A 71,130-nucleotide genomic window follows, 5' to 3' on the forward strand; every position below is an offset into this window, starting at 1 on the left:
CTTGTGTCAGTCTCTTTTATCCATTCTGCCAACACTGACGAACTTAAGGATGGATAGATTTGTTTTAAAACATTTTTCAGGCTGTGTAGCAGAGATTGTTGATTTGCATAATCTTACAGAGATGTGTTTCAGAATATTTGGGGCATGCCAAAACCAACAAATCACGGCATCTGCCCCAGCTCCTGTTACATATGAGATGTCCCCTGATTTAAATGGACTGTAATCCAATATAGGAAGGCAGCATTCAAGACTGGTTTACACCAGAAAAGACCCACATCTAGAAACTTCATTAACTTAGAGAAATATTTCTGGCCATCCCAGAATGCCTGCTCTGATCTGCTCTAAGCCTAAAAGTGTGTGTGTGTGTGTGTTAAGTGCCATCAAGTTGCTTCCGACTCATGGCAACCCTATGAATCAAAGTCCTCCAAAATGTCCTATCTTTACAGCCTTGCTCAGATCTTGCAAACTGAGTGCTGTGGCTTCCTTTATTGAATCAATCCATCTCTTGTTGGGTCTTCCTCTTCTCCTGATGCTCTCAACTTTTCCTAGCATGACTGTCTTTTCCAGTGTCTCGTCTTCTCATAATGTGACCAAAATACAATAGCCTCAGTTTAGTCATTTTAGCTTCTAGGGTCAGTTCAGGCTTGATTTGATCTATAACCCACTGATTTGTGTTTTTGGCAGTCCACGGTATCCGTAACACTCTCCCTCCAACACCACATTTCAAAGGAATCTACTTTCTTCCTATCAGCTTTCTTCATCTCCATCTCTAAAGTAGAACGACAACTCCATATTTGCAATCATTTTTAATGCTTTGTTTTTTTTTTTTAAAAAGGCAAACAAAAATAGTAAGGGACTGGTTCATTAATATTCAAAAACTTTATGAGATAATGTCTCACATAGCCCAAAGATTCAAATATGAGCACTTGATATTAACAATAAAAGTTTATTGGGGGAAAAGAAGAAATCGTGGATAGAAGTGCTTAAAAATCTTAATCTTCAAATCTATATTTATGCTCTCTGCTGTAGCTGTACATCCCTATGATTGTCAGAGGGACCCAAGCCCATTCTTTGACTAAAGACGCACAGGTCACTGTCTAGTACACAGGCAGGCATATTTAAATGCATGGAGTTGAACTGGTTTAAGCACTTGTAATTCTGCACTATGGCCACATTTTCTTCAGTAACGTTACCCATGCCTGACTGCTCTTCCCTTCTGAAGGGTAAATACTGATATTTGAAATACCTAGATTATATATTTACACCTGTACAACAGTAATATAAGATACCTGTAAAATACCATTATAATACTTTGTCCTCAAAAAGTAATTAGGGTAGATCTTAGGGGAGGTCTATACCAGCACCCCCTTAATGCTTGTTCATTTCCTACCCTGCCTTGGTGCCGCTCTCCATGAATGTCGCACTCATCCCTTGAGTATCCTTGCTCACTCCAATCAGAACTGAGAGTGGCACATCTCACCAGTAAGTTTTCCTGTACAAGCCCTGCTGAAATTAGTGGAAGAACTCTTGTATAGGACAATCTCCCAGTGCATTGTGCTCTGAAGCACGCTGCCTTGGATTGTACACATTGTCTCCATCAGGGCTCTGCTTTGCATGACAGAGGACTGGACATGTGCCTTTCCCTTCCAACCATACAGATGACCACAAGTTGGTGCCTGTAAACTATCAGTGTAAGGAGTACAGATCTTTGGCACATTCCCTTTCATTCAGAAGTCTCTTACACTGCCTAGAAAGTTGATTCCTGTGGGGACAGGACCCATGAGAATAGATGCATGGGTTGGGGGCTGCAGTGAGAAAAAGGAAGGAGGGATAACACCCCTTCTGATTGTGGGACTGTACTTGCAGAAAAGACAGGAGGCATGATTTTGTCCCCTTTCCCCCTCCTCTGATTAACATGTCTGTTTGTCCACATGACCACTTCGGCCCTCAGAAACAATATGGGAAGGGACCACTGGGGGTAGGAGAAGTAACTTCATTTATTGGACAGCCATAAAATGGAGTATGGGCATGGACTGCCCACTTCATAATGCATTGTAAAATGATTCCTCACTGAAGAGGAATCAGCATGGAATTCTGCCTCATCAACTTTTTATAACTAAGGATGAACTGTAGATACTGTATACATGCACTTCCAAAAAGTAATTGCCTCAAAGGTTTCTGAGTAAACAATCATGGGATAAAAGAACATATCCTTTCATGGATTGGAAGCCAGTTAAAAAGTAGAGTGGGAATAAGTGGATAGTTTTTACAAAGGAGAGATGTAAGCAGTGGGGTCTCCTAGGGATCTGGGTTGGGACTGATGCTGTTTAATTTATTCATAAACAATCTAGAACTGGGGGTGAACAGTGAAGTAGTGAAGTTTATGGATGACACCTAATTGTTCAGAATGGTAAAAACACAAGGGTAACTGGGGGACTCTAAATGGACACCTCCAAAGAGGGTGAAAGGACAACAAAATGGTAGACAAAATTCTGTATAAGTAAGTACACAATGATAGCCCAGGCTAGCCTGATCTCATCAGATCTCAGGAGCTAAGCAGGTTCGACCCTGACACGTGTTTGGATGGGAGACCTCCAAGGAATACCAGGGTCGTGATGCCAAGGCAGGCAATGGTAAACCACCTCTGAATGTCTTTTGCCTTGAAAACCCCAACAAGCATCGCCATAAGTCAGATGTGACTTGACAGCAAAAAAAGAGCACAAAATTATGCTCAGGGCAATAAAACCCTACTTTCATGTATATGCTGATGGGGTAGGAGCTGATAATGACAGACTGACAAAAGAAAGACCTTGGGATTGTGATGGACTGCTGGCTGAAAATGTCAGCTCAATGTGCTATGGCGATAAAAAGGCTAATTCTATGCTAGGGATCATTAGGAAAGGGAATAGGAATAAAATTGCCAGTGCAGCAATGACCTTATCCAAGTCCCTGGTGATGGTTCATTTGGAATACCATGTATAGTTCTAGTCACTGCATCTCAAGAAGGATACTGAAGAGATGGGAAATGTGCAGAAAAGGGCAACCACAATGACCACAGGGTAGGAGCATCTGCTCTATGATGGCTAAAGCATGTGGGGCTTTTTCATTTGCAAAAAAAAGGGGACTGACATGATAGAGGTCTACAACATTATGCGTGGTGTAGAGAAAGTAGGCAGGGTAGTGTTTCTCCCTCTCTCATAATACAAGAACTTGAGGCAACTCTATGAAACCGATCGACCGTAGATTCAAAACAGACAAAAGTAACTAGACTAGACAAAAGTAAGTACTACTGCTTAGATGGATTTACAAGAGGGCTGGATAGAGCAATGGAAGATAGGGGCTATCATTGCTATGAGCCACAATTGCCAAATCAGATCTTCAGGCAGAAAGCCCCTGATTGTCAGATGCTGAGGAGCAGCCAGCAGGTGAGGGCTTTTGTCTGTGGCCCCTGCATGTAGGCTTCCTTGTGGTTGCTGGAAACAAGATACTGGACTAGATGGGCATTGGTCTGGCTGAGCACGGTTCTTCTTCTGCTCATGAGGGAGAGGAAGGAGGTGCTCCTGATCCTCCGCTACCCATGAAGAATGCTGCTGGATAACCTATGAACTACAGCTTTAATTTTAAAGAATAAAGCTATGTACAAAAAAAGACAACCACTGGCACATCAAACACGGAGCGGCTGAAGAACTGAAAGGCTGAGATAAGGACAATCTGGGTTGTTTTGTCCAGACTAATATGAAAAACGTAACTGGAAGATTCGTTCCTCATAAACAAGGTTCTAACTTGTACACCAAGAAACCCAAGTGAAGTTTACATCACAGAATATTTTTGACTGCACCCCCTTAATCATGTTATGCTCGGGTATGCAAAATGTCCCCAGTGCAGAAATATACCCTGGCTTACACCCATGTTTAATTAAAAAACAGAGCACACAACAGGGGAGAACATGAATATGTTTACACATTTTCTTTGTCAAATTCACAAACAAAATACATTGTAATATGACAGGCAACATCATTCCACCCCCCTGAAGCGATCATTTCTACACAGTCCTCCTCATCGTAAGCGTTATTTGGTTCGCCAGTGCTCCATTTGTTGAAGGTCTGCATTGGGGATCGGTCAGAATACACAAAATTACCCTCCTTCTCTAGGTCATTAATGCCAATGAAAACTCGGCTGAGGCCCGCTTGATTGATGTACAAAGCAATAAGGGCATTGGTGTTTTCATCCTTGGGCATGCTTAGTGTTCCTCCTCTTCCTTGGCAGTAGAGCTGAGCATCCATGTACCTCTTCTCTTCTTTCACCAGCAGGTAGATCTTATTATCTGTCTCACGCACACCAGCAACAGCTGCGGGGGAGGGCAGTGCTGAAAAGTGAGCACTCGCATTTCTATAAACCAACTTAATGCACACCACATAGGACAGACACATAAATCAGCTGGAAAGCTAAGCACAGCTTTGATTATTTTTTTAAAGGAGGAAAAGGGGGAGATTTGTATGACCAATTCTCACCTTTTTTAATGAACTTCAACTCTGTTGTCAGCATGGCCACTTGGTTATCCATTTTACCAATAGCTGTACGCAGCTGGCCACATTCACAAGGAATGCCTGCAGAAATAAATATGTACACATGGTCACGTGCATAATGAATCAAGTAAAATGCCATTTTGCATTTGCTGCCAGCCACCCAGAACAGTGCATGCTGCCCCAAACTGCCCCATATAAGTGAGATCTCCTCTCATGCCAACCCTTTGGAGAAGACCCATGCTGTTCCACTGTGGTTATTGAACTCTCAAGGGCTGGATGAGATTTTTTGGTATATTTTGTAGATATCTATTACAAAGACAGAATAAATTCTGGTTTGTATCCCATCTAGAATTTCCATGGGCATAAGTTGGGGGGTTACCAATTTGTTCACAGCACTCCAAAATTCTGCTTCTGGAGGACAGCCTTGCTCAGGTCTTGCAAAATTGAGGGTTGTGGCTTCCTTTATAGAGACAATCCATCTCATGTTGGGTCTTCCTCTTTTCCCGCCGCCTTTAACTTTTCCTAGCATGATTGTCCTTTCCAGTGACTCTTGTAATTTTTGGTAATGGTATCAAGCTACTTAAACTTGACATAGCTTCGGACCTCAGCATGCCTTAATCCAACCTTGCATGGAGAGAGAATCACTGGTGGGGGGGAGAATGCGGGGGAATCACACACACCCCATTCACTTGTGAAAATTCTGGGCAGGATCCAAGCCTCTGATTGCATCTTCCACAAAGTTTTCATTTGTTGAGATAACCTGCTTCTCCCCCAGTGGCTTTGCTCGCCCTCATGCTCAAACTTCTTGGCTTGCTCAGCCTCTCAGGTACCTAGGTTGCCAGCCCAAATAGAATCCTTCCTATCCCATTCAGTGGTAAAAATATAACTACAGTTGGTACCCTGTTAACAGAGAGTTCTCAAAAGCTCCCACAACAGGCTCTGTAGTATTGAGAAGATAGGGACTTAACGTGACTCTGAGAAGAATAGGGACTTAACGTGAAGCTGAGGGAAGTGTCCCTTACAAGAAGTATCCTTCAAGGACTAAGACTTGAGGATGCTCCCTGAAGAATAACAAACAAAGGAAGCGGAATCATGTTTCCCAGGTGCCATCTTGACAAGTTCAACCATTAAACTATTCATGTGTTAACTGCAGTTGTCACTTGAATACTTGAATGTGTGAAACTATAAGAACCAAGGCAGATTTTTAAAGGTTATGAGGGTTTTTTGTTTGTTTGGGATGTCAAACCAGATTTTAAAGGTTTTCAAGGATTATCCAAATTCCAAAACATCATGCCAAAATCACATAACCACTATGCAAAAAAGGGGACCTGTTATTCAGTCCTCAGTGAGAATGTATTTGACACATTCATACGCAACATCAGGGGCTGACTTTAATGTGCCAACATAGATACGTCACAAACACAAGTCCTTTCACAATGCTTCAGGCTTACCTGGCTCTCCATTAGGACCAGGGGGGCCTACATCTCCATTATCCCCCTTTTCACCTTAAAAAAGGGGAAATAAAGTAGTTATTGGTTCTGTTTGACCCCAAAGTGTGCTAGGATACTGTGTGTACTGGACTGGGGAAGCAATGCTCAGTGCAATCAAGCTAATGTATTTCTGTATAAATCTATTTTAGGACCACAGGGCAAGTCATTAGAATTGTTGTCTAAAAACAATACCTTCATACCAATTCTGCTGAGATAAAGTGCAACTTTTCAAATGCACAAAACAAACATAGGGCTTCAGTTGTGGGGCAACTGTCGGTCGAGGCCTGCTTGCAATCTGGACCTGACCAAAATGCCATGGACGGTCTGAACAATGTCTCAAGTAGCGTTCATTGTTGGGAGCTGTTTGTGTGCGTGAGAATCTCTCTCTATATATAGCTTTATGTTATGATTAGCCACCCACTGACAAGGGAATTTTTTTATTTCAACAAGTTCAGCGTACCAGAAAACTCATACTCTTTAGCAGATCCAAAAATCAGGGAAGTTTATAATTTCCTGATCTAAAATATATTGGCTCAGACACACATCAAGAGCTGTCGGCACAGCACAAAATTCTGTCCTAATACCTTAACCGAAACACAATCCCTTTCTTGGTATTGATGTATATGTATAGCTATCTTTACTGGGGCTAAATGATATAATTCGTACAGAGAGTCTTCACAAAAAGCTGGATCAGACCATCTAATCCAGCATCCTGTTTCACACAGCAGCTAACCATCTGTTGTCATCTCCCCAACCCCACCCTATGTAAAGGACGTTCATGTTCATTTATTTATCATTTCAGTGACTTGGAATGGAATGCAAATTTCATTAGTCACCTGACAGAAACTGTGCCTCAAAACAATCTGCCCAGTTTTTTGCAATGCACAAATTAAGTCCAGATTTCAAACTTAACGTGCGCTGGAAAAAGATACGCAGTACCTTTTGAACCGATGGGGCCAATTTTTCCATGCCGACCAATGCTTCCCTTCTCTCCTTTCTCCCCCATTTCTCCTATGGACACAATGAAATCAAAGACAAATGAAAAACACAAACTTTTAAAATCCTTCTCCCCCCCCCCCCATTTGTATCTTTAGGACCACTTCCTTGTCAAATGTCTGTCATGAAATCTAAAAACTATCTTTTCCCTGTTTCCTGATATGCAAGATTCTGAGACATTAGTTCCAACCTAAACAATATAGCAAAGGAAGAATAACTTTTTGCATTGGCTCTGAATCAGGACTGCAGTGAAATTCTATCCAGATTTGGGGAGAATTTTAAAATCACTACAGTTTTAAATGTGTACTCCAGATTTTTTTTTTTTTATGAAGAAGCTTTTAAGCAAAAATATTGGCAAGATACAGAAAGAGGAACAGTGGCCAGAATAGAGGGTCAGGGTCATCAGCTATTTGAATCATGTGTCAAATTCAATGCCAAATTTCAGACATGAAACTCACATTTGGGAGATCATATGCCAGTTTCAGGGATTTAGTACTGAATCTTGATGAGGTAAGCCTGAATATTTAATTTTGAATATTTTATTTCAGAATTTATATTACAGGGAGCATATTCCAAGCTAAAATTTTAATACAGGATTTATTCCAGTACAGACTGGATAGTTATGGCCACACTAGGTGTGATGGTGGCAACAGTGTTCTTGTGTCAGACCTGAGGACATTTTAAAGCACAAAATGGGAAATTTAAAAATGCTGCAAAGGGCCAGATCCTAATTGGGCCCACAGAATGGTGGGACAAGGTGCTTATTTGCCAGTTGACATTGTTGCCTTTATATCTCCACAATGAAAGGGGAGTTTAAAAAGGAAAGCTGGTTAATTCAAAGAACCTGAAAGACAGATTGGTATTATAATACTATAACCATAAGTTAATTGCCTTTTCTTTTCTTCAAAAGAAGCCCTTCCATAGTGTGGAAAATGGTTGCCAAAGCAGGTTTGGGATAGATGGGAAAATACTGGGAGGTGCAAAGGGAAAGAGGGGTGTGAGAGACACTTCTCAATAGCATTCAAGCTGGGGCAGACATCACATACATAAGTAGTGTTGCCAGCTCCGGGTTAGGAAATACCTGGAGATTTTTGGTGTGGAGCCTGAGAAGGGTGGGCTTTGGGGAGGGGAGGGACTTCAATGCCATAGAGTCCAATTGCCAAAGCGGCCATTTTCTCCAGGTGAACTGATCTCTATCAGCTGGAGATCAGTTGTAATAGCGGGAAATGTCCAGGTAGTACCTGGAGGTTGGCCACCTTATGCATAAGTGACCTAAAAGGAAATCTGCCTAGTTTTAATCTCTGGTGCAGATGTAACACTAAATCATGGTTAAGGTCAACAGTGGCAAAACATGGGGGATTCAGAGAGAACATATGTTCCCAGGACTGGCTTCCAGTTTGAAAAAATGGTTTGCAGGCAAGGCAGCATCGGTCTGCACTGGACCATACAGACTGAAAAATTAAGACCACCACTTAGGAAGCGGAAAAAATGGTGACATGAGTAAGCAAACACAGTATGGATATTTATATAAAGAAACTGGCTCCAGAAGAAATCTTTATAGGAGAGCAAACCACAAGTGTTTACGGTACAACAAACTGGATTCCCCGTTCTAGCAATACTGCGAGTTGCATCAACAATACCCAACAGCATCATTCCATCTAGAGTTGCCAGCTCCAGGTTGGGAAATACCTGGAGATTTTGGGATCAGAGTCTGAGGAGGGCAGGGTTTGGGGAGGGGAGGGACTTCAACACCATAGAATCCAATTGCCAAAGGGGCCATTTTCTCCAGGTGAACTGAGTTCTATCAGCTGGAGATCAGTTGTAATAGCAGGAGATCTCCAGCTAGTACCTGGAGGTTAGCAAAACAAGAAAAGAGCACCTCCGTGCTATTACCGTCAGATTTGGAAACTGGCACGGGAAGAAATCAGTACAATAATATAAAATGTGTATATTGTGTTTCAAAACATTTCAACAAGTACAATGGACTACAACAAGTGACAATAAACAATATATACAAAATATACAAACGTGTTTTGTATATTTTGTATATATTGTTTATTGTCACTTGTTGTAGTCCATTGTACTTGCTGAAATGTTTTGAAACACAATATACACATTTTGTATTATTGTACTGATTTCTTCCCGTGCCAGTACCTGGAGGTTGGCAACCCTAATTCCATCCCAGGGCACAAGAATCAAAGACTAATACAGCCATCACTCCCATTGAACTTAATAGGCAACGTGCACTCACAAATCAGTTCTGCAATTACAGCCAGTGTGCCATATGGCTTATGCTTTTTCCATACCTTTGAGGCCCGCATTAATGAGAAATGCGCCACAACCTCCAACATGCCCTCCAGAAGATGCCACAAAATGAATATTGGAAACTCACATCAGGAACCAAAAAAGGTTTTTCCCCCTGATTTAATGACAATGCTATACAGCACTTCACTGCAGAGTAGTGATTAAATGAGCCACTTCAAAAATCGGTAGCCTCAGCAACTTTTAATGAAAAAGAAATAGGCATATTACAACACAAATCAGATATTGTCAACAATACTTCAGTATCTGACTGCCTTCTTCATCATTTGCCCAGGCTTTTTATTAAGTATATACCAGGGTTTGTCAAAGGAGGTCAGATCCATTCTGTAAATGACTTTAAGAAATTTTATTATTCCAAAGTATACAATGTAAGCTGGAAAAGGATAAATAGATAGTTACCTTTTATGCCTAAGATCCTAAGAACAACCCTCTACAATGCAGGTAGCTGAACACTAAAGCTGCTTCCGCATAGAGATTTTCCCTGCATGGGCACCAGGATGCCCCTGCACTATTTGGGAGCATCTAGATGACATCATGCCCAATCTTAGCAAGACTTGTCTGGCTACTAACTTTCCCCCCTTTGAACTGAATTAAAAACAAACTTACTTTAAGCTATCGCCAAAGGCAAACTATAGGGTGGCTGCAGGCAGATCATCCTTCTGGATGTCCCACCTGCAGTCACTATGGGGAGAGGGGAAGATCCCCCCCCCTTTGCAGGGCTATTTTCTTCTCAGGGAAAAGAAGGGGAAGAAGGGTTCTGGGCCATTGCACCTGTGCTTTTGAGCAGGTGTAAGAGAAAAGGAGGAGAAGTGGGGGGGGGGCAATGGCTGCACCGAGCAATGCAGAACAGGTATGTGCATACAATGTTCCCACCACACCTGCTACTGTCATTCCATGGGGGTATTTTCATTGACCCATGTAGCAGCTTCCTAGGACAATCACATACGCTCAGTCCAATTTACAAAGGAGGCCTGATGAGAGCCTCCACATAGTTGGAATATCTCAAGTTGGCTGTAAAGGTAGTCCCCTGTGCAAGCACCGGGTCATCACTGGGGGTCATCACCATGGGGTGACATCACATCCCAACGTTTACGAGGCAGACTTTGTTTATGGGGTGGTTTGCCATTGCCTTCCCCAGTCATCTACACTTTACCCTGAGCAAGCTGTATGGGTACTCATTTTACCGACCTCAGAAAGATGGAAGGCTGAGTCAACCTTGAGCCGGCTACCTGAAACTGACTTCCGTCGAGATCGAACTCAGAGCTTTTGATTGCAATACTTTGATTGCCGCTTACCACTCTGCGCCACAGGGCTCCTATGCAAGTTGGCTGTAGCAACCATAAATTCTGGTATATGTTAACATCAGCTGGGAATAGGGTTGCCAACTGCCAGGTAGTAGCAGGAGATCTCCTGCTAGAGTGGGGCCTCATTCCACCCCTATCCCTTCTTCTTCCTCTCTGGTTCTGTAGGAAAAATCACTCCGGTGCCTGAATAGTAGGAAAAATCACTCCAGTGCCTGAATAGGGTTGCCAATCTCTAGGTAGTAGCTATTCCCACTATTACAACTGATCTCCAGGCAGAGAGATCACTTCACCTGGAGAAAATGGCTGCCTTGGAAGGTGAACTATGGCATTACGCCCCATTGAAGTCCCTCCCCTCTCCAAACCCTGCCCTTCTCAGGCTCCACCCCCAAAATCTCCAGGTATTTCCCAAGCCAGACCTGGCAACCCTACACCTGAAAGCAAATGAGTAGTTCACAGGACAAAACCAAATGAAGCTACAGGCGTCTGGACGCTTCTGACCATACAGAGACTCTGTTCAGGACTCCTGAGGTTCTTAGGTCTAGGTCTAGCCTGGAGAATAGTGGGCCCCAACTCACCGAAAAGGCCCGATTTGATGGCCTGGGCTGGGAGTGGGGCCTGAGCCCGCTCCGCAGGGGACAGGGTCTGGCGGCAGCATCAGGGCGGGTCGGTGGGCAGCCGGGAGCCTGCAGCGGGGCCCTTTCCCCTGCCGCCACGAAATGGAGGGGTGCACAGGAGAGGCTGGAGGCACGGGACCCAAGGTGTCCTGTGCTTCCGCCCGCGCTGCTTTGCCCCGCCCTGCAGGTAAACAGGCCAGTGGGGACCCGGGCGGCTGCAGAGGTAAAGGGTTTGGTCGGCGTGACAGGCCTGGCAGCGCCGCCATTATAGGGGGCCGGAAGGGAAATAATGTTAAGCTCTCGAGAACTATTCTTAAAACATACCTGAAAGACAGTTAACAATTTTTATATGATGTGCATCATAATATGTCTCTTATTCAGCAGAAATGATAGTTTTAAAGAAGTTCATTTAGCCACAGTTCTGCTGTAAAAGTGCTTTGTAACATCGTCCTTGAAACTGGAAGACCTCTCCTTAGTTCCTGCTGTGAGGTTCTAATATTTATTTTGCAGCATCTTCCGGAGGGCACATCTGAGATTTCCTCACTGAGACAAGTATGGTACACAGCAATCTTCTTGAACAAACACCACAAGCAACAGATTCATGAGCAGACGCTTGGGAACCTGGCTAGCAGGCAGCTCACAGATCTACAGAAAAATCTGGTCACTTTATCACCAACCTAACATGAGACCAGTGTACCTATTGTCAGCCAGAGGGGCATGCAGGAGAACAAGAGCTCTTCTGATAGATGTAGCCCTACCATAATTACACCCCCTGCATGGCATTTGGTTGTGGAAAAGGTTTGACCTGTAATAGGATTGCACACCAACAGACTGTCAGCTGAAGTGATCTTTGCAAGATTCACTGCCAAGTCTTTTCTGAGAACTATCCCCGAGAGAGAAAGAAAGAGAGAAAGAGAGAAAGAGAGAAAGAGAGAGAGAGAGAGAGAGAGAGAGAGAAAGAGAGAAAGAGAGAAAGAGAGAGAGAGAGAAAGAGAGAAAGAAAGAAAGAAAGAAAGAAAGAAAGAAAGAAAGAAAGAAAGAAAGAAAGAGAGAAAGAAAGAAAGAATCCTGCATGAGTTCTGTGCAATTTGAAAGCTTCCATACCGAATTGCAAACACGGTTGATACCTTTACAATCAGCAATAAAGGAATTATTTGACTGATGTTATGAGTTCTGCTTCCTTAAGGCTTACCTGATTCCTTCATAAAACGCCATCATAAAGCAACTACAGCATTACCTTGTTACACATGTATGCACCTCTAAAGCACTCTGATGCCAGTGTGAGGTATGCAGTGGTGAGAGAGAGAGATCACCCATCCTTCTGCCCTGTAACAACCTTCACTAAGAGCAATAGGTTCCTGCTGGTCCCTAACCTAGGCAAAAGGAGGTGAAGATGGTACACTGCCAAAGGGAAGGAATTCTGCAGAGCGTCTTATAACGGCAGGGGCAATTCAGCTTGCTGGTCCACTGTAGAATACAACATTCCATAATTATTCATAATCTTCCACGAGTCCACGGAACCTTGCCTATGCACCATGATAGCTAACTTGCTACGGTAGTAGCTAGTGGCACCTAGTTTTCCCGCTTCCTGCTCAACAAAAGTAAATATGCCCCTTTTGTACTTGCTGAAGGGAGTTTGCAGAGGAGTAGTGAGTGGAGTGCGTACGTGTTTGCAGAATCCCCTCCTCTCCAATAACTGTTTGGCCCAAAGCAAAATGGGCACAAGAATGTCATCTGTCTATTGTAAGCAGCTTTTTTACAACAATGTGGTTTGTTACTGGTGACTTTCCCTGCTGGTTGTCAGAATGAGAGTTGTGGCTGCTACCACCACCAGTCTGGAGCCTGTATTTGTGTACTCTTTCCCTCTACCACTCACACACATCTAGAAACACTTCTGACTTACACACTTCCATGGTAAGGGCACACTGTCACAAGAGGAGCCTCCTTTGGGTTCGAGAGGTTTAGCTGGCAGCAGGACTTAGGGTCGCCAGCTCCAGGTTGGGAAATACCTGGAGATTTCTGGGGCGGAACCTGAGAAGGATGGGGTTTGGGGGAGGGGGAGGGACTTCAATGCCATAGAGCACAATTGCCAACACAGCCATTTTCTCCAGGGGAACTGATCTCTATCGACTGGAGATCAGTTGTAATAGCAGGAGATCGCCAGCTAGTACCTGGAGGTTGGTGACCCTAGCAGGACGTAAAGAATGCGAGGCTATATTTAATTTGGCAGAAGATTCTACTTTTTAAGAAATACATTTTAGGAAGGGATTGGAAGAAGGAGAGGAAGGTAGTTTCCCAGATGATAGTTTAATTGCTTAAACAGCAGTTGGAAACCAAGGGGTTAGAATGGCAGAATCACATTAGAGATCTGAAACCCTGGTCCTTCTCCTAGCGGTCTTTAATAAGTTGTTTCACACAGCTGTGTCTGAAGTTAAACAGGCCCATATCTAGTGCATAAATACAACATTTATATATAAACACAATTAATTTGCTCCCTGTGACTTAATGTCCTTTCTTGTAAACACTCCACAGTAGGACATCTATCAACAGTGGCCAGTACAAGGCAGCCAGGGCGCCCCCTACTCACACATGACATGCTCACTTATCTGAGAAGCCAGGAAGCCCGGGTCATCATTGCTCATGACAAGAACTCCTTGGCTTGGCTTTGATTTTCTCATCTGCTGGGCCTCCCTCTCTTCCATTCCTGAACAACTCCCAGCACATACTTTAGAGGCCTTCCTCTATGCATCTCTCTGTATTCTAGGAGATAATGGGGCTGAATCATATTGCAGAATTTCTGCATGAAGAGAGCACTTCTGTGTAGGAAATGACATGCAAATGTTGTGTAGATGGTTACATGAGACAACTGCACACTGGCTACAGCTTTCCAACATGCTCTTTCTACGCAAAGCAAAAAAAAAAATGCGCTAGGAATGCTCAGGGCTGGCCCCATGGATTTTGTGCTCTAGGCAGCCCATGACTTTGAAGCCCCCTCTGCTGTGACTTGGGTGCACAAAGAGCTTCTGAGAGCCAGATGCCTCCCTCGCTGTGCCCTGGGCATGCAAGGAGCTGGGCAGCCAAGAGCCGCCACTAGCCAGGCTGACCGGAAGCTGGCAGCCACCTGTTCTTCCGTCCTCCGGCAGAGGGGCTAGTGGTGGGCTGGAGAAGGAATCTTCGTCAAACATGCCCTGAATCCCCTGATCATGTGGTATGATGAAGAAAACAATGAGTTCAACCGAAGGCATTCAAAGGAGGCAAATAATAGAGAAATTCCTTCTTAGCAGCTTGGGTCTTTTTTTGATTGATCATGATCAAGGCGAGCCTCTATCCCTACATGAGTCCAAGACTGTGACACTTGAATATATATAAGAGGTTAGTTTTGCTTTGTTCAAGTACATCACTGCAGATAAGTGACCCCTTATCCAATTATTGATTAGCAGCTCAACACTGCACCAAATGAAAACCAAGCAGACAACTAGAGTTGCCACCCTCCGGGTGGTGGCTGGAGATCTCCCGCTAGTACAACTCATCTCCAGGCAACAGGCAACATTGTCCACTTCCTCTTTCAAGACCCTTGAACAACTGATTCTCGCAACATTTTAAGAAATTGTCTTGCTCACAATTGACTGTTTTTCTTGCGTAAATAATTGCAAGCAAAGCGTTAATACTGCTGACGAGCCTCTTTAAACCTTTTACCTAAGTAGGGTATGAGTTAAAAAACATCCTTTCCCTTACTCAACCACTAATTTGGTACTTACAGATACTTACAAGTGCATGGCTAGTATATTTCTCTTCCTGCTTGCTTCAGCATTGCTTCTTGCTTCAATATGGCTGGTTCTGACCCATGGCTCTAATATGGCTCTGACTTTTCCCCTCCTTGACATTTTCTCCTTCAGGTACATCAGAGTGGTGTTAGTGATGGGGCTGATGGCACCACCTAGGTCTGCTATTGGCTGCAGCTGACCCAGCCCAGGCTGGAATCTACCCTTAGCTTCTTTTGGTGGTCCCTTGCCCTGGAGCCCTAGGCAACCACCTAGGTCCACTTGATGGACAGGCCAGCTCTGTGTATGCTTATTGCCAGCATGGTGTAGTGGTTAAGAGCAGTGGCTTGGAGCAGTGGACTCTAATCTGGAGAACTGGGTTTGATTCCCCACTCCTCCACATGAGCGGCGGACGCTAATCTGGTGAACTGGGCTGGTTTCCCCACTCGTACACATGAAGCCAGCTGGGTGACCTTGGGCTAGTCACAGTTCTCTTAGAGCTCTCTCAGCCCCCCCCCCTCCACCTCACAAGGTTGTGGGGAGGGGAAGGGAAGGTGATTGCAAGCCGGTTTGATTCTTCCTTAAGTGGTAAAGAAAGTCGGCATATAAAAAACAACTCTTCTTTTTCTACAACTATTACAGCAACTTTAAATGTGTAAAGTGGTCCAGACTCTAGCCATGCTATAATGACCACCACCACCATCAGGAAACTGTCAAAGTGACAAAGAACATTGTGGTACCTTAAAGACTCACACATTTATTGTGAGGCCGCAGCGCATGTCATCAGATGCATCTGACAAAGTGGTGTTGGATAATGCCGCAATAAATGTGTTAATCTTTATGGCGCTGCAAAACTCACTGAATGAAAGAGATAGCGTGGCTATCTCTTAGAATAATCCCATCTCTACTGTAGGGTGTAACCAGTTTAAAACAAGACCTCCCTTTCTCTGATCTCTCTCCATAATGGTGCTTTCATAGAATGGATTTGTATGCTGGACCACCCCTACCCCCAATACACACAATTCACAATATCTCAAAGTAGCTCCCGTTGCAATTGCTGTTAGACAGAAAGGACTAGCAGGATTCCATGAAGAAGCAGGGCCACCATGAGACAATGAAGGGGGGAATCCTGTACTAGGCTTGACCTTAAAAAGACCAAAGGAATGACAGCGAAGGGTTTCATATGTTACTATGTTATGAGACGTTACGAACACTGTGCCGTGCACATGCGCAAACTAACTATACTGATAATATCAGCACAGTTTGAACTATCCTGGAAAAAAACACAAATACCTCAGTCACCTTTCTGCCAAGAATGGAGTCATGAAGTTCTCCTTGACTCTTCCCGCCTTCCAACGTGCCTGGTACGCTAAGCTAGAGAAATGACCATGTCCTCTCTCCTGTTATTGCTTTGCTGCACTGTACTTTCCATCAAGTAACCAGAAAGGGAAGGACATACAACACTGAGTGCTCCAACCTTTTCCTTCTGTAAATAAATACAGCATCCTACCAGCCTTTCTTGCCTGATCAGGTCATGGAGAAAACTGAAAGGTACCAGGGGAAAAAAGTCATCTGCCACTAGTCATTACTGGGCTAGGAAGAAATTAAACCCTCTGGGGTTGTTCTAGCTGCAAAGACAGCCGTGCAAGCAGAAAGTACCAACAATATGCAAGATGCACACCTTTCCCCTTCCTGCCATCCACATCACATTTTCCCAGATACTAATATGGTACCTGGTAAGGAAGCCATTATAAGGTTAGGTAAGTTGATTTGTTTTGGACCAGAAGGGAGCCATGGTGAATGCTCCTCATGTGCATTGAGAACAGAACGGCAGCCACATATCATTGAGCACTGTGCTAGAACAACCATTCACGCCTGGATTATCCTGTGTGGACAAGCTAATCTACTTATGAGTGACTGCTATAGCACAATGACTGTGCAATACACAATGATGTGTGGATGCCAAACTCCCTCACCTCTCAGCTCAAACCACAGTTGAGAATGGTGAGGTGTGATTTACACTTGTTGGCACTTTGCTGTGTGAGAGAGACCCCGTAGCTACTGCCTCAATACAGACTGTGTGAATTGGCACCCACTTGCCCTGGGAGGCTAACATACTTTCCCTTGTACTTCCTATATTTCCTTTGTCCTTCCTATGTTGCTAGCTAGGATCCAGAAGTCTCAGTATAAGCAGATGATAGCTTTGGGACATCTCGGCTCTTCTGGTTGTAAGAATACGGATGGGGAATTTTGCCAATTTTACAGTAGAAGCCCAGTTAGTCAGGCAACTGAGAGGAGAATTTTTGATTGGATGAACGGGTATTTTTTGGGATGAACAGCATTTTGATATCGCAGATTATTTGACTGTTTGGAAGCTTGGAGGCCTCCTGCAGGTTTTGCTGTTGCCAAGGTGAGTTGCTTGTAGGGTTGCCAGGTCCCTCTTTGCTACCGGCGGGAGGTTTTAGGGGCAGAGCCTGAGGAGGTCTGGGCCCTAGAAGACGTCAGGTAGTTAAACTTAGCTTGATCCAACTAGTGCGTTTGGACGAGTAGCAGTCAATGTGAGAATCAGTATGGTCCTTGTGTGATTTACAGGTGTCACCTTTGCTGATTCAATGTGCCTTACTAGCAAGACCATCCATCTAGAGGCATCCCCCAAAAAGCACAGAGGAACAATATAGGGAGTGGTAGCAGAGCAGATAACAGTCTATGGAGCAGCATGCCAGAGGCCCCCAAATTAGGATGCTCTAAGAGTGTCAAGGCTTCCCCCTGCTCTCCTATGTTTACTGTACCACTGCTTATTTTTAGCAGTAGATCAAAGTGTCACATGACATTGCTGTATATTCTTGGACTCATCACTGCAAATCTTAGCCAAAGCACAACCAGAAAACACAATTGCTTGCGGCGTTGCTCTACATATTGCATTAAAAGGTCAAATACAGTAATTATTTTGGAGTTTCACCAGGCCACAAGCCTAGTAAAGTATTGCCAGAAAGGTTGTTCTAAGGCAGAGCTCCCCAACCATTTTGAGCCCTTGGGCATCTTAGGAAATTTGACAGAGGGTGGTGGGCACAGCCACAAAACAGCTGCCATGAAATGGCTGCCGTGGAAGGTGGAGCCAGCCAGAAAACAGCTCCTGCAAGCACACAATGAAAATATTGTGGCAGCAGCTGCTGCCAAAGCAATATTTTTTAAAAATCTGCATAGCCAATCAAATCTCCAATGGCCAACCAGAAGCCTTGCTGGTCAAACCCAACCTGGCCCTGCCCACTTTCTAAAAACACTTGGCAGGCACCAGGAAAGGTATCAGCAGGCACTACGTTGGGGACCCCTAGTATAAGATATTAGCATCCACTTATCACTGGAATATATTAAGTGATATAGTTTGGTAAAGAGTACTCTCTCTTAAGAAACTTACCTCTTTCTCCTGGAGGTCCCACTCTTCCTGGGCGGCCTGGTGCTCCTTTCTCTCCCTTTTCTCCAGCTTCCCCTATTTTATTGTGTAAAATAAAATTCTCTGTTCAAATAAGCATATAAATTTGCAGTAAATATTATGATCAGCACCACAGTCACTGGTCATTTTTGCAATGATACTTTCACTCACTTTCGCCCCTGGTCTATCTCTGTTGTTCCTTGGAGTTATGCATGGGTTTTCCGTCCATTAGAGATCGCTACCAGCCCTCACAAATCCCAGGTCTTCCCATCCCTCTATTAACCCAATTCTTCCATCTCCCCTGAGCTCAGCTCGGGTGAAATCCCCAAGCATAAGGTAAAGCCTGGGACACGGAAGCTTGGGGGAGGGACGTTTCTCTCACAGAAAGCACTACAGCCAATTACAAAGCAGCATGTCAAGGGGCAGGCATTAACAGAGTAGCCAACCTCCAGGTACTAGCTGGAGATCTCCTGCTGTTACAACGGATCTCCAGCCGATAGAGATCAGTTCACCTGGAGAAAATGGCCGCTTTGGCAATTGGACTCTATGGCATTGAAGTCCCCCCTCCCCTCCCCTCCCACCCTCCTCAGGCTATAAGTTACGCATTGTGTGGTAAAAAAATACTCATCAATCTCAAATCATCTGACAATCAATTTCATTAGCTGTCACTGTGTTCTAGTGCCACATAAGAGAAAAAGTTTCCACTTTCCATTCTCTCAACAATCAGAAACTTATCTCGAGTCTACTGGTTGTAAAGAGTGATTTTAACTGCAATGAGTGCTCCCCTGACTACATGGTGACAAACACAGGTTTATTATTTTTGTGCCTTACCAACATTACCTAACCACAGATTTTGAGTGGCTACTATTTCTCCAGTGAAATTTCCTATTTCAGTTTTGTTCCCCTTTCATGCTAGTATCCTAAAGTTCTATGAGAGCACTAGCACTAACCAGCTTTAAACCAATACTGAAACAGTGCAAGTGGAATAGCAGATTTGCTAATTTTCTTGTATAAGGATTACAGACAGTAGGTTTGCTGGAATAGGGGAAATATTTATGTTGTCTTTCATGGGAACTGATTACGAATTATTTTTCAAGTTTTATTGCACTGTACAACTTACATTACAAGTGATGTGCTGTAATAAATGTGCATGAATTTAAAATGCTAGTAATATCAATTAACACTGACATGTGCTCTGATGCTTCTCCCACTATATGTTAACTTTCCTTCAATGAATCTCCCTCAGGTAAGCTCTTTGAAGGCAAGTGCTTACATGCCCTAACAGTAGTGTAACCATGTAGTTGTGGATTATTTATATAAATTGCCACTCCTTTTTTCTTGTTATTTGCTGAAGCCACATACACTTTATTGTCGAAGGCTTTCACGGCCAGAGTTCATCAGTTCTTATAGGTTATCTGGGCTGTGTGACCGTGGTCTTGGTATTTTCTTTCCTGACGTTTCGCCAGCAGCTGTGGCAGGCATCAGTGTTACTCCTCTGAAGATGCCTGCCACAGCTGCTGGCGAAACGTCAGGAAAGAAAATACCAAGACCATGGTCACACAGCCCGGATAACCTACAAGAACACATACACTTTGCCCAATTTCTTATTGTTTAGAATATGCCAATTTTTTTTCTTTATGTGAGTGTCTTGGATATATATGTCTGCCTTTTGTCTCTGTAGGGCGTTATATGTTTTCATTCTTTGGAGCGAGAATTCAAATCATTGATATTAAAATTATCTTCATTCTATCCATTTTATTCTAGTGCTGCTGCCTGGTCAAGTCTCTTCTTCTTTGTCTGTTATTCCTTGTTTTTTCTTTCTTACTTCTTGTTTTGGGTGAATTTTCTCTTGAGTTTACCGGTGTTTTATTTTCAAATTCTTTCTTGGAACTTTTGGGCGAGTCCTCAAGTGTTAGTTCTTCTACTAACCTCTTTGCTTGCTCTACCGTAGTAATTATTCTTTTGCCTTTGGGCAATGCAACTTCCAACTTATTTCTTTCTTCTGTAAAATTTGTCTTAAGAAATCAAAGTCCTTCCACTTTTTTACCAAGTTTGCAGGCAGATCTTGAAAGATCTGCACTACTTTTCCTTCCAATATAAGTGGCGATTCTTTGTTCAATATTGCGTTTTCTTAAATGCAATGTGTGTGTGTGTGCGTGTGTACACATGCACTTGTTCCTGCTGTTCTTTATAGAAACAGGCTTTCCCCCCCCCCTCCCCTTTCCATTTGGTCTGGTTACAACAGCTCTGAGATCCTTTGATGTGCACAAGGTCATTTATGCATGGGAGTTTTGCCTTAGGTTCGTTGCTGGCTGGATCCACACTTTCCTGTTGGAAATCTCTGCACCAGCAGCCTCCAAGCTTAAATCAAGTCCCACCCCTTTAAATGCTGCTTTGTAACTGCAATGCTCACTGTGAGAGAAGATCCCCCCCCCCAAAAAAAACAATTGCCGCATAAAAAAGCATTTTAAGAACAATAAACAAAAAACGGAGCAATCTGAAGGGGGGGGGCAGAAATCCAAACCTCCGTTTTAAAAAGCCTTTCTTTTGCTCAGAAAGAGCTCTGGGGAAGCAGGAAATATTTGAATCTCCACCTCTTTACACGCTGCTTTGTGACTGGCTGTAAGAGAAGTCAATCCTTTTGTGGCCGGGTTTTGTCAACTGCACAGAGATTTTTGCCAGGCTGAGCTCAGGTAGAGGGAAAAGGCGGATTAACAGAGGAATGGGAAAACCCAGACATTTCGAGGGCTGGAAATGAAGACATTTCTAATGGATGGAGAACTTGTGCGGAGCTCCAAAGAACAACCAAATCAGACCGGGCCAAACGAGAGTCCAAGTGCCCATGCATAAATGACCACAGTCTTTTGATGTAGGAGCTCGGTGACAATTTCTCACCCAGCAGGATGTTCTCTCAATTTTTACGGCTTGATCAAATGCTGACCAAACGTTAGGTGTAATTGCTTGATCTGTTAGATTGATTCATACAATGATATCCACCTCTTGGCGGAGGCAGAAATAGGGCTGCCAGGCTGAGCCTGGCAACCAGTGGGAGGGTTGGGGGGGAGTAGGGACATGTGGGGGGCACATGACGTCAGTGACATCACTATGTAGTTTCCAGGTACAACCCTAGCAACTGCTAGAAACTCAAAGGTCAAACAATAGAGTATCAGTCAATTCATAGAGGTACTCATTGGTACAGAGGCCAGCAGCAGGTTTAAAAAAAAAATTATGGCAGAGGGCAACAGAGACAATCAACGGAAGATCTGACAATCCTAAGTAGAAAGCTATCTTAGTTTGACTTGCCCTTTTGTTTAAACCTCTTCCACTTTTTACATAGAATGTGGAACTCAAGAGCTGAGATAACTCGGCTGTGATACAAGAAGAAAATGAAAGTGCTCCCCCACTGAACACATTTGCAATTTACTTGTAGCAATTGTGCTGATAACACTACAGCTGAAAACACTTGCCCTCAGAGCTGGATTGCAATATTATCAATCATTGAGAATGTCAATATTTAACAGGAAGAAGCTTCACATGTTGCATATAAATACTAGTGGACCTTATTGAGATTTCATTACAAATACGTTTGTAGCTACAGGTTACAACACAGCAGAAAAAAAAAACATATCAATTAAGAGGGAATGGAAATGGACAGCTATGGGTCTGTCAGAACCTGGTGAACTTTTGGGAAGGGTGGAAAACCAAAGAGAACGGTCTGTTTCAGATAACAAGCCGCTCCATCCAACAAACGTGACTCCCTGGAGGTCAACAACATTGCTACACCAAATGACCCACATTCAGTCCCACCACACAATATTGTTATTAACAGAACTGGAAACCATAGTTTCAATTTGATTTTTTTCATGAATAAGCTTATTCAGATGTGCTCACCATAACCATAATCAGTCAGAAAGCAAATAAAAGACAAATAATACCTCAGCTCAGTACAGAATGGAACAGCGGAGAACTCTGGAGATACCCTCAAACGCCTTCATTATTTTTAACACAACCCTCCTGTAAGGGAATATATAGGGAATGCACTACTATATGTAACGCATACACGAACAAATAGGATGTAAGAGGTGCCCTCAGTAATAAACCCAACTGGGAGTAGGCATTGCTTGCCTTCAGTGAATGCTGCCTCAGTCACACAAAGGCCCTGAAGTGTGAGGTGGCTGCTTTGTTAAATTAGTCTGTGCCTGGTCAGAAGCACCTCAGTGACAGTTCCCAGCAGAAGACATATGATTGCTCTAAAGTACCAAGACTCAAGTCTGCACAGAAATTAAGCACATGCGTGGGATTCCAGCCAACAGATGAAAGGCTCTAAATCTCATTAGCGCTCCTCTAAACTAGCCAGCTACCCCCCTGACAGTTTAGATCAGGCACTGATGGCTTTTTAGCGATTTCACATTAGCTTCAGCCTTCACAGGCCATTTTGTGCTTCACTGAATTTGTTCATCAGTCGCCCTCACCATTATGATTATAGCTTCTAATTAGGTGGGATATGCAGAAACATGAACAGATTTGTGATCCCCCCCCCCAGGCTTCCATCTTTTTTGTTTTATATCTCTGTTCCTGATTACTTGATAAAAATGAGATTGTTGGAATTAATTAAACAGGAAGACTTGCATGTGGCAATATTCATCAATCTTAGCATTTATATGGCATACTCTATAGGAGGATGCCCTCTACCCAAAATATAAGCTTCCTGCTCAGACAAACTGTACGAGGCTATACACTTTGTCTAGATTGTAATGTTTCGATTTTATAAATGAGGAAACTAAGTTAAAGAAATTAAGTTGTTCTACAAGGTCAAAAAAGGCATCAACAGAATAAGATTAATGCCCCCAACAGTCAACTAGGTGCTTCAACCGATAGCCAATTTATTTCCATAAGTATGACCTGTATTGAGTCTAGTTATAAAAAAGAGGGCCAATTTACCTCTGCTCTTCATTTTTCCTTCTAAGCACCACATCACCTCTTTGACTATTCTACCAAGTTCACACATTACCCTTGGAAGATCTCATCCACAGGTAAGCCAACAGCATAGGAAATGTATCACCACCACTTTGGACTGGCACCCAAAGGCATCACAAGGAGGTCATACCACCTGGTGTTAGGCAATGAGGATAGATTAGGAATTTTTATAGTATACTATCCAGCCAATGCCCCAATGTGAGTTGACAGAGGTGGTCTCATACTTGGTGTTGAGGACCCCTCCCCCAGGTTGTTAAGTCATGGGGCTCAACATCCATGCCAAAGCTGCCCTGGGTTATGGCTACCGTATGGTAGATGGTTAAGAGATCATATGCCCTACACACTCAGCAGGTCACATGTTGGATTTATTATTTAATCCAAGCAGGGTAATGCTAAGCTTGGTATAAGGAAGATGCCATCAATGTCTCTGTCACAATCAGATGACTATCTAGGGAAGTTTAGGTTGGCCCTAGCTCTTAGAGTCCACAGGGATGGAGGACCAATTAGACTGGTCTGCCTTCAGAGCCTGATGATGGCTTCCCGATGGCTCTGAGAGGTTTTCCAACATGGGTGGTGATTCTGTTGACATCCTGGTGAGCCTCTGGAACACAGACAAAATAATATAGAAACATAAACGCTCCCAGGTATTGTCTCCTCCCCTAAGCAGTGCTAAATCAGCTTTCTGATTTGCCAGGGAACATGGGGGAATGAGGCAGAAGGGGTGATGACGATGCAAATTGATTCAGGATGAAGCTTACTAAACATAGTTTAAAGCTCAGCTGAAAGCTTATTCTGTAGCAGTGGTGGCAAAGAAAAACTATACTCCACCGCCACAGCTGATCTTCTCAACGCCATTCAACAACTTTTGGGGGGAAGAAGGTTAAGAGGCTTCTTTCTATTGAGCATCAGGAAGACCCAATGGAGGGATCAACAAATCAGTAAGACTTTTCTACCATTTTGTAGGTAAATTTTACTGCATTCACTCAGATGCCAGATTAAGCACCGTGAATTGGATCCTATGATTCCCTTCAGCTACATTTTGATTCTAAGACTCCCTTTCACCATCTTCCTCCAACACAGGAAGTTCCTTCCTGCATGTATGTATGGGCATCGATTTGTACGAACATCTGTTTGTACAAAAGATTCAACATACATTCACTTTACCAATCGTACTGGGAACCAGTACATGGATAAATGTGGGCTTTAAACCATACATTCAGCTGTACATACATTGAATGTAACATGAAAACTGCTCAACACGCTTAAAGAAAAATCAAATGTACACAAATTGCACATGCATCAGCTGTAACTTGTGAACAGATAAGACAGCTTCATATATTCAGGTGTCAGCTACAGTCATTCACAGAGAGTGGAGACATGGCATGTATGTGTGTGTGTAGGGGGGAATAAAAAGGCCCCTTCCTCAGTACCCTGTCCTTAGGGTTGCCAGGTCCCTCTTCAGGACATTTTTGGGACGGAAGGTTTTTGGGGAGGGGAGGGACTTCAATGCACTGCGCTGGGAAGATTCCTAACGCTGAGCGTGTACCTTTGCCTTGTACTGGTTGATATAAGCAGCGCAAGTGAGATTAATCACTATTTTTCAAGGCACTGCTTGATGGGCAAGCTGAAGAAGGACAGAAACGTGTGAAAGACTGGCTCCGCGTACTTGCCACCTCCAGTCCTGGATTTCTTGTCTTTGCCATTTCTAGTGGCTCTGGATTTCTTGTTACCTTTTGGGGAGTTGATGCCTTTTGAACTTTGTACTCAGGCACACCCCGACTTTCTGTAACTTATTGTGCTGACTATTGTTTGATTCCTTTTGAATTTGTAATAAGCATGTTATAAGCACCCAAGGACTAAGTAGTTATCAACCTGTTGAGGTGTCTAAAGAAAATTGTAATAAAATAATGTAAATAGTTAGATATAGTTGCATATGTATTGGAATTTGTTGAGTCCCATGCTGGTTGTTGTTTGCAGTTTCTACTATAGCAGCATAGGTTTTCTGTTTGTTAAAATTACCTGGAGGTTGGCAACCCTACCTGTCCTTGATCCAATTGACACCTCTACTGGGGCCAAATTATGTATCTGGAATTCTAACCACAGAACTCCAGCATCATATTCATTTGCTCTCAGATATTGTCTGTATCCAGGCAGTCCAGACTGTTTACTGAGTCCAGACACTGGTTCAGGGTTTCCATTGCAGCAGGGATATGCCAAAGGAAGTCTGCAGTGTCGTTATAAAGACAAGCAGCTTTATTACTACAAGCATTTACTGACATAAACCTGTTTTATGATCTGCATGGTGGGCAGAGACAAGGTGGTGAAGCTTATTTGTACAAAATGTCACTTTTCCAACATTTGGAACAGTGTACAATACTTGGACAACCCAGTAAGATATAAGCATAACACAAAAACAGCAAGCCATACTTAGAAATGACTACATCAACCAAATGTCTGCCAAAAAATGTTTTTTTTAAATCCAGCCCTTAGAGAAAAGTGGAGTCATCTGAAGGCAGATTGTTCCAAAACTTAGAGGTCAAAGGCTCCTCCTATTGTTGCCCCCAGCAGTTGCCACTCAGAGGTTCAGTGCCTCTGAACATGCAGATTTCATTTAGCCAGCACAGCCCATAGCCACTGACGGACCTACCCTTCCATGAATTTCTCTAATAATCTTTTAAAGCCTTGAAGCAAGTGGCCATCACTACATCCTGTGGTAGTCAGTAGGTTAGGTATGCCTTTTGTGAATACGTACTTTCTCTTAAAAACATAAGAAAAGCCATGCTGGATCAGATCAAGGTCCATCAAGTCCAGCAGTCTGTTCACACAGTGGCCAACCTGGTGCCTCTAGGAAGCCCACAAACAAGACGACTGCAGCAGCATCCTGCCTGTGTCCCACAGCACCTAATATAATAATAGGATTGCTTCTCTGATCCTGGAGAGAATAGGTATGCATCATGACTAGTATCCATTTTTACTAGCAGCCATGGATAGCCCTCTCCTCCATGAACATGTCCACTCCCCTCTTAAAGCCTTCCAGGTTGGCAGCCATCACCACATCCTGGGGCAGGGAGTTCCACAATTTAACTATGCATTGTGTGAAGAAATGCTTCCTTTTATCTGTTTTGAATCTCTCACCCTCCAGCTTCAGCAGATGACCCCACACTCTAGTATTATGAGAGAGGGTGAAAAGCTTCTCCCTGTCCACCCTCTCCATACCATGCATAATTTTATAGACCTGTATCATATCTCCCCTTAACCGCTTTCTTTCCGAGCTAAACAGCCCTGAATATTTTAACCACTCCTCATAGGGCTGTTGCTCTAGCCCCCTGATAATTTTGGTTGCTCTTTTCTGCACCTCCTCAAGCTCTGCCTTTTCTGTCTTGTCGGCACTAAATCTACAGCCCACCATTTTCACTAGCCAAGGGGAAAATACAACCCCAATAGCTTGAGAGTGAAGCAAAGATACATTAAAACAACCAATCATCAGCATTTACTGGGGGCCCAAAGCATGACCATTTAACAAATACAGTAACACAACTGGGCACAATTACTTTTAGAAGTAACAAAGCCATGCCACCCATAATCCTTAGTCGAAGGATAATATTTGGCCCAAAAATCAATTTCTGCAATTCCTATCCCAACCATCTCTTGCTTAAAAAAAAAAGAGAGAGTGACCTCAAAGCCAGAGGGTGCAGTATTCATCCATGTATGATTATTCTCATACAAATATATTTACACAAGGAAAAAAGGCATTTTAATCATGGTGTGCCAGAACCAGCACTATTAAGTATTAAGGCAGGTCAGTTAAAAGGTCCACCTCCCAAATCATACTCAGTAAGAAATAGACCCAAAAGAATCCTTCGAAGAGGCCCTCAGTTTTGCCTTGCTTCATTTTATAGGTAACCAGCCTCTCAACTGAAAGCTTAGCCTTTAACAGAAGTTTGATATGTAGATATTAAATGATGTCTCTCTCTAATTAGTGAAAGGTTTCTTCCACTGTTAATTTCTGCATCCAAACCTGCTTTTCAAGGAACAGGAGCAGCAAGTGGTTTCTTTTCCTGTTCACTTGGCAACCTTAGTTCAAAGCAGATGAAGCAGAGGAATAAAAAAGTGACCAAAATGACATCTCAAAGATGTAATGGAGGCTGCGTGGTATAGCAGTTAAGGTGTTGGACTAGGACCTGGGAAACCCAGGTTTAAATCCCCACTCATGCCATGGAAGCTTGTTGAGTGACCTTGGGCCAGTCAAACACTCTCAGCCCTGACCCTGGCTTGTATTTGGATGGGAGGCCTCCAAGGAATACCAAGGTGAGGCGGAGGTGGACAATGGCAAATCACCTCCAAAAGTCTCTTGCCTTGAAAACCCTGTGGGGTCGCCATAAGTCAGCTGTGATTTGACAGCAGACAAAGAGAAGGCACATTTCTCAACAGTCAGAGAAACTGATCTGGCAATGTAGTAATACGATAGACTAATAGAAATATTTAGAATTCCAGAACAGGCAAGAAGCCTGCAGAAATAAATAGGAGGGAAAGGGCCTCTGAAAAACCCCACTCAAATTCTACAACCAGGAAACCCAACCTAGATTCTACATAGTGTAAATTACCCAAATTAGACATTTTCCTATGCTGATTTTCCTGTTGCAACTCTTAGAAGCCTTTTTAGAACATTTAACTTAGGAAAGACTGAGATGGCACAAAAGTCGGGCCAATATTTCATTGACTGATTCATGAGCTGTTTTTCAGCTAAAAAGACTTTCAAAGTTACTTACAAAAAAGGAGAATGAACTAACAGGAGTTACTGGAAGAGATCCTCTTGCAGTTTTAGATGAAACGACTGTTAAAGTCTGGAAGGTTGCTTAAGGAGTAAGTGCTAGTGCGGCACAGTGGTAGGGTTGCCAGATCCAGGTTGGGAAACTCCTAAAGATTTGGGGATGGAGCCTGGGGAGGGCAGGGACCTCAGTTGGGTACAAAGCCATACAGTGAATCCTCCAAAGCATCTATTTCCTTCAGGGGAACTGATTTCTGTAGTCTGGAGATGAGTTGTAATTTAAGGGGATATCCAGGTCCCACCTGGAGGCTAGCCTCCCTACACAGTGATCAGAGTGTCAGACTGGGATCTGGGAGACTCCAAGTTCAAATCCCCATTCAGCCATGGACATTTGCTGGGTAACCAGTCACACATTCTCCGCCTAACCTACCTCACAGGTAGGGTTGTCAACCTCCAAGTGGCGCCTGGAGATCTCCCGCTTTTACAGTTGATCTCCAGCTGACCAAGATCAGTTCCCCTGGAGAAAAGGACTGCTTTGGAGGGTGGACTCTATGGCATTCTACCCTGCTGAGCTCCCTACCCTCACCCAGCCCTCCTCAGGCTCCACCACCAAAATCTCCAGGTATTTCCCAACCCAGAGCTGGCAACTCTACTTATGAGGATAAAAAGAGCCTTGGCTACTTACCGTGAAGGCTTCTTCTGCTCAGAGGGACGAAGGGTATCTTCATTATGGGTGTTTCCTTTTCCTCTTATCTCGGGAGGCAGGAACCAAATATTTAAATTTTTCTGACCTCTGAGGGTAAACGCCCCCTTGTGATCAGTTAAAGACTTTCCGAGCCTTATATATTTAAGATAGACTGAAGAAACATGTTAGTTATAATTCTATACAAGAAATAAGTTCCTAATAAACATTAACGATTAACCTTTAGGATAACTATAAGTCATGAACCAACAAACAGCATTTAACTTGAATTGAATGTCAACTGGAAGTTAGATGTAACCATGATTACCTGTAATTTTATTTTATTTGTTTTATTTATATTTTACTGACGTCTGGGCGGGCAAGATGCCCTTCGTCCCTCTGAGCAGAAGAAGCCTTCACGGTAAGTAGCCAAGGCTCTTTCTCGCTCAGAGGGAGAAGGGCATCTTCATTATAGGACATACAAGAGCTGTCCCCCGCCCTTGGGAGGGTTAGACGTCCTGAAGTATACTTTGCAGTACTCGTCTGCCTAAGGCGGCATCTGCTGACAAGTATAGATCTAATTTGTAGTGTCTCACAAATGTGGACACCGAGGACCAAGTTGCGGCCTTACATATCTCTTCCATAAAGCACGGCAGTCGAAGGCTGCTGAAGTAGCCGCACTTCTTCCCAAGTGGGCAGTAACGCCCGCAGGAGCAGGTAGGTTACTTATTCTATAAGCCTGTGTTATGTATAAGGTGATGGTCCTACTAATGGATGCCTTGGACACATGCTTGCCCTTGTCAGGTGGTGAGATATGAACGAATAAGGAGTCAGAGTTCCTAATAATTTTAGTAAGATAAATGTAAACAGGTAGTGCCCTTCTTAGGTCTAGCTAGTGCCAGGCCTTCTCCTTAGGATTCTTGGGGTTAGTGCAGAAGATGTAAGCACTATGTCCTGCTCTCTGTGAAACTTGCAGCTACATTTTGTCCTATCTCAGTAATTGGTTCGAATGGTAGTTGTGTGAGTGCTGTCAAAGCTGTGTGCAGGCTCTAGTTGTGAACCTGTGTCTAACAGGAGGAGCTAAATAACTGACGCCCCTTAAAAAGGCTTTTATGTGATGGTGTTTGGTTAAGCGGTATCCAGATACCTTGGGTACTATGGTAGCTATAGATGCCAGTTGCCTTTGTAGAGTGCAGGTAGCTAGCCCTAAGCTCTGTCCCTCCTGATGGCTTCCTTGTTGTCAATATGGTAGTAACGGCCACCGGGCTATAACCTAGGGCTATAAGTCATCTCCTTTCAGTGCCCATGCGGTCAGTTTGTACCACCCTGGATTGGGATGGCATATTGGGTCTTGTAGAGGGAGATCTTGTCTGTCTGGAAGTCTCCAATGGTTCTGTATGGACATCTGAATTATAGATGGGAACCACGGTCGTCGCAGCCAATATGGAGCTATGAATCTGACTGATGCTTTTTGAAGTCGTACCTTTCTCAATACCCTTGGAGGGAGGGGGGAAACCCGTACAGTAGGTCGTGTGGCCCTGGTGACATTAAGAGGTCCATTTGTTCTGCCCCCTGTTGACGGTACATGGAATAGTACCTTGGCAGCTGGTGGATGATGCTGGATGCAAACAGATGAATCTGTGGCGTGCCGAATCTCTGAGTAATAAGTTGAAAGACCTCTGGATGTAGAGACCATTCTGCCTCGCTGATGTCCTGTCTGCTGCGCCAGTCTGCTTGTATGTTGACTGTGCCCTGAATATGTTCCGCTGATTTTGATGAGAGGTTGGACTCAGCCCAAGGAAAAAAGTAGTCGCTTCTGAGGATCGTCCTGATTTCTAGGGCACTGATGTGAAGATTCTGTTCTTGATGGTCCATGTTGCTTGAGCCATTGTCCCTTGAGTGTGGCTTCCCAACCTGATAGACACGCGTCCGTGAAGATTTGAATTGGTGTTGGACGGAGATACCAACTTCCTTTCGTCAAATTCTGAGACTGAAACCATCATACTAGTCTTGATCTGACTTCCTCGGTCAGGATGAGATTTCTGTCACTTCTTCCTTGGTATGTCTCTTTGGTACGGCCTTAAGAACCATTGAAGAGGTCTTGCTCGTAAGCGTGCCCCTTGAACTGCGGGAATGCATGCAGACATGTGACCCTTCAGTTTGGTCAGGGACATTAGAGAAGGCGACCGGGAATTAATCGCTTTCTTTGCTAGAGATGAAATGTTGTGGATTTTTGTCCACTGGAAGGTATAAGGAGTTTGTCAGTGTGTCTATGTCCATCCCCCATCTCTCTCAATCGTTGGGATGGAACTAAGTGGGTCTTTCTGAAGTTGATTATGACCCGTGTTCTGTTAACCTCTTCAGAACTCTCTCTGAATGATCTATGCTCTGCTAGTTTGAGCTTGCGCAAATCAGAATGTCGTCTGAGAAGGGTGCATTCTCACGCCCTCCTTGCGCAGAGATGTGACTGGTGTGTCCAGAACTTTGGTGAATACTCGAGGAGGGGCGATGATAACCCGAATCGTAAGGCCCTGAATTGGAAGAGGTGTCCCTTGTACGGGAACCGAAGGAAACAACAATGTGCCGGGTGTATTAGAATGTAAGAAAATGCTTTTCCCTGAGGACCTGTGTGACTGACTTTAGTGTCTCCATCCTGAAGCGCTTTAATGGGATAATCTGTTCAGAAACTTGAGGTCTAGGATGGCTTTCCATCCGCCGCCTTTGTTGGGAACAGTAAAGAATACTGAATAGACTCCCAATGTATGCTCTAATGGTGAGACTGGCTCCATCGCCTTGATGTCTAAGAGGCCTCTGAAGTTCCATGGATTTTTTTATTTATTTATTTTTTATTTTTTTTGGGGGGGGAATGTTGGAGATATTACTAGTCGATGTGAAGGAGTGTAAGAAAAACTCTATCTGATAGCCTTGTGAGATAATGTTTGTGACCCAGAGGCCTGGTTGGGAGGTGACCACTGACGGTCTAATAGGCTGAGCCTGCCTTCCACTGACTGGTGGCTGGCGTCACTGTTTGGTTGGGCGGTCGGGTTTATCCCCTTTATTGCCCTGGAAGGTGGGGGATTTTGGAGATTTATTGAATCGTCCTCCTTTACTAAAGGAGCTGCGATTCTGGTTCCGGTGGTTTCTAGGTTGATCAGATCTGTATCTTTGAAGTATATGGTATGCACGAAAGGACATAGAGGGAGTGATCCCTTGGATTCCTTGCGTAGAAACTTGTCTTTGGTCTCCACTGATATGGGGACCAAATTGTCTCCAAGCAAGGTCTTTCCCTGATACAGGAAGCCCATAATAACCAATTTTGATCTATATACTCCGCTTGCCAGGGGCGTACCCAGAGGGCCTTTCTGGCAGCTGAGGCTGTGGCTAGTGTTCTAGCTGCATATGACATGTTATCTAAGGAGGAATCAGCTAGAAAGAATACCACTCTCGAAAACATGGATGACATGGTATCTAAGGTATAATCAGCTGGAAGGATACCACTCTCAAAAAACATGGGTACTCCTGTAAAGGCGTTTCTTTCTTCCTGTGGAAAAAGTTGATATAACTTCCTAGTCCAAATTATTCCCGCTCTGTATACTAGGGCAGATGTGATAGAAGCGCTTGATAGTGAGTGCCAAGGCCTCTGAGCATTTATGCCTGCTAACTCTGCCTTCCTATTTGTAGGGTCCCTAATCATGGCAAGGCCATGTAACAAGGTTGAAGGAGTGAAGGCAGTGACAGGTGATTCTACTGAAGGCACTTTTAGAATTTTAGAAGCACCGATAAACCAAATATAAAGGCTTCCTAGAGGCTGTGGAGCATTGTATAGGTGCCATTGGTTTCTCCCACTCTGCTTTCAACAGAGTTAGAAATAATCAAACGCTGGCACAAACCTATCTGGAGTCTTTTCTCCCACTCTGAGTCCTCTGAGAGATCAAGAGTAGCTAGGTTTTTATGCCAATGCAGAAGGAAATCTTCTGCGTTAAATACTATAGACAGTCTGGGTACCAATTGGCAATTTTGGGACCGTGAATTAGCTTTCAACGCTGCTTAGGCTGGCCAGCACGTACTCTCTTGGTACTACTTGGACTGGTGATCGGCTCACCAGGATCTCAGGCAGAGGTCTTCCACATCACCTACTACCAGAATTGGCCCTCTGCATGCCAAGCCGACGCTCTGCCACTGAGCCACAGCCGTTCCCCTGCTTTGGCTGATATTCTGCCCTTTTAGCAATCAGATTACTGTTTGTGGTGCTGGAGGGTGTGATCCCTACGATCCCTGTATGGATGGGGCAGGATAAGGAGGTTGTACTGCCCTTAAGCCATCTGAGAAGGCGTTTTTAATCAGGGCGGAGAGCTCTGCTCTTACAGGAGTAAAACAGGCTGCATCTATGAGGGGGGGGGGGCGAAGTCACCTTACCGGCAGTCGATGTCTCCGTTGATGCTTCCCGTCCTTGAATAATAATAGGCGAGCCGCGTGAGGACGGAGCATTGCGAGGCAAAAAGGCGAGCCGCCAGCCTCCTTCATTTTCCCCTTTTGTGCAGTGTGGGAGAAGTGGCTATAGCCGCTGTGTTCTCCTGGCTGCTTCCCGCTGCTTCCCGTCCTTGAATAACAATAGGCGAGCCGCCTAAGGACGGAGCACGGCGGGCGAGGCAAAAAGGCGAGCCGCCAGCCTCCTTCATTTCCCCCGTTCATGCTGTGTGGGAGGAGTGGCTACCGCCGCTGTTTTCTCCCGGCCGCTTTCTGTTGCGATTTGGCAGTCGCGTCTTTCAGGCGCGGCAGAGCAGCGTGCGTTTTGCAGCAGGCATTGGGCGCGCTAGTTAGCGGTCGAGCCAAGCCGTTTGTACTTGCCTGCGCCGTTCTTGCCGCTTTTGCCTTTCCCTTTTGAGTTTTGGTCCTCAGGTCACCAGAGTGACTGTCCGAGGGTTCATCTAATTGTAGTGGTAAGGCCACTAGCAGGCTAGGGTCTAAATTGGCAGGCGCTATATAGCTGTCCTGATGCCGATCCGCCATTTTTTTTTTTTTTTTTGGCGGGAAAAGACCCTTCTGAGGAGAATAGGCCGAAAATTAAGACAGTAAATAGAATTGAGTAGTAGATTAGTTAGGTTAAGTTTAGGTTTGTTAAAATAAGAATATTTTTAGGTCTAATAAGTAAGGTTAAGGTTTCTCTATTATTTCTGTAGCAGAGAGCTGCTAGAAGGCTGCTCTCCCGTTCAAGGCAGGAAATAGAACTGATCACAAGGGGGCGTTTACCCTCAGAGGTCAGAAAAATTTAAATATTTGGTTCCTGCCTCCCGAGATAAGAGGAAAAGGAAACACCCATAATAAAGATGCCCTTCTCCCTCTGAGCGAGAATAGGGAAGGAAGAACTACCACTATGTATTCCACTCTGAGGAAGATTGAGATATTAATATACTAGAAGGATTAAAAGTCTTCACTCTTCCTGGACTATGGAGACAATTGGTCTGTGTTTAAAAAAATAGAAATTGTGAATAAAATCGTAACAGGGAAGCCCTGATGTCCTGACTGTTCCTGTTGCAAAATATCAGAGCGCCTGCATGCCCCAAAGCACCTTAGCAAAACTAATAAAACTACAGCCCCAATAACCTTTAACCCCAGAGAGATTTTTAATTTTAAGGGGACAAAATATAAACTTTACCGCAGACAAAGTAGCATGCCTATCATTGCCAAGATATATAACAGAGGAAAATCATGTGAACAGCAAGCGACCCTACTCAGTAGATATATATTTAGCAATACGGTATATATTTAGTTCTTACAGATGAAAACAAATAACAGCTAAATACAAACTGAGGTGAAGTTTCAATTACAGCTCTACCACAAGGGCAGTCTCTAGGGTCCCCTCACAATTCTGCAAGTGTAAAGCATTTACTCTAGGCAAGAAGATGATGAAAAATTGGGACTATTAGAAAAGTAAAATAACTTAGCAAAACATGAAAAAGGAGAGAAACCCTCCAAAAGGGGGGGTGGGAAAACAATGTTTCCTAGCATCTAAATTGACAACCTCCTGTTCTAATCTCCTCAATGATTCCAAAGCCTTCTTTCTAACATTTGGTATATCAATAGAAGAGAAGGACAAATTAAATGCTTAACTCAGCAGTTTATCCTCCATTAACTTATCTGAAGATAATCTACAGGAGTCAATCTGAGTCCATTTTAAGAGCTCTGGTAGGGATTCACAATCTTAACAAAAAATAAATTTTACTGCTGCTGTCCAAGCCATAAGAGAAATTTGACTGCACCCAATTTCCAGCAGTAAATTAGAATCTGAAATACACTGCGGAGCTCGCAGAAGTGTATGCAAGAATGAAACTTGCACCATTTCCAGCCTAGCTAGAGCTGCTGAGATCCAAATAGGGTCTTCATAAAGTAAGAAGGACAGTATTTTCACTCAATAAAGCTTCAAAAGCATCCGAACAGACTGGCCCCAGACTGGAAAAAGAACCTCGTGATAGCAGGTAAATGAGCTTTCATTCCTTCCAAAACATGATTAAGATGACAAAAAGGGCAAGAGTCCAGTAGCACCTTAAAGACTAACAAAAATATTTTCTGGTAGGGTATGAGCTTTCTGAAGAAGTGAGCTGTGGCTCACGAAAGCTCATACCCTACCAGAAAATATTTTTGTTAGTCTTTAAGGTGCTACTGGACTCTTGCCCTTTTTGACTACTGCAAACAGACTAACACAGCTACCCACTGTGAATTATGATTAAGATGAGTAGACCAGGTATTGGAAGCGGTAAAATGAAGTCAAAAATAACAAAATGAGTGCATTTGCTCAATCAAATGCCCTTTAACTTTTCTTATACACCTGCTTTCTGAAAAACTAAAATCTTTGATTTACTATAATAAATAACTGGCTATCCTGCCAAAAATTAGCCATGGCAGAAAGTATACGGTTCAACCCTACTCTCGTACAAGGTAACAAAACAGCATCATCTGCATACAATAAAATCAGCAGATGATGAATATTCAATTTAAGAAGATAGAAATTACTGTGATTTAATTTGAGAGGGAGAGCGTATAAATACAAATTAAACAGATCTGGGGCCAAAATACAGCCCTGTTGAACTCCTTTTATTACCAGGGTTAGATTGGATTTGTTTCCAGTGAAGGGCATTAAAAATAGTAGTCGCAGCAGCATGCGTAATTGTTCCAATTTGCTCCACAGACATAAATGAGAAATGAAATTGAATGCAACACTTAAATCAATAAAAGCGGCATATAGCTTCCTATCAAGAAAAATATGCTTATCTGCCAAGAAAGAAAGAGTATAAGCATGATGGAGCACAGAGGATCCTTCCTGAAACCAATTTGTTCTGGACCAGTTACAGAATATTTTTTTTCATCCAATGACATAGTCTTAACTTAAGATGTGCAGCGTATAATTTCCCAGGAATTGAAAGTAAACTGATGATGCGATAGTTAGATGGCAGGTTAAATGAGGGTTGCCAGGTCCCTATTTGCCATTGGCGGGAGATTTTGGGGGTGGAGCCTGAGGAGGGCGGGTTTGGGGAAGGGAGGGACTTCAATGCCATAGAGTTCAATGCCAAAGTGGTCATTTTTCTCCAGGTGATCTGATCTCTATCGGCTGGAGATCAGTTGAATTAGCAGGAGATCTCCTCCTGCTACCTGGCAGTTGGCAATATGGAAACAGTATAGGCCAGTGATGGCGAACCTTTTAGAGACCGAGTGCCCAAACTGCAACCAAAAACCCACTTATTTATCGCCGAGTGCCCCAGAGGGGGCCCAGAGGGAGAGGCTAGGATTGCCAAGTTCCTCTTCGCCATGAGTGGGAGGTTTTTGGGGTGGCGCCTGAGAAGGGCGGGGTTTAGGGAAGGACTTCAGTGCCATAGAGTCCAATTGCCAAAGTGGCAATTTTTTCAAGGGGAACTGATCTCTATTGGTTGGAAATCACCTGTAATAGCAGATCTCCAGCTAGTACCTGGAGATTGGCAACTAGTTCCTTAGTGTTTTCTCTCTACATATCAAGACAAATGGAAAGGGGTTTGGAGGATAGCTTGTGGGCACTTCAAAGGTGGAATAGGACTGCACGCCCCTCCGCACGCACAGACCCAGAGGGTGCCGGAGAAGCCGCTGGAGGGAAGGAAGGAAGGAAAGAAGGGAAGGGAGGGGGAAAGGGAAGGAAGGGAGGGAGAGAAAGAAAGAAAAAGAGAGAGAAAGGGAGAAAGAAATGGAGCAAGGGAGAGAAAGAAAAGGACAGAGGGAGACAGAAAAAGAAAGAGGCCATTTATGCATGGGAGGTTTTGCCTTGGATTTGCCACTCGGTGGGGCGCGGCGGCAGGCTTGTGAGAGGCGAGCAGGGTGGGGCAGAGGGTGCCTCCTTCGCACCCACCGACCAGCCATGCCCCTCCGCCCGCACAGGCCCAGAGGGCGCCGGAGAAGCCGCTGGCCATGCCGAGTGTGAGCGCTCGGCTTCTGTTCCCCGCTCTCCCACCCGCCTGGCTGGCCACGCACGCTCCAGCGGCGGCAATGGCGGCAGCTTCTGTGGGAGAGTCCGGGGGCCACCGCCAATGATGTCGGAGGTTCCCCACCCCTGGGCTACAGCCTCCCCCATCCGGGGCAGAGCCGGAAAGGCCAGCGGCTTGGAGGAACCGTGCGTGCCGGCAGAAAGGGCTACGCGTGCCGGAAGTGGCACCCGTGCCATAGGTTCGCCAACACGGGTATAGGCTAACTGTATCAAAAAACATATTCAGTGAAAACTGCAAACATCAACATACAACAGTGCTGACATAAACAATGACATCTATCTAAACTGAGGATACAAATATTTACAAAAGCTGTTCACAATGTGGCAAAGGTTTCCAAATGTATTTTTATTTTGTCTTTTTAGTTTTATTTTATTTATTTATTTATTTTGAAACCTTTGGATTCATCTGAAGAACCGCCTTGAATGATTACATACTTGTGGGCTTTAACCTCTATCGTTGAGGCTGATGAAGCCAAGCGTATGATGAGAGCGCTATGAATATCCAGGATAGCGTTTCCTCTGTTTCCTGTCACTTGTCTACAAGCTTCTGGAGCAGCGAGTTTGTTCCTTCAGACGTTGGCTTATTAAGCTATTGACATTGGACTCCCTTGCATTGAACTTTCTCACTCTCGTTGGAGACAGGCATTGTGCTTATTTTGAACAGCTTTTGTATATATTTGTATCCTCAGTTTAGATAGATGTCATTGTTTATGTCAGCACTGTTGTATGTTGATGTTTGCACTTTTCACTGAATATATGTTTTTTGATACAGTTAGCCTACACTGTTTCCTTATTGCCAATACAGATTAACGGTGATAGTGAGTTTTTCCTTTAGCTACCTGGCAGGTGGCAACCCTAGGTTAAATGGTCCCTTTTTAGGGATAGGAACGATTATGGCTTGAAGCCATGTATCTGGTATTTTTCCTGAATTATCAATGGCAGAGAATATGGCTGCTAAAATAGGGGCCCATTAAATGGTTATCTAACTCAAAAAGCTCAGCACAGGTCCAGTAAAGGCCAGGGGCTTTCCTTACTTTCAATTCTCCTAGAAGGGTAGAGAGTTCCTCAATAGTAACAGGATCCCATCTTTCTAAATCACCCAAATTTATAATCGGAGAGGGGCTGTCAGTAGGGTTGCCAACCTCCAGGTACTAGCTGGAGAACTCCTGCTATTACAACTGATCTCCAGCCGATAGAGATCAGTTCACCTGGAGAAAATGGCCACTTTGGCAATTGGACTCTATGGCATTGAAGTCCCTGCCCTCCCCAAACCCCGCCTTCCTCAGGCTCCCCCCCAAAAACCTCTCACCAGTGGCGAAGAGGGACATAGCAACCCTAGCCGTCAGGCAGAAAACTGTCATCACTAAAGACTGTATTAAATTGTTTCTCCCACTCCATAAGCGTTACCGGGCAAGTAGAGGGAATAAAAGGTCCCCGACTTCTAAAATTTACCGAACACCAACATTTACAGGATGTCATGACTGTTTTCATGCTAATAATCTATACAGGATAGAACAGGGAGCTAGAAGGAGAAGGGAATTGGGAGTTCTGGATAGAGGCACTTTACCATTATTTGAAACCCTTCATAGGCCTGCCTACACTTTCAGTGGCTTTTGCACTATCACAACCACCAAAACGCTTGTCTTTTTGTAATATGCCAACATTTTTTAAAACTAGGTTCATACCTGAGCAACAGCAAGACAACTAGCAATTGTTGGAGCCACCATGGCAAGTAAGAGAGCAGTTAAGGGGAGGGGGCTTAAGTAGACACAGGGAAGGAAGGATATATCCATTACCTTTGAGGCCTGGGACGAGAATCTGAACAGAGCAGGATTCTTCTGCAATATGCTGAGTATATCCAGATCTTGGCAGGGACAGGAAGGCGAGGCTAATTACAGAGACAAAGAAAACCAGATCACTCTTCATAATGAGCTTGTCCCTCACTCCTAAAGAAAAGAAGGAACAGGCAGTTAATAGGAATTCCAAAAACACCCAACAGGTTCAAAGAGCGTTAAGTCTCCTAAAAAAAAAATTCCATACAGCCATGTGCCTTCTTACCTTGAACAGGCAGGGAAATAGAAAGTGTGTGTGTGCGCATGTGCGCACAAACAGTATATGTAGAAAGAATTTGGAATAGAGCTTCCATGGGATGTTGTCACTGGGTTGCATCTCATCTATAATCTGCGTACAAAAGCCCGACTTCCTTCCTCCTCATCCTGCTGCAGCCTGAAATGCTGCTCCTGGGAAATGAGGGCCCTCACAAGCAGCATAAGGGGGGTGTTGGAGGGCTGCCATGGCAGGGGGGGGAACAGGTGAAAATCCATCTTCCCTCATGTGTGCATATCTTTCCCATGGGATTATTCAACTCATCATTTTGGTAGATTTTGAAGAAAATCTGTTCCAGCTTCAGAATGTATCTTTGCAAGCCAAAGGTACATTGTTCTAAGCCTGCCTGCTGCAGCTAAGAGAAAAGGACAGATTTGTTTTGTAAAGCTTATTTGTGTTTTTGGAACTTGAACATAACCCTGGCACTCAATTAGGTGGGCCTTTCCCGTAGAACCATGGGATCAGCCTCCATCTATGCTATTTGGGTCGTTTCAACATTTCCCAACAGGGGCTGGCCACAAGATAAACAGCTCTACTGTAACTGGGAAAACATGTAAAGGGCACCGCAGGATGCCTGGGACTTGGAAACCCCAAAAGAGCAACTCACGGCTCGGGCTTTGCCTAGAAAGTATTTATGCAACGGCTTACGTTTTTGGCTTCTCTAGTCCAAAAAGATTGGCTTTGAACAAGGAAAACTCTCTTTCCTCTATTATTTTTACCTCTGCCCGCTGTTTAAGCCCATTCTGTTTTTGTGAGGGATGAGAAGAGGGGGATTTTCAGGTCTCACTTTCTCATTTCAAACAGAAAACAAAACATAAACCCAGTAGCTCCTTTAAGACTACTGATTATTCCAGCATGAGCTTTGGAGAGCCATGGCTGGCTTTTTCAGATGCCCTGGCTCACAAAAGCCCATGCTGGAACAAATGTTATTAGTCTTTAAGATATCATGGGACATCTGTTCTGTTTTGTTTTGCTACAATAGACTAGCACAGCTACACTTATGGAATTATCTGAAAACAGTCACAGTTCCCAATGTGTTCTTCAGCACACTTCTCTCCCCCCTGCCACCCGTTCCTTGCATTCTTTACCTTTACTTTCTCTTTTCACTTCTCAGGCTACCAGGGGTGGCTTGGCCCTTTGCCTTTCTGGGAAAGTTTCTGGTGGGTTGCTACTGCCCTCGAGAGCCAATGGTGGCCAGAAGCGAGCTGAGCCAGAACCACGTGGCCCGTTTGTGGCAACACTACCAGGGTCGTTCACCTCAGCTTGCCGAGAACCATTTGAACCTGCAGTCTGCCCTCAGTCCCTCTCTGTTACTGGCATCCTAATTTTCCCAGATTGTTCTCAGACTTAATTCCATAATTCATCCTTTACTTGTCCATTTGACTTTGATTTCTCATAGGGTTTTTTTTGGGTTTTTTTGTGTGGGGGGGTTCTTTTTAACCATACTCTCTTCTTAGTCACACTCTCTCAGCCCCACCTACCTCACAGGGTGTCGGTTGTGGGGAGGGGAAGGTGATTGTAAGCGGGTTTGATTCTTCCTTAAGTGGTAGAGGAAGTCAGCATATAACAACCAACTCTTCTTCTTCTAATATGCACTTAACTAACATACCTCTTTTCTCCTCTATTTTTTCCATTTCTTGGATCTATTTTTAGCCTTCTCAAACTTTGCTTTCCCTCCTTTTTAAAAACATATAACCTTTCCAAGAGCATAGCTCCAAAACATCTCACCTGGGAGGGCTTGTGATGGCCAAGGAATAAAGGATACCTTGATTAACACTCAGGGAGTTGATATATGCTGCTCAAGATCAATTGATCAAGGAGCTTCTAAGGGATAAAAGGAAAGGAACACTCAGGGAGGCCCTGATCTCAGAGAAAACATTTGTTCCTGGGAAGAGAGCAATAAACTCCTCAGATTTCTGTGAGAAGATGAGTTTTCCTTTATGGGGAACAATAGGCAGGGTGAAGATGACCATTTGCCCACCTGCCAGGAAAGCACAAGACATTCTGGATATTCTGAGTTGGGCCATATAAGGCTTGGGGACGTGTGCCTGGTTACGATTAGAGAAAAGGTACAAGGCAGCATGCATAGAGACTTAAACTGAATTTCAGGATAGGTCAAAGTAAAACCTTCCCAGCTAGGACAGGAAGAGTTAACTAGTCTGGACGCACAGAGAGGTGCACAAGCCAAGAACTAGGGAATGGGGGAGAAAATGGAGTGAAGCCTGTCTTGGCTGGCTTTTATTTTCAAAGTTTCAGTGGGTTTGTGTCCATTCCATGGAAGGGAATGCGAAGCAACTGTACAACTTAGTCTTATGTTTTTATCTCTTTTCTTATTCTGTAATACCCTGTAATGTTTTGATAGTGTTCAAAGTGGTCTTGCTAGGGTTGCCAACCTCCAGGTAGTCAAAATAAGAAATGGTTGGGTACTGTAAAAGTAGGTATAACTAGAAAAAACAGCACCCAAGTTGCAAACAATGCAAGACCACTTGCGGATCCGTTTTGGAGATCCTGACCAGAACCTTTTGAGGTCCCATGATTAACGCCTACTATGGATTCATATCAAGTGTTATGCATATTTGGCTGATGAAGCCCATAGCAAAACATGTCAACTTGATCTAGATAACACGTACTGAAGGGCTATGAGTCATTGCACCTGGACATCTTTTGCCTGCACTGCAACGTGGGAACACTTCTTCACGTCATTTTCAGAGTTGGACATTGACTCCTTTTGTTTGTATCATTTGCAAACGTTTCCTACATATTCTTGCCAGGTCCAAGGCACGGGGATACATGCTCACAGCGTTTCCCCACGGTTTACTGTTGTAGGTGTTTTGTTTTGTGCATTCTCTGTATTGTCATTTTTGTAATTATATTTTGTACATTGTCTTGCATTGTTTGCAACTTGGGTGCTGTTTTTTTCTAGTTAAACCTCCAGGTAGTAGCTGGAGATCTCCCGCTATTACAACTAATCTCCAGCCGATAGCGATCAGTTCACCTGGAGAAAATGGCCACTTTGGCAACTGGACTCTATGGCATTGAAGTCCCTCCCCTCCCCAAACCCCACCCTCCTCAGGCTCCACCCCAAAAACCTTCCACCGGTGGCAAAGAGGGACCTGGCAACCCTAGTCTTGTGCTCTAGTGAACTTAGATATATTTTTTGTAAATATTTTTTTTTCCTTTTAAAGATCTCAGACTGTGTCCATAAGGTTACACTCAGGACATGTAGCCGCTTGACCATGCATAGACCAGAAATGCTTGACTGGGTTACAGACAGTCAGCTGACCAAGGAGGAGGGGGGTATCAAGCAGTCCACACACAGCCTCTATCAGCACTTCAAGCCATGGACAGCAAAAGAAAGGGCAGAGCTTGAGTGGTGGTTGCTACCAAAGTGACATGGGTGGTGCAAGCCCTCTCACACATATGCAACCACACTTGGAATACTGTGGTCAGTTCTGGTCACCACACCTAAAAAAGGATATTGCAGAGCTTGAAAAGATGCAGAAAAGAGCAACCAAAATGATCAGGGGACTAGAGCAACTACCCTATGAGAAGCAGTTAAAACATTTAGGGCTGTTTGGCTTGGAAAGAAGGCAGTTAAGGGGGAGACAGGATAGAGGTCTGTAAAATTATGCATGGTAAGGAGAGAGTGGACAGGGAGAAGCTTTTTCCCCTCTCTCATAATACCAGAACGCAGGGTCATCTGCTAAAGCTGGAGGGTGAGAGATGCAAAACAGCTAAAAGGAAGAATTTCTTCACACAATGGATAGTTAAATTGTGGAACTCCCTGCCCCAGGATGTGGTGATAGCTGCCAGCTTGGAAGGCTTTAAGAGGGGAGTGGACATGTTCATGAAGGAGAGGGCTATTAATGGCTATTGATCAAAATGGCTACTAGTCATAATGCAAACCTATTCTCTCCAGGATCAGAGGAGCATGCCTAATATATTAGGTGCTGTGGAACACAGGCAGGATAATGCTGCTGCAATCGTCTTGTTTGTGGGCTTCCTAGAGGCACCTGTGTGAACAGACTGCTGGCCTTGATGGACCTTGGTCCAATCCAGTATGGCTTTTCTTATTCTCACTGCCTTTCAAAACTCTTGGGCAATGAAGGGGAACTGAGGATCAGGTTATTACATGGCTCAGCCAGCCAGTATGGTATGCTGGTTAAACATTCAGACTAGGATCTAAGACACCCAGGTTCAAATTCATACTCTACCCTGAAGCTTTCTGGGTGACTTTGGGCCAGATGCACACTTTCACATAACCCACCTAATAGGGCTGGTTGTAAGAACAGAATGATGTACACCATTCTGAGCTCCTAGGAGGGCAAGTGGAGAACATGTACAAAATAACAAACCATGGAAGGTATTGGTTCTCGTAGGTTATCCGGGCTGTGTAACCGTGGTCTTGGTATTTTCTTTCCTGACGTTTCGCCAGCAGCTGTGGCCGGCATCTTGAGACACTGTCCTTCAGTGTTACTCCTCTGAAGATGCCTGCCACAGCTGCTGGCGAAACGTCAGGAAAGAAAATACCAAGACCACGGTTACACAGCCCGGATAACCTACGAGAACCAATGAACTCTGACCGTGAAAGCCTTCGACAATACATGGAAGGTATGTTGTAATAGCAGCAGGAATAGAAGATGAGTTGGTTTTTACATGCCAACTTTCTCTATCACTTAAGGGAGACTCAAACTGGCTTACAATCACCTTCCCTTCCCCTCCCCACAACAAGACACCCTGTGAGGTAGATGAGGCTGAGAGAGCATGACTAGCCCAAGGTCACCCAGCTGGCTTCATGTGTAGGAGTGGGGAAACAAATCCAGTTCACCAGATTAGCCTCCACCGCTCATGCGGAGGAGTGGGGAATCAAACCCGGTTCTCCAGATCATACTCCACTGCTCCTAACCACCGTTCTTAGTCCTCAGTGAAGCTGTATATCAGGTAGCTGTGAACGTTGCTACCACTCAGTTATGCTCTTCCTGAGAGGAAGTCAGAACGGGGGGGGGGGGGCAGGGGAAGAAGAGCCTTCTGAAGATGCCCCTCTGCAGTTGGATAAGATCAGCAGTTGCCAGTACCCAGCCATACTCTGTTGTGGCTCCCACTTTGTGGAATGGCCTTTCTGGGGAGGTCAGGAAGGCTCTCGCTCTGCTATCATTCCACAGAATGTACAGAACAGAATTGTTCAGGAGGGCGTTTAGTGTCTGTGGAATTTTAGGTTGCTTTCATTACTTTCCTCTTTGTACTGTTGCACTGCTTCACTAATTTTGCAAAACACTTTCGTGGAATTGTTGTAGGTATTATACTGTGTTTAGTACACCCTCCAATTTTTGTATTTCCCGTTTTATTGCATTGTTAGTTGTATGTATGATACCGCCCTTTGCATTGTTTTAAAGGGTGAAATTCCCGAGTCTCAATGAGAAAGACATACTCTAAGCAAAATAAACTCCTCTGCTCACTGACCTCTGAGGTTTTCCTCTCCTTCCTTCCAATTTGACTTTGTCAAAGTCTCACCACCACCGGTATTTAACTTTTACAAAATGTTTTGCATCTCCTCTGTATCTTTCCATTCTAGCCACTTTTCAAGATTCCAGCCAATAAGAATCATTTGACAGGCAGAGAATAAGCCAAAGGAAAAACAAGCTAAGCCAAGAATATTCCATATTCTTTAATTCTTTTCTGCACTCCAAACATCATATGTGGATTAGCAGTGTGGGGAACACAGCCCCGATCCTTGCAACCGCAGATACAAGTTCTAGGAGATGGGGAAAAGCACAGTTCTCATTTTTGTTATTTTTGGCTAGCTCTATTAACTGGTTGCTATGAAGGAGAACAGCCAGTTTTGTTCCCCCCACCACCACTCTGTGCTCGCTTTACATTCTCTACACCTTCCAGTAAAATATGTTACATGCCCATCTATAAAAGCACAGAGACGTGCCTGCTGTTTTAAAACTATTACAAACCAAAGCCAGAAAAGAAACACAGCCAAACAACATAAAGAACAAACATGCATTTCAATCCATTCTGCAAGTTTACGTCTGGCTTAAATGGCTTTTTCTGTACTTGTTGAGGTGTCAAGACCAAACTCACGTTCACCATGCATTTAAGTCAACTAAACTGCAAAGGCTTCAGACAACGGTATGAACCTCGGCTCTGTTCTGGATATACTGGCATCTTGATTGAGCTTCCAAAGGGGAACCACCAGCTGTCACTCAGGACCCAAAGGCTGTTGCTGGCTGCACTGATCAGCATGTATTTAGCTGCCCCCAACACACACACCGCCCATCAACGTCTCGCAGACTGTGGAAGCATCACCTACCTTACGATTGTCGAGAAAACAGGGGCTGCGGTACAGCCTGTGCCTGAACAAACACTGCACAGATGAACCTCATTGCTCCCGTTGCCAGAAGCGCAGTCCCTTGGAACCTTGAAGGCAAACCGTCTTCGGCTCTTCGACATCCAGCAAATCAGACCCAACACAGTTGCAAGCGTTATCTGTAAACAGCTTCCTGTTTGAAACAGCTCAGCTGTCCAGCAGGACAGCAATTAGGAGCAAAATGTGTGGGAACGCGACAAGAGGCCCATGATGTCAGCTGCTTCTTTTGGCCATGCACTTTTTTGGAAAGGCAAAAAATGCTTCTCTGTTCACAACTCCGCTTCCCATGAAAAGAAACCCTTTCAGGCCAGCCCTCATGCAGTAATGTAAACAGGATCCCACTGGAGCAAAGGTTCTGTTATTTCGCTTTTATTTTGAGCTTGGACACTCAAAATGCGTCGTAGTTCTCAAGCTTGAGAACCATTCCATAACAGAACGAGGTCGAATTCACTCCACTACTTGAGACTATACGTGGAGGGTCATACCTGCGTTTAAAAAAACGAACTTGCATTTTAAAAAAACCTGAATCCCCCCTCATGCAGAAAGTTAGCCAAAGAGGGAGCAAGGTTTCTCACAAACCTGTTGTGCTGTTGTAGGATATGCAGAGAGTTTTTCTGATTTTGTTTACAGGGGACAGTACTAAAACAACAAGCGCCCTCCATTTGCAATCTGAAATGGAATAATCCGACCATCTTCATCTGTCATTTAATCGTGTATAAAATGTCTTACCTATAGTCTTCACAGGCAAGATACATGCAAATGTATTATGTCCCTGGATGGTCAGAAACTCAAGCCTTTTCCCTGCACAGGTCTCATAGACCTACTGCATGGGAGGTTGGTCATATACACCTCTTGCATTCCTCTATATCAGGGGGGTTTAACTCAGTTGTTACGAGGGCCGGATATACAGGCCGGGCCATGCCTCACTAGCCCTGACGGGGGGTGGGGGGCTGCCTTGCAGGCCAAATAAGAACTCTCAAGGGGTTGAATCTGGCCCTTGGGCCTTAAGTTTGACACCCTTGCTCTATACCAACTGCATTGCTGCCTGTTCTCAATATTAGAAAATGGCAGTCCAGATGCCTTTGCAGCATACAAAGGGCAGCAGCTCAGAGCTCCTGTACCATTTCCCAGGGGCTACAATCAGCAGCAGTGGGGGAATACACATGAACACATGAAGCTGCCTTATACTGAATCAGATCCTTGGTCCATCAGAGTCAGTATTGTCTACCCAGACCGGCAGCAGCTCTCCAGGGTCTCAGGCAAAGGTCTTTCACATCACCTACTTGCCTAGTCCCTTTAACGGAAGATGCCAGGGATTGAACCTGGGACCTTCTGCATGCCAACCAGATGCTCTACAAACTGAGCCACAGCTCCTCCCCTAGCCACACCCCTATTATCTATAGTATTTTCCTAGGCTAGTGCTAGGACTTGTTACCAAAGTTAATTACCTTGGCTGCTGGGAGAAGGTTTGGACCTTGCTCGTTTGAGGAATTCATGCAAAAATATCCAACTTGGAGACATTGCCAAGAGTCAGCCGTAATCTTTTCAGTTCCCAAGATGAAAGGTGCTTTCTTCCATCATTCTTCTGCGTCACCAAAAGCAGGGGAGTACCATGAGGGCGCTGGACGCACGAAGCACCACCACTAGAATAATACATCTTATTACTCTCTTTACGTTACCAAGCCAAAACGAGTTCCCATCAGGCACTCCTATTTGTTTTGGACTAATTAATGACCCTCGCAGCTAGAATGAGATGGAAACCCTCGATAACTAAACTCCATGTCACCAGGCATATGCAAGGGCCTATGTTTTCTCCTTAGCCCTTCTCTCACTATGACTTGTATAAACAGTAAGACAATACAGACAGCTCAGGGGGAAAAAGATTTATACGCATTAAAAAAAGGCTCTAGTGCAGGGGTGCTGAACTCAATTGTTACAAGGGCCAGATATGACATAAAAGTCACTTGGTCAGGCTGGACCATGCCTCTCCAGCCCAGATTGGGACGGGGGGGGGGGGGGATGGCTGCCTTGGCTTGCTCGCAAGCCGGATAATAGCTCTCAAGGGGCCAGATCCAGCTCCTGGGCCTTATGTTTGACAGCCCTGCTCTAGTGCATGCACATACACAAAACAGTCTGGGATCTCTGGACTGTAGACTAACTACCTGAAGATAAAAAAACAGAACACCTTGGGGAAAAGCCATTATTTTGTTTTAAACCAGCCATCAAATAATGGATAAAGTTGGTGCTGGGCCAACCCATTTGGGTACTTTTTTTGCCTCTCCTTATCTTATACCCCGTAAACATAGTCTGCCTAGTAAACATCGGGGTAGGACGTCACCCCATGAATCAGGAAAGACCCGGTGCTTGCACCTTTACCTTATCTTCTACCAACGAAACAACACTATACCAAAGAGTCACTTGAAGGACATTCAGTAAGACAGTCCCTGAACATCAGATGTCCACTATAGTAGATGGAATTGCCCTCTCAAGCCATTTTCATCAGAGGAAAATGATCTCTGCAATATGGAGATCGAAGTGTAATTCTGGGAGAACTCTAGGATCCACCTCAAGTTGGTAACCCTATGGGAATCTGATGCGTAACTGAAGTGGGATGACCTATTTAAACACTATAAGGAAAAAATGAGATAGCGGATCCCATTTTTTGAAATCTTTGGGTTTGATCCTACCACCCCGCTCAGTTAAATGCAGAGCCTTGCATCAGCAGAAAAACTCCTTGTGCTAGAGCTGAGCAATGAAATCTAGCCCAATGTAAGAGGGAAATTTCAAGGGGCGTTTGAACAAGATAGGAGGAAATACATTAATGAAAACTGACAGTCCTCTTTGCACAGGCAAAGTTAATGTATATTATAAAATGAAAAAAGTTAAGTCTACAACTGCTTCCAAAGGTCACCAACTTGACTAGAGCCTTCCAAGAGAGAAACACAGCAACTTGAATATTGACACATTCAGGAATCCTTTCAGCATATCTTCACGGAAATCATCAGTAAATATCGGCAAGCCTATAAATCTGGGGACTGTTGAACCTGTAGCTTCCTGTGGCTCAGCAGTAGAGTCTCTGGTTGGCATGCAGAAGGTCCCAGGTTCAATTCCCGGCATCTTCAGTTAAAGGGACTAGACAAGTAGGTGATGTGAAAGACCTCTGCCTGAGACCCTGGAGAGCCACTGCCAGTTAGAGTAGGCAATACTGACTTTGATGGACCAAGGGTCTGATTCAGTAGAAGGCAGCTTCATGTGTTCACCCATAATCCACTCGTTGAACTCATAATGAAATGCTGTTGAAAAGGAAGTGTATTTGTGGACTTACACATGTATTTAATACATATGCAAGTATGAAGTCGGGTCTGTTTCAGCAGTCTGTATACAATTTAGTTTGCCACACTGCACTAAGCTTCAAGTGAACTGATGCCACAAGAATATCATCTTTGAAGGCTTCCAAGATGGGTCTAGTGAAAGAGCAGGATCTCAGTATGAAATGACTCAGACCTGCCTTGGGCCAAGAATGCAATTACTTCCAGCAGATTTTTGATTTTGTGCCTAGAGATTTTTTTAAGGGTAGGGTAGGGTCAAGGGACAACTATGTGATGGACCCTAGGGCTCTCCAGAACAGCAGCATTCCCGGCAGACTCATTAAAACTTGGGCAGATAACTTCCCACAACGGCACTATGAACTTTTCATGTTTGATTTTGGAAAATTTATATTCCAGGCAAGCAGTACGACAACATTCTGAGTAGACCTCAAATTAATTGGGGTATAGCAAAACAACAAACTTAAAAGAAGGCGAGATTGCCTGTGAGAGGTTGTTTTATAACATTACAAATACTTTAGTGGAAAAATGTCTCTTGGTGGTTCCCACTACCAAACACATCAGCAAGCTGGGATTGAAGTTTCTTTTGGCTGCAGTTCTGGGAAAAGGGACAAGTTCATCTTGGATGCATCTTTCCACTCCCAATTTAAATACCCCAAATCTCAAGTTCTTGGATCACCAAGTATGGAAAGCCAAAAGAAAAAACAGACCAAATAACCTCATAATTATGATTAGCAGAATCCAAGCTCAGAATCCAAGTCCTTTTGCTTTAGAAAGGGAGAACATTCCTTGAAAGAATATTGGACATCCTACAAAATTATGTGGCTTTTTTGCAGTGCTGTTTTGGATGGAGGAACAGTACTTGCCTTGTAACCAACTGAAATTCAGAGTCTATTGGAAGCAGTGGAAATTTGCAACACTTGCATACATGCAACAGGAAAAGATCAACATGTTGATAATCCATCACAATGGCATGTACCAATACACGATGCTCTATTTAGAGTATTCCCCATGGCAGCCAGGTTTTCTGGATTTCACAAAATTCATCTGCAACATTGAACAAGTTTTGGTCATTCAGCATACACGTACAAACGTTGCACTAAAGTACTAATCTTCAGTTTGTTTGTTATGAATTTTACTTTCGAAATGTTATCCTCTACCATGGAGTAAATCCATGGAAACTTCATCTCAAAACACTCTCTTCAGAGAATCAGATCAACAATTTATGTTTACCACATTGTTTGCATAATCTGGTCGGGCTTCTTCTTCTCCCGGTCCTTCTTGGACCCGTCGTCCGGCTGCTTCCTTTTGCCGGAGGACGAGGAAGCCTGGCGCTCCTGCCGCTCTACGTTGCCGCCCTTGTGGCAGCGGGGGGGGGGGGGCGCTGGGACAAGCCCCTCCATAAGCTCCCCCCACGCGAGAAACTCGTTGGGCACATGTGCTGCGCCATGCGCCTAGGGAGAACGTCGGGTGCAGGGGGGTTCCCGTGGGCTGCCGGTCGATCTATCAGCGGCGTCGGGCAGTCTGCGTGTGCGCCCAAAATGGCGGTCGCTGTTGGTGGGTTGCGGAGCAACCCTAGCTGCTGCCTTCCCACAGCGAGGCAGGAAGAGAAACTGAGAAGGGGGAGATTCCGGAGCAGGAAACCCCAAGTCTGTTTATTTACATCCTGCCTATCCCAAGGAACCGGAAGGGAATCACCCAACTCTGCAAGATGCTCTCCCCCTCAGAGAGAGAATGACTACTTAAACTGGGATGTTAAACATCAGGACCAGAGTGGTGCTATTTTCCAGCAGGACCAAGAAAGATGGCTATAAAGTGTTTTGCATATTAAAAACTCAATGGGAAACAAGAGCTCACCACCTTCCTTTATCCTCTCCAGTCCATCAAAGTGGCTGCTTTCTTGCTAAAATATACCTTTCCCTTGTCACTACACTGCTTGTACTGGCACTCTACTGAATAGCTATTGCTGGCTGATTTTTGGTTAAGCCTGATTGCTGTAGACATTAGTCAAAACATGGTCAACATTCTCACTTCTAAAGAAGTCAGCTTATCATACAAAGTGTGCCTTGGAAATGAAGGCATTGTGCTTCTTTATCAAACATAAAGGCCAGAATTTTCAGGCTTAAGGACTTTAAAACATGCACCAGGACAGAGAAGTAAACCCTACAACTGTTAGAGTTAAGAAATGCTCCCAGTGTTTTTAGAAGAAAAACTTTGTTCTTTGGTTGTTTCATTACCATTGAGGGTATAGATCTGCTGCAAGCTCAGATGTGTTTTTAAATCCAACTTTTCAGGAAGTTCCTAAATTGGCAATGTACATGGATGACACAATATACAAATTATGGAAACCTTCAGGTTACCTGGCTTCTGTAGCTATAAAATTGTCACTTTGGACCCTCATTTTCTGTAACTAATCCTTACAGCTAGCACTCTCTCTAGCAAGACATTTTAATAGAGACATTACTTTCAAGAGGTTTAACAATTAACTGTTTATTCAGTCATTTCTTTGCACTTTACAGCTGGAATTCTGGAAACTCAAATACAACATCTTTGCCTGTGAGCTTCTTGTAGACACCAGAAAATGTTTCTACCTGCAAAAAAATAAAATAAAAAATAAAGGAAAAGAAAAGAAGCCAGGTTTACACTTAATATCATTTTCTTCTGTAATTATTCATGAGTTTGAGAAACTACAGGAATATACAAGACAATGCCCATAACCACTCAGAACTGAAGACAAGCTTATTGTACAACATTATGGAATTTAACACTGTCCCATGTCTGTGCTAAATGCAAATGGTACATTTTCCCTTCTACCTCATCTGTGTATATATGTATATACATGCTAACCTATTTATTGTACCCACCATCAAGATGATGGAGAAGCGGGAAATGGGGTGATTTCCCACTTCACGTGCATGCTTGTGGTTGCATGGGAACTGTTTCCTATTCTCCGTAAGTACCCAGAAGGATCCAAGTGTGTGCTCAACTGAGCAGAACACTACTGGAGCCCAGTTTAGTACAACTGGCAGCAGAGGAAGATAGGAAAATAAAGGTTCTGTAGCCTAAAGATGGAAGTCATCTTTCCTCGACATCTTTGAAACCAGAGCAGCCCAATCAGAAGGGCACCAGCTTTGTGGGGATCAAGATGAGGGCTGACAAGCGTTTCATTTTGCCTTAAGCAAAGCAAATATTCAGACAAAAATGGTAGTAAAGGAGAGTTGAAGCCAGGGCTTTTTTGGGGGGTAACAGTACTCACTAGCACTGGCACAATTTTTTTTCCAGACCTCTCCCAAGTACTAATCCTCCTAGGTGCGTACGAACCCAGGCACTCCCCAAGCTGCTGTGCCTTAGCTGGGTAGGAAGAAAGAGCCCAGCCACTGCCACCCTGCAAGCTGGGGGAGGGGGGTTAGGGAGCTGCCTGCTCTCTTCCTTCCTCCTTTATGGAGTGGGGTAGACCAGGTGGCAGAAAGCCAGGCAACTGCAAAGTCAGACCTAAGAAGGAGAAGAGATGCAAAGGCCCAATGAGCAGGTGGGCGTGGAGCCTGACAGCAGCAGTGGAGGAATTTGCAGGGGAAGAGGCCAGAAGGGGGGGTGGATTCAGCAGAGGAAGCAGCTGGTGGTCGCCAGCTCTTCCTCTCTTGTGGGAGCCTGGAAGGAGAGGGCTGGGCAGGGGAAGCAGGCCTGGTAACAGGGCGAGCTGCCACAGCCCCAGGCAGGCAAGGAGCTATTGCTGCCCTATGGGCCAGATGGGTGTGGAGAGCCCAGCAGAGGAGGAAGAAGTGGCAGGCAGTCACCTGCTCTCCCTTCCTCCCTCACAGGGAAGAAGTGAGACATCTTACTCCTGAAGCAAAAGGTTAATGTTCCATTGAAACTTCTGAACTCCTTCACAAGGTCCCTTTTGCAAATAGGTCTACTAACTTAACCAGCCCCTGCTCCTTTGTTTGGAAAAGCATCTTGCTCTGAAGACAAGAATGCTGACTGCCACATTGTAAAAAGGCTTTCTGCAGATCAGTCTCTTATTAGGGTCAGGGGTTTTTCTCATCTGCTGGCAACTTGGCCAGCATATAAACACTACACATTTAGAAAGGCAAGTAGGAAAAAAAATCAGTATGTCCCCAGATCCACTCTCACCCCTGTTTAGATCTCACAGGTCGCAGCCTTTGGTTAGGGAAGCCACAGCTTCATAGTCTCATATTACTGTTTACACCCTGAAGATTATAATACTGATCTACACTTAGGAATCTTTCCTAGCTCCTTCATGGCTGCCCTTCCCAGTCTCAATCTCCTTCTGATTTCTTGGTTGCAGTCTCCCTTTTGGTTGATAGTATGCCTTAAAAATGGCAACTTGCCAAAATGTTTCTTACCTTGTGTTCAACATTGTTCTGTTGCGCTTTGTCTAAGTGGACCTTTATGAGCCGGCTGCCATCCAGTTTCACGCGGATTCTCTTGCCCACAATTTCACTTGGGAAAACCAGGTCTTCGAGAATGGCATCGTGTACTGCGGTAAGTGTACGGCTAAAAAAAACCAACCACCAATTAAAGTGTTTTTACTATGCCCCAACCTGCTTCAGGTTAAGCTCTTTCCTTCCATATTAATGTTGATGTTGCGCTACCATATTGCCTCATGTCACTGATACAGTCCCTATTAAAATGTTCAGGTGCTATACAGTTGTTTGTTCAGAAGAAGTTGAACAACAGTACACCAGCACATCAACCAATTCAACCAGTTTTTTCACTTCTACTTGAGCCAATAGGAGGAAATTCTCAAAGTACTTAGGTTTAACCAGCCTCTGAATCATGAGATTTAAAGAAGACTCATCTGACAATATACTACCAGTGGAATTCTGTCTCTCACTGTTCGTTCGAGGCAGATATCGCTTACTGATTCATCCATCCCTTTCACCACTTTGCTTCCTTAAACTGCAGGGATGCCCCATGCCAACTCAAAACATCAAGAAAGCTAGATACTCAAAGCATCTGCTTCCAACTGAAATTAAGGCCAACTACTCTTTGCCAAACACAGCAGTGACCAGTCTCACTCACAAGGACACAGAAGAAAAGCTTACCTCCCACAAACTACAGAAATTATGAGCTAGGCAGAATTTCAGTAGGCCCACTAGCGTCCCAAGTATACAGAAACACTCACAGCTGCCAAGTTACACCCCTCCCCCCGTTTTTACTGCTACAGGAAAAGAGATGTGAGATCACACTGCTGACCAGCTCAGATCACGTCTGGATGGGTCATGGGACCACAAATGTAATAGTGCCCACTAGGAGTGTGCAAAAAATAAAAATCATTAAAATTTGGATTCAGGTCTTATGGACCTGAAATTTTTCAGGAAACCCAGATATTCTCGAACCTCTATATCGGAAATATCTAGATTCCCCCTAAATAATCAGGGTCCAATAGATCCAAATCTGAATCTAACCCCCCCCCCCATCTTCCCCTACCCTCATTTACCTTAAGTCCAGTAGCTGCGGTGGCTGCCTCCGAACCCCACCTGGAGCCCGATGGTGGCTGGTGGTGCAAAGCCTAGCCCGGCATGCAACTCTGTGCTGCCTACAACTGCCGAGCCCCATGTGGAGCCCGAAAGCAGCTCTGCACCGCCTGCAGCCTCCGAAACCAAGTGGAGCCCAGAGGCAGCAGAGATCAGCGCCGGCCTGGCCAACTAGTAGATTAGGGGGAGAGGGGATTCCCTCCCAGTCTTATTCTTTTTTAATGGCTGTGGAGCCGAAGAGTCCTGAAAAATTCAGCATTATTCAGGATCCGCTTTTCTGCTCCCTTTAAATCGCCGCCCTTTTTTTCGGGAGGAAAATGCTTTGCCAAACGTACACCCTAGTGCCCACTCTAAGCATGCATTAAGTTACAGCCATCTCTAGATTCCTGACAAGAACTTTAAACCTGCTGATTCTAGTATGCATACCAAGAAAAATGTAACTGACTGTGCAAACACCAGAAAGGTACTATCAAGCAGCTAGCTCCTTGTAGCAACTGGCAATCCTTGACCTTGAATGATAAACCACAGGATTCACTCAACTCCAGGGTATAACAGCAGAAGGAAAGTGAGCATGACTGCTGTTGGTCAAGTACAATAAGGATGTCAATTGAACAAGTTTACCATCTGCACAGGCATACCTCAAATAAACAAAGTAGTGTCAGAAATGTGTGAAGCTGCTTTATATGGAGGCAGCCCATATTGCTAACCCTATTACTGTTTACTCCAACTAGGGTAATGCTCAAAAGATTTAGCAATAGTGATAAGTTTCTATATCACATTAAATGAATATTAGAGTCACTAAACTTTCATACATCTTCAAGCTGTAAACTAAATATCCATTCTACCAACAGAAGATTAGCTATCAAAACACACATGTACTTCAACACTGTCTCTTGCATCAACCCAGAGCATAAAGGTCAGCAGATTACCTCCTGGGGCGTTTTTGCTTGTTTTTTGTGCGGCTTTTTCTTGTTGGTTTTGGCAAAATTCTTCTCTGTAGAGGAAGAGAACAGGGCAGCCCATTAACACAATTAACAGATTGGTAGGTTTTTGGGTATCTTACAGCAAAGCTTCTTAAACTGTGGGTCGTGACCCTGTATGGGGTAGAATAACTGAATGGGGGGCCACGAAAAATTTGGCAACAGTAAATGGTAAAATTATGTTTACCAAAGAATTGTTTTAAAATAAATTTCTTTATGATTTATTATCAGTAAATGTTTGATTTGTATATTTATTTTATATACCTATTTTATATATTTTATATAGGGTTAGCATAATGTTCACAGACACAAACCCTCTTTGCTTTCCTAACAAAGTGTTTTTGCTGAAGCTTACGAAAAGCTGCCACGTACCTGAGCAATGAACACCACATGCTTTCCGCTGAATTTTTTTTCCAGCTCACGAACTAGCCGCACCTGAATCTTCTGGAAAGATTTCAGCTGAGGGACTGGTACAAATATGATGATTGCTTTTTTACCGCCACCCACTTCAATTTCCTAAGTAAAAACAGACACCTGTTTTGAAGTACCTGGAATGAACACAGCTTGCACTTTTAAATAAAGTTTGCATTTACCGCTCTGATAGTTCAACAGCCACAAGGCAGGAAAAGATCTTGACTAAAGCACCAAATGCCAGCAACAATCTTGTTTTTCCTGACTACACTCTTCAGCTCCAACAGTAGTACCTGTGTGTGTGTAAAGTGCCATCAAATCACAGCCAACGTAAGGCAACCCAGTGGGATTTTCAAGGCAAGAAACTAACAGAGGTGGTTTGCTATTGCCTTCCTCTGCATAATGATCATTCCTTGATGGTCTCCCATTCAAGTACTAACCAGGTCCGACCCTGCTTAGCTTCTGAGATCTGATGTGATCAGGATAGCATGGGCTATCCAGGTCAGGGCAGTAGTACCCCAACACTGATCAAACACAAAAAAACTGCATGCTCAAGGATAACATGTTATCAAGTCTAATAAAGCATAACATCAGATTTGTAAGTTTGACTATGCATTATAGTTTATAAATTATGCAACTACGCATGTACGTCTGCTGTTCACATGGGCATTTACAACCACCAAGAATGTCAGACTCGGTCAGCTACCCTAACGTTTAACACCAGTCATCTGAGCAGAAACCACAAGATACATATAAAATCCATTCAATGCTGTTTATGCTTAAATTCATAACGTTCTACTTTAGCATTAGAAGACACCTAGCTGTTTAAAAAGTTCTTCTACTCCAGTTTACAGCTTGGTTTTCAGAACAGGAAGATAATTCATGTGCCACAAGTATATTTCTTGCATTCCTCACTCAAGGAAAGAAGGTATGTGACATGGTAGTCCTACATCCAACAAATGGCAGCAGACAAAAAAATGAGTGGTTGCCTAATAAACTCTTAATCTCATGGTTTACTTTGTAAAAGGTAAACGTAATCCCCTGAGCAAGCACCGGGTCATTACTGATCCATGGGGTTGAGGCTAACCATATTTTAGGTGCCTCACCTGGATAAAAGGCAAAGACAGAGCTAAACCTCCATGAAAGTATTAGGTTCATAACTGCAAAAGATGTCATTATTATTTCCCATATCTAAAGGTTCCCTAATTGGCGCATGTGGCAAAGTACGAACATAAATCCAGTGATATGATTTTACAAACCATAACAACTGCCTTCTGTACAAGCATTTTTGATGTTGACATAATGTATACAAAAATCAAAAACTGCTACCATGCATCCTTTTCCTGAGACGGCTGCCCCTTAAACATGGGGTGCATTTTGCACAGATGTGTCCTGCATGGTTTGTCTCCTCAGCAACCATAAATGCTGAGAAGGTATAGGAATATACAGGACGCCTCCTCCACCAGCTTTGTCAGCCAGGGAGGAAAAAACTTTCTGTCCAATGTTGTGGAATGGGACCCTACATCATCGCCCCTCACAGAGCTATGCTCCCATGCGCCACTTGGGCAGAGCCACGCAACAGCCACCTTGCTGGATGCCCACATTGGGTTCATTCTGAAGCATCAGCCACAAAGCAACAGGCTGACCTGATTTTAGGGGGGAAACCTATTCAATTTAACATATACTTGACTGCGCCATATAATATTGAGCGCTGAACATTATTTAATAAACAAACATCTGCTCTATGAACCCAACTGCAGCCTGCATGAGTGGGAAACATGATTTTAAGCTACCTTTGCAGCTGTGATGTTCAACTCTCTCAGCTGAGCCTTTAAATCAGAATTCATCTCCAACTCCAGAAGAGCCTTGAAGCAAGTAAGAAAATGTAACATGTTAACCTAACAAAGTCTGAAAACAACTAACGGTACTTGCTCATAACCACAAGGAAAAGTCACTAAAGAGTGTCAAGCGCAAGTCAAGCACCCTTACAAAGCATTGTTACAGCAGTCTGGTCCTGTGCAGTCGTTCCAACCGCACTTTAAATGCAAAAAGACACCCAAGAGCTTCCCATTATTGGGAGAGCTAAGTTCTAACACATTTTGGTTGTCGCTCCTAAACCACTAGGGTAATACCTTGGCCCATCTTGTACAACAGCTTGATTTTTACCAGAACATCAATGAGTTAAGTGCTAATCTACATCACAGCCTCAACATGAAGTTGAATGAGCCCCTTCAGACTGGGTCTGAAAGACTTCAATCCTGATGTTGAGCAAGGAACGTAATTAATACTACTACCAAAACAGAGTACTTACTTGGGAGATGCCAGACTCAAATTCATCTGGCTTTTCGCCATTGGGCTTCACAATCTTCGCACTGGAGCTGAACATGGCCGTTCTATAGTCCAAAACAAAAAACAAGCAATGCTTTAATGTTCGTTATGAAGAAAAATGTCCTCCTTCCAATAAAGAAAGCAAATGATTCACGGCCTTGATGATATGCAAGCAAAACCACAAGCCTGTAAGTCTGACCATTGTCTTCATTACATTACAGCCTTGCTGGCTTTAACCTTTATTTGTGCAATAAATGGCAGATAAAGCCACTAACAACAGTTAAGCTATATACAGGAAGAAGCCTAGAGATTATGAATACACAGGAAAGAAGCCCCTTGTTCAATTTGCAACTGAGACAGGAATTCATGTTGCCTCAGGTGAAATATTGTTTACTATGGCTTCAGCCTTCCATGCATGTAATCTCCTTGTTCCGGTCACTTCACAAATTTGTTGCCACAACTGCTGAGATCATTAAGTCAAAAGTTTACAAAAACTATAGGAATAAAGTGTTGCCATATGTGAACACAACAGGGATGACCACCCTCCTATGACACTCCACAACAAGAGGCATAGTTCCTTTAGTAGTGATGAACTCTCACACACCAGATTCCAGTGTGGTGTAGTGCTTTAACTAGGAAGTGCCAGGCTCAAATCCCTAGTTGCATGAACACATGAAGCTGCTCATACTGAATCAGACCCTTGGTCCATCGAAGTCACCACTGTCTAAGACAGGCCTAGTCCCTTTAAGTGGAAATACCGGGGACTGGAACTGGGACCTTCTGCATGCCAAGCAGATGCTCTGCCACTGAGCCACAGCCCCTCCCCTAAACTCACTGGGTAACCTACCCAGTTATTTGCTCCCTCAAGCCTCGCTCACTTCAACAGGGATGTTAGGAGAATAAAATAAGCCAAAGGCGAACTATGTACGCCACTATGGGGATACTGGGGGGGGGGGGGGAAACAGGCTAAAAACACACTAAACGGTATCACAAATAAATAAAATCACTTTCATGCCCCTCTAGAGCGCTAACAATTGCAGTATGAGAAAACACAAAACAGCACCCTAAACTTGAAAACCTACATGCTCTGCAACCTACACTATAGATAGTGTACGCCAAAGCTGGCAACGTTGCCAACCATGTGCTACTGCTGCCGCCGCAGCCCGCTAGGAAGAGGCGACCCGGCCTTCATCTTTTCTTCAGATGCTCAGCTAAGGAAGCGGCTCTCGCCTAGTCAGTTGCCGGCCATGGGACCCTCAAGAGAGATGAGCCCCAGCCTCGGTGGTCATTGCAGCAGAGGAGACCGTGCGTGCAGCACCACGCAGCTTCGCTAGCAAAAACCTGGGCGGCCCACTCTATGCCACTTCCGCAGCCTAGACGAGCCGAGGCCAACGTTCCTGCTGCCCCGCTCCTCCGGCGAGGCCTTCCCAAAGCCGCCCCTCCCCCCACGGCAGGATCCGGTTCAATCCCCGGTGCAGGGCGGCCATCGGGTCCCGAAGGGCGGCGAATCGGACGCATCCCGAGGCAGTCCGCTCAGACAGCCGCGCTTCCTTCCGCTCCGTGCAATATTACCGGAGCCGCACCGGGAAAACCCCGCCGCACTACAAGCCAGGGCCCAACGGACAGCACCTACCTCTCTCAGCGCCGGCCTAAGGAAGAGAAAGAGCTCTCGCGAGAGCGCCGTAAGATTCCCTTCCCGGGAAATAGGCAGCTCCGCCCACCTATCGCCTTGAAGCCACACCCGGAAATGTGCGAGTAAGACCGCTTCCGACCTTCCCTGAACTCTAGGGCGGAAGTTCTGCTTCTTGGAAGGACCAATCAGCGTTCGACGTAGCAGGAAAATACACAACGCGATTCCAGGCGTTCCTTTCACAGGAGAACAAACGGACGTTGCAGGGACGACAGTAAACAGAAGTTAAAGAGCGGATAACTGTATAAACGATGATCATAACGTTCTTCTTGTTAACCTTGCTTTCTTTTATTTTCTTCCCAGCCTACGGAGAGATGCGTCTGTAATTACGAGGAATGTCTTCAGTTCAAATTCAAGTGATACTGTGTTTGTGTGTAACGTGCCCTCAAGTCGCAGCCAACTTATGGCGACCCTTTTTTGGGGTTTTCATGGCAAGAGACTAACAGAGGTGGTTTGCCTCTGCCCCTGCAAGTTGGGAGAAATAGACACAGTCCAACATGCTTTCCTTAAGTGTCCCTTTAATGAGGAAGCTAGACTAAAGTTCATTGTTCCCACACTTTAAAAAACTACTACTAGCTCTGAAGAGGGAAAAGCCAAGTACTTACTTTGGGAGGGGGATGCCTCAGTCACAAAGCAGGTTGCTAAATTTTGTGCATTCATTTGTAAGACTCGCTTATAGAGTGGGCCTCAGAAACTTAAATGAATATTAATCTTTTAACTTCTCGCTATGTAAGGAATTTTATATTGTTATATTCCTTGTGCAGGAAGAAAGCTTGTGCATTGGCTCGTTCATTTAAATAAAAAGTCAAAATGACTATCGGGCCTAAATTACTGACAGGTAAAGAAACTATGTTTGGTTATAATTCCAGAGGGATGGCCATGTTATGCTGTTAGAACAAGAGTTCACAGGGGTCTTGTGGGACCTGAAAGGCAGCCACTTCACATACCAGGAGTGCATCCGCTGGCCTGTTGACCAAGAAAGCTTATACTGAAATAAAATATTTTTAGTCTTGAAGGTGTCACAAGACTGTCAAAGGGAGATTAGAAGAAGAAGAGTTGGTTTTTATATGCTGACTTTCTCTGCCACTTAAGGGAGAATCAAACCGGCTTACAATCACCTTCAATCACCTTCCCCTCCCCACAACAGACACCCTGTGAGGTAGGTGGGGCTGAGAGAGCGTGACTAGCCCAAATCCAGTTCACCAGATTAGCCTCCGCTGCTCATGTGGAAGAGTGGGGAATCAAACCCGGTTCTGCAGATCAGACTCCACCACTCCAAGCCACCTCTCTTATCCGCTACACCATGCTGGCTCTCAAAGAGAGACTGCTGAATTACAACTAATAATGAAGCTCAAGACCATGCATTCTCTTGGATTGAATAGCGATCTGGGATTCCTGTCTCATTACCAATGCTGATTTCTCCAGGCCTACTACCCCTCTGCATATCACACCTAATCCAATCACGCCTGCTAATGTCATTTACTTGCTTTTGGCATTTACATGCTATTGCCATTAGGTGTCTAATTCACTCTTCTCTACTTAAGGATAGATGGACTCACATTCTAGTTGTATCTGAAGAAGTAAGCTGTGACTCAGGAAAGCTCATACCCTGCCAGGAATCTTGCTAGTCTTTAAGGTGTTACTGGACCCTTGCTCTTTTCTGCTGCTACAAGACAGAGTAACACAGCTATCCATCGTGACAAGACTCCTGTGTATGGGGGTTACCGCAGTTGTATTCCTAGCGATGTATTAAGAGTTTGAAAATTGTATTTAAAATACTGTTCGCACTTTCTATGCATTCCCACCGATGTATTAAGAGTTTGAAAACGTTATAAAAATACTGTTTGCACTTTCTATGTATTCCCACCGATGTATTAAGAGTTTGAAAACGTTATAAAAAATACTGTTTGCACTTTCTATGTATTCCCACCGATGTATTAAGAGTTTGAAAACGTTATTAAAAAATACTGTTCGCACTTTGTTTGGCCCCTTTAGCTGTGAAGACGTCTTCCAACCATTTATAAGCCGTGGTATCGAAAAACCCTTTTAAAGCGATGTTTTTTTATAACGTTTTCAAACTCTTAATACATCGCTGGGAATACAAAGTGCGGTAACCCCCATTGTTAGGTGGTTTGTAAGGTGCTGCTGTAGGGGGAGATAACTAGTTCCTTCCAGGCCAGACCACTGGGCATTCAAGAGCTAGGGCTTAAACTCGAGATACATATATGGGGAAGGGCTGTCTGCTCTCTTCCAAAAGCGACCCTCCCCCCCCCCATTTGTTAATCAAGAACGAGCAAGAACTAACAGAAAGGGGGGAGTAGTAGAAAAGACACAGAATTCCATGCTAGTTCTTGGGAAGGCACTCTAGTTCTTTCTCCTTTGTCTCCCCCCCTTCTTTTCCCCCATCTGTGGTTCTTCCCAGCGGTCTCCAGGCAGACCAGAGGGACCAGGTGCGTCTTCATTGCTGGTTTTTGTGCTTGAGGATAGGGGCAGGTTTGTCACCCTCGTCGGCGCGGCGGACAAGGTGAGTGCAAAAGAGGGAGACAAACGGCGGAGCAAAAGTTGAGGTCTGAATGAAAGAAAACGCGTTTGTGCTGCGCTTGTTCCTCTTATGCAATGAGGCGAGGCCAGGCCGTGGTTGCACACAGGAATGTGCTGGAATGGAGAGCTGCGTGATGGACGCGAGTGGCTTCTTAAGGCGCCAGTGACATTTTGCTTTTTTTTACCAGTCATGAGACTTGCGGTCAAGCAACTCGGTTTATAGCGTCGGAATGGAAAGGTCTGTGGAAGAGCCCAAATCTTCCTCTAGAGGCCATTTATTCATGGAAGGTTTTGCATTGGAGTTGTCACTCTATAGATGCACATTTCCCCCATCTGAATTCTCAAAACTCTGCATGGCGGCTTATTGTTGAGTTTTGAGAATAGGGATGGGGAAAAAGTGCATCTAAAGAGTGGCAAATCCAATGCAAAACCTTCCATGAATAAATCTCTAACAGAGATTTATTCATGGAAGGTTTTGAAAGTAAGGTGCTCTTTGAGTTCGGTGGGTCTTTCTACGGAGTGCATAGGACCGCGGTTATAATGGGGACCCCGAGCCCGTGCGTTTTCATTCAGAGGCAAGTTTCATTGAGGTCAGAGGGATTTGCTCTCAGGTTCATATCTTTGCAGCCTGAGAGAAAAGAGTGGGGGGGGGAATGGTAAATATCAGATCGGTATATTCGCATGACGGACCGACTGGGGTTGTTGTAAGGAGTAACCGAGGCCCTTAGCTTGGAATGTGCATAGTGCTGTTTTTTTTTTCAGAGTGAGGAAAATTAAAGGCAAAAACGCACGGGGAGGTTTTCGCCTTGGATTTGCCGCTCTCTAGATGCACATTTCCCCCACCCAAATTCTCAACAATCTGCATGGGGGCTTATTTTTGGCCATTTATGTACGGGAGGTTTTCGCCTTGGATTTGCCGCTCTCTAGATGCACATTTTCCCCATCTGAATTCTCAAAACTCTGCATGGGGGGGGCTTAGTGTTGAGTTTGGAGAATTTGGCTGGGGAAACTGTGCATTTAGAGAGCGGCAAACCCAAGGCGAAAACCTCCCCACGCGTTTTCGCCCTTAGTGAAGCCCAGGCTCGTTTTCCCGCCTTGGGATACAAAGACGAGAGAAGTACGCGTGTGCAAGGGGAAAAAAAAAAAAGAATTTTAAGACGCTTGCGCACTAGCCGTTTCTCGCGTCGCCGGCTGTTTCTCAATCCCGCCCGTACAGGTTGCTCCTACAGTTCCGCTTCCTGTTTTTTTTTTTTTTGTTTAAATGCCGCCATGTACGGGGCAGGAGCCATAACGCAGATCGCAGGGGCGTTTCAGAGAAACCCACCCTACTTCTAGAAAGTCATTTAGCGCCCAGTCTTTTTTTTTTAAAGACGCAAGGACCGTGTGTGAGTACTTTCTCAGAAACAACCGCCCCCCCCCCAGTTTAAAGTGGGGACCTGCTCAGTAGGAAGCGCTGAGGCCGACCCCCATCCGGCGCAGCGGTTTTTAACGTTGGGAACCGGAAGTACAAAAGCTGGGCTTGACAGTTGCGCTGTGCAGACAGTGGAGGGGGGGTGTGGTCGGCGCGCGCCTGCGTAAGTGAAACCCTTTGGTGCGTGCACGGAGTGGGTGGGGCTACGGGGGACGGTTGCTACGGAGTGGGTGGGGCTACGGGGGACGGTTGCTGTGTGGGAGGAGGAGGAGGAGGCGGCGGCGGCGGCGGCGGCCATGCTGCGCCGGGCCTTGGCCTTGTTGATGCGCCCTTGTTTTCTCCCCGGCAGCGCCAGTGGTGACAGCGGGAACATGTTCTACGCGGTGCGCAAGGGCAGGAGGACGGGGGTGTACCGCACATGGTAAGCAAGCCGAGGGGGGAAGGCGGAGCCAGTGCGGGATTGACGAATAAGCGAAACAAGCTATAGCTTAGGGCCCCACTCTCTTGGGGGGGCCCCCAAAAAATTTAAAGGGAAAAAAACTGGATGTACATTTCTAAAATCAACAGTGGGTAGCCGTGTTAGTCTGTCTGCAGTAGTAGAAAAGAGCAAGAGTCCAGTAGCACCTTAAGGACTAACAAAAATATTTTCTGGCAGGGTAGGAGCTTTCGTGAGCCACAGCTCACTTCTTCAGATACCTGGTATCTTCTTCAGGTATCCGAAGAAGTGAACTGTGGCTCACGAAAGCTCATACCCTGCCAGAAAATATTTTTGTTCGTCTTTAAGGTGCTACTGGACTCTTGCTCTTTTCTAAAATCAACAATTACTTTGATAAAATACATATTTTGTTATGTGCAAATGGCTTTAGATACTTATTAGGTCCATAAGTTACCATATAGCATCTATTCAACACAGAAAACAGCGACAATTTGTTGTTGACAAAGGACAGCTGGGCATTTAAAGGGCACCACTACCTTCAATAGCTTAGGGCCTCATCAAACCTAAATCCGGCCCTGGGCGGAGCGTCGAATACCCTCCTTCTCTTCCTGATTCCACCCCACCAATTGCATCGAAGCGGCTCACTGGGCTCCTTAAATGTGTTTCCTGGTGAGCTCGATGGGATTTATTTCTGAGGAAAAATGCCTTTTAGTAAGCTTTACCCCTTTTGTTCTGATTGGAGGCATCAGATGTCATAAAACAGCTTGGGCCCCCTTGCTTCTGGAGAACATCGGTATCAGCCCATACGCTGCCAGAAATTTTGTTCGTCTTTAAGGTGCTGCTGGACCATTGCTCTTTTCTATTACTATCAGTGTCTTAGTGTTAGGATGACGCAAGCAAGTTCCTGGCTGCTACTAAGTCAGCCAGGCTGTTGTCCAAACCTTTCATGTTAAGTGTTGCCACTGAGAGTATTGTTCATTATGCTCAGATGAAACGTAGTAAACAAAGAAGAAACCAGGTTAAAAATGAAGTTTGAAAAACCAGAATCCTCCCCTCCCCCCAGCAGTGAGCTCTCTAATTTGTACTTGTTTGTTTGGGTATTTATTTCCCTCTTCTTTTCCCCTTCTCCATTTTATCTTCAGAACAACCCTGTAAGGTAGGTCAGGCTGAGAGAGTGTGACTGGCCCAAGGTCACCCAGCATGCCTCCATGGCAGAGTGGGGATTAAAATCTGTCCCCAAATCTCACTAACGACTACTGACTTTTTTCAGTGGTTTACATTGGAAGTTAGGCCCACTTGATTTCTGTATGGGCCAAGCTAGATGTTACAGCAGTCACAGGTTCAATTTGTGGCCACCGCCATTTTAGGAAAGGGTTTGACCATTTAAAAGTGTAGCCCTTGTGGCATTCTTTTAAATGGTCATATTAAAATGGCGGCAGTGGCCACAGGTAGAACCCATGGCTGCTGTAACATCTTGTTTGCCTCTGACTGTCAAGGAGGGGAAATGTTTTGGAAACCTTTTGTAGTTCATAGTAATTAAGTAGTTACATAGTTATAAATTGAAGAGATTGGGGTGAATTGAAATTACTGGCTGTTGTGTAGGTGTTTAAGTGGCTTTTAGATATTGAACTTCAAAAAATACAGCCGTCTCAACCCCCTGTCTGTTCATCAGCTATATTAAATCTTAAGAATATTGCGGGATGTATCCCCTATTATCTATACAATCTTGATAGTCCTAGCCATCGCAGTCTTTTCTCTTGCGCGAGTAAATGCCTTCCCATCGAAGTTGTTATATGGAAGGTTTCAAAATATTCCTAAACATGAATGGAAATGTGAATGTGGCTCCAACTCTTTGGACTCAATCGAGCACATATTGCTAGATTGCTCATTATATGCATCCGCTAGGAAGAAATGGGTAAATACTTGGATACATTCTAAATATTATCTTCCTAATGAAATAAGATGTCAAATTTTATTGAATGATACAACAGTAGAGATCACTGTGGCGGTGGCCAATTTTTTAGTCAATGTGTTAACAATGAAAAATTTGGGAAACTCTGTGTTATGATTTTATGTTTGTTTTAGCTTTTTTAGCTGATAGTTGTATTTATACTGTTTTTTTTCTTCTATGTAATATTGGATATGCCATTAAATGTTTATTGACAGAGTGTGGCATGATGGCTGGAAGCTGTCTGCCTAAATTCTAAATCTTGCCACAATTTCTTCTTTCCTCACATTAGCCAGGACTGGGATGTTGGCTCAGGTCCCCTTCCTGTTTTGTTTAGATTGCCTGCTGGTACATGTTCTTTAAGCAGTATAGGTTGCTCTGTCCAAATTTTTATAGTACAAAGAGAAGTATAGTATCCAAGAGTACTTATTTCTTTCTCTCCCACCCACCCCTGCTTTTCAATCAAAATAAGTATGACGTTAATCAAGGTGAAAAAATACAAATAACTTCATGTATAGGAAGGGATTCCCAGGGGATAGAATCCAGGCATGGTGGGGATGGGTTCCTGTCCGCTCCCTGTCCTCTTCTAACAGTCTTTATCACACAGTCTGTTTTGCCATTTATCTCTTAATCTGTTTATAGGGAGGAATGTAGAGAGCAAGTTGACAAATACCAATATGCGAGTTTCAAAAAATTTGCCTCAGAGGAAGCTGCTTGGGACTTTGTAAATGGCGAGTCATCACAATCAGCAAGTAAGTCTCTTAGAAAGTGCTGGCGCTTGGCAGATACATGGAAGTTTGCATGATATGTTCCACTGTAAATATGCCTTGGTATCAAACCTTGCCAGTTAGCAGTATAATGGTCTGGTCATATGTCCGGAATAGCTTGTTGTTTTGTGTGTGTGTTTGTGGACTTGGTGTCAGTTGAATTCCCAGCCTGTTTAAATGATTTATTTAAGTCAGTTGCTATTCTGAATATTCAGTTAAGTTACTTTTGGAGACAAGTTCGCTTTTTAAAAGCGAGATGTGTAGATCTGTTTAATAGAAATATGCATTTAGAATACTTAACAAAAGAGTTAAAGCTGAAAGAAAAAGGCATAGGTATCCTGAAAATCATATTATGCTTCTTTGTGGTTAAAATGATCTGAAAAAATCTTATAGAAGAACCACCAGGTTATATCTTTAGGTGGCATATTTTCCCCATACAGATGTAATGCCCCCTCCTTTTCTGGGAACATGTTTCACAGAGTAGGAGCTATAATAGAAAAGGAATCTGGTTGATGCCGGGCAGATTTCCTTAAGCAGGGCAACACTTGGTAGTAGACTCAGGGAAGTAGTTGGACATGGAAAGAGATGGTCCTTAAGACAAATATGTGTCACTAAACTAACTAGGGAAGTTCCACTGAAATGGACCGCTCATAGTTTGAGAAGCTAGAAAACCTGAGCTACGTTTGTATGAACACTTCAATGAAAATGAATCTCAACTGAACTCGTTCAGAGGAAACAGATGAAGTTGGGCTGTAAGTGTGATAAGTTAGTTTTAAATGCTTCAGATCTGGGTCTTTCCTTTTTGGTGAGTAGCTTACTTTGCACAGAAGGTTCTTTTTTACTGGAAACCTCTTACATAATACAGAATGTTCCCTTTATACTAGGCACATTGGCGGGAGATGCAAGGAATACAGATGCATCACTACCTGGTGACCCTGAAGTTGTTACTGAAGGTGCTCCTCATACTTGTCTTGATTGTAGCAGATGCTTTAGCATGTGCATGATGTACGATGCTACAGTCCTCTCCTGCCTTAGAGTCTGATGCTTCAGTAACTTGCTTCTCAAGCTGGCTTAGTCTGGTGTGTGTCAGAAAGATGTGCTTTGAATTCATTGTCACTATAATCTCTCTCATCCAGACACTTGGCTGACCCTCGAGTCTTCTCTTGGTGGGTAAAAGGACTAGAAGTTTTGTGGAGTGTAGATGAGTTAAATGCTTAATACTCTCTTCCTATGAGAGTACCTTAATACAAGCTGCTCATTGTTACTTCTGTGGTAAGGGTTTTTGCACAGTGTAAGAGGGTAGATTCTAGGGTTGCATTTTGATTCATGCTTTGCCCTTTTGCTTCGCTCTAAACTCTCCAAGGATGCTTGAGCACTTCTGTTTGGAGCAGAGTTCTAATACAAATTATGTATAATCATCATTCTTGAACATTAAAAAATACATTTTTAATGTTAAAAAAATCCCTGGAATAAATTCCTGGTGCATGCATTGTCTCACAGCATAAATATTCGTGTCCCAGAAATTAATATTTCAGTTTGCTGTGTGTTTTTCCTAAGGTATCAGCAGTGTGGCTAATGAAAGGCCGAGAAATGATACTTATGCTAATAAAGCTAAGTTCTGGTCAGATTATAGCTCATACAAGAGACCGAATGAAGAGCCCTCAGAAAGCCACCAGAAGAGAAAACGTACAAAATACACTGAAGTGCCTTGCACAGCTTCAGGGAACAATCTCTCATATATGGGTAAGCCTCTGTCATTGTTGCAGGCCACAATCCTGTGTTCATTTATCTGGGAGCAAGCCCTATTGAATACGAAGAGATTGAGTTCTGAGTAGACTTGCATGAGTTATGGTTATGTGTATGGTAACCCTTTTAACATGCAGAGGAGTTTTACAATCTTTTTCCTTCCCTGGTTATAGTTAGGAGTGAGAATTTAGTGAATTAGTACTGTTTGTTACAGTGCTGTGAGTATATTTGACACTAGATTTCAGGAGTTAAATGAATCTCTTGACACAGAGGAAATTATTCGCTAATTTAGGCAGTGGGAAGACAGCAGAGGAGGGGAGGAAGACTGTGTGGGCTGCGCATTTACATTTGAGCCTTTTCCTTGACAATCCTGTTAAGACGAAAGACCATAGCAGAGGTGGGTTTAGAAGACAGATTTGAGGGAAAGAAATTGGCCATCTGTCAGCAATGCTGATTCTATGACCTTTGGCAGATCATGAGAGGGAGTCTTGGCCATCTTCTGAGCATGGAGTAGGGGGTCACGGGATGTGTGTGGAGGGGAGCTAGTTATGAATTTCCTGCATTATGCAGGGGGTTGGACTAGATGACTAAGATGGTCCCTTCCAAATCTATGATTCTATGAAATTGTGTCAGGTCTAGAATTCAATTAAACGTAATTCTTTTGAAGTAAGCTTTACTATAAACCAAATAATTTTTTTAAAGTTGGCTAATGAACAGAAGAGCATGTACATTTGTACTGAAGTTTATTTTAGGACAAGTGACAAATCACAAATTTTTTTTGTATAGCTTTGAAGCAGCAACTACATTTTATGCACGAATAGAATTAAATCTCTAACCTGTATCTGGAAGAAGATTCTATGAGCAATTGTATTTATGGACTTTTTAAAAGTAAACAAATTGATATGCCACACTTAAGCAAAATACAAATTTACATTTGTAGGAGACTATACAGTTGTTTATACAGATGGATGTTGTTCAAGTAATGGGCGTCATAAAGCACGTGCTGGAACAGGTGTCTATTGGGGACCTAGTCATCCTCTGTAAGTAAGATCCCATGATGATAGTATGTTCATTCTCTGTAACAGTTACAAGAATTGCAAATTATCACTTTGATTTTCTATACCCAAATTACTGATTTACCGCATTGAGGCTCAGACAACTATGAAATCTGTTTGTACCAATAACATTGAACTTACTGGCTACCACCATTACTTACAATGTAAAAAAGGTTAAAAAAATGGAGAAATGTGTAACCAAAAATGCTATATATGGTAAATAATGTAGTTTTCACTTAGGACCTACGCTTAAGAAATTAAGCTTTCCATATCTCACTCTGCCTGATTTGTGAATGTACTGAGTGATTGTTTACATATGAAAGTTTTAGTATATTATATGCTAAAAGTAGCTAAATTATTAGTGTTGTCAATTAATAACTTATGCTTCAAATAGTTAATAGTTCTAGTTATGTCTTATAAATTATTATTAGGGTTTGCTCTGTTGAGCTGTTGTGCTCCCTTTTTCTTCCCATCATACACTCTTGTGGCTGTTGAAATAAGCTGCTTTTTCCCCCAATAGAAGGTGGGCATGAAAATGTTGAGGCAGTTCCTATTAACTTAAGATCCTAAGCAAGTTACACCCTTCCAAGTGCAGGCAGCCAGGGTAGAGTAGCGGCAGGTGGGTAAGTATCATTTGCCGCTTGCCCTGTTTAATCTGTATGAAGCATATTGCACCTTTGATATAGCATGTGGTCATCAGAACAGCAAATGCTATAATGTATACATTCTTCCTGTTTGTTGCCATGGGCTTAAGGAATGGGAGGTATGTATAATGTAGGTATGCCATTTGTGAGAGCTTGTAATTTTTTTTTAAATCAAGTTTCATGGTGAGGGATGCCAAACCATTTTAATCATGTCCCTATCATAAAACGCAACTCAAGTAGCTATTTATGTAACTTTCTACTGCAGACGGTTGAGTATTCAATCTTTATGTAAAAGCATTACAAATCGGTGGAATGTGTGGTTTTTTTGTTCATTTCACAGAAATAGTAGTGAGAGACTTCCTGGGCGGCAGACTAATCAAAGAGCTGAAATACATGTAAGTTGCTATACAAAACCTGAAAGACCTTGGTTATTTCAGGATCCTAATTTGCATGGAGATTTGCTCTTTTGCTCAACTGCAAGGTGCTGTATTTTA

General features: G+C 44.0%; 3 protein-coding genes and 1 non-coding gene across 6 annotated transcripts in view; 1 reads left to right on the forward strand and 3 right to left on the reverse strand.

Moving 5' to 3' along the window:
* Positions 1-3,885: 3,885 nt before the first annotated feature.
* COLEC11 (collectin subfamily member 11) lies at positions 3,886-45,896 on the reverse strand. Of its 2 annotated transcripts, none has more exons than XM_056856409.1 (7): positions 45,799-45,896; positions 39,173-39,322; positions 18,429-18,500; positions 6,956-7,027; positions 5,978-6,031; positions 4,512-4,607; positions 3,886-4,348 (listed from the first exon to the last, which is right to left on the reverse strand). In XM_056856409.1, the coding sequence occupies exons 2-7, from the start codon at positions 39,300-39,302 to the stop codon at positions 3,957-3,959; spliced, it is 816 nt and encodes a 271-aa protein (XP_056712387.1). In that variant the 5' UTR covers positions 39,303-39,322; positions 45,799-45,896; the 3' UTR covers positions 3,886-3,956. The 2 variants fall into 2 exon arrangements, with proteins under 2 accessions (XP_056712387.1, XP_056712386.1); XM_056856408.1 differs by having other exon boundaries at positions 3,886-4,366.
* A 5,759-nt stretch (positions 45,897-51,655) lies between these two features.
* On the reverse strand, positions 51,656-58,475 carry RPS7 (ribosomal protein S7). The gene is made up of 6 exons (XM_056856292.1): positions 58,382-58,475; positions 57,864-57,935; positions 56,032-56,175; positions 55,609-55,673; positions 53,546-53,696; positions 51,656-51,772 (listed from the first exon to the last, which is right to left on the reverse strand). Exons 1-6 carry the CDS (start codon positions 58,454-58,456, stop codon positions 51,695-51,697), a joined length of 585 nt encoding a protein of 194 aa, XP_056712270.1. The 5' UTR covers positions 58,457-58,475; the 3' UTR covers positions 51,656-51,694.
* LOC130484044 (small nucleolar RNA SNORA73 family) lies at positions 57,454-57,677 on the reverse strand. Its single transcript, XR_008933684.1, has one exon. It is a non-coding gene; the product is annotated as a small nucleolar RNA SNORA73 family (small nucleolar RNA).
* Positions 58,476-64,336: 5,861 nt separating the features above from the next.
* RNASEH1 (ribonuclease H1) overlaps positions 64,337-71,130 on the forward strand; it is a 9,433-nt gene continuing 2,639 nt past the window's right edge. Inside the window, exons 1-6 of one of the 2 annotated variants that reach the window (XM_056856549.1) lie at positions 64,337-64,461; positions 67,067-67,176; positions 68,076-68,144; positions 68,749-68,934; positions 69,878-69,977; positions 70,977-71,031. In XM_056856549.1, the coding sequence (XP_056712527.1) occupies positions 64,337-64,461; positions 67,067-67,176; positions 68,076-68,144; positions 68,749-68,934; positions 69,878-69,977; positions 70,977-71,031 (645 nt within the window). The remainder of the gene's footprint in view (positions 64,462-67,066; positions 67,177-68,075; positions 68,145-68,748; positions 68,935-69,877; positions 69,978-70,976; positions 71,032-71,130) is intronic. The other variant, XM_056856550.1, reaches the window with a different exon arrangement.

The sequence above is a fragment of the Euleptes europaea genome, chromosome 10 (genome assembly GCF_029931775.1).
Source record: "Euleptes europaea isolate rEulEur1 chromosome 10, rEulEur1.hap1, whole genome shotgun sequence".
NCBI classification, from domain to species: domain Eukaryota; kingdom Metazoa; phylum Chordata; class Lepidosauria; order Squamata; family Sphaerodactylidae; genus Euleptes; species Euleptes europaea.

Excerpts from the sequence above, each read along its gene's own strand:
- COLEC11 (XM_056856408.1), bottom strand. The coding sequence starts at position 39,302 with ATGAAGAGTGATCTGGTTTTCTTTGTCTCTGTAATTAGCCTCGCCTTC. Across the intron at positions 7,028-18,428 it reads GGGACCTCCAGGAGAAAGAG|GAGAAATGGGGGAGAAAGGA; the intron begins GTAAGTTTCTTA and ends TTGTGTCCATAG. Across the intron at positions 6,032-6,955 it reads TGGCCCCATCGGTTCAAAAG|GTGAAAAGGGGGATAATGGA; the intron begins GTACTGCGTATC and ends CCCTTTTTTAAG.
- RPS7 (XM_056856292.1), bottom strand. The coding sequence starts at position 58,456 with ATGTTCAGCTCCAGTGCGAAGATTGTGAAGCCCAATGGCGAAAAGCCA. Across the intron at positions 56,176-57,863 it reads TGAACATCACAGCTGCAAAG|GAAATTGAAGTGGGTGGCGG; the intron begins GTAGCTTAAAAT and ends GTTTTTACTTAG. Across the intron at positions 51,773-53,545 it reads AGAACAATGTTGAACACAAG|GTAGAAACATTTTCTGGTGT; the intron begins GTAAGAAACATT and ends ATTTTTTTGCAG.